This window comes from Staurois parvus, unplaced genomic scaffold (genome assembly GCF_062004578.1).
Source record: "Staurois parvus isolate SC_StPar_1 unplaced genomic scaffold, SC_StPar_1.0 ptg000610l, whole genome shotgun sequence".
Lineage (NCBI taxonomy): Eukaryota > Metazoa > Chordata > Amphibia > Anura > Ranidae > Staurois > Staurois parvus.
The window spans coordinates 1,479,199-1,551,287 of NW_028318406.1; the positions used below are offsets into that span (position 1 = coordinate 1,479,199).

At 44.0% G+C, this 72,089-nt stretch overlaps 1 protein-coding gene across 1 annotated transcript; it reads left to right on the forward strand.

The window, feature by feature from the left end:
- Window positions 1-13,383: 13,383 nt before the first annotated feature.
- Window positions 13,384-48,760, forward strand: KNSTRN (kinetochore localized astrin (SPAG5) binding protein). The gene is made up of 9 exons (XM_089693035.1): window positions 13,384-13,475; window positions 20,187-20,273; window positions 23,378-23,507; window positions 26,552-26,596; window positions 38,502-38,601; window positions 42,319-42,433; window positions 42,683-42,744; window positions 47,116-47,190; window positions 48,374-48,760. The coding sequence occupies exons 2-9, from the start codon at window positions 20,222-20,224 to the stop codon at window positions 48,503-48,505; spliced, it is 711 nt and encodes a 236-aa protein (XP_089549161.1). The 5' UTR covers window positions 13,384-13,475; window positions 20,187-20,221; the 3' UTR covers window positions 48,506-48,760.
- The last annotated feature ends 23,329 nt before the right edge of the window (window positions 48,761-72,089 follow it).

Below are 72,089 nucleotides of genomic sequence, written 5' to 3' on the forward strand. Positions count from 1 at the left end.
AGTGGAAGGAATGAGCGCCATCACTGGTGTCAGTGGAAAGAATGAGCGCCATCACTGGTGTCAGTGGAAGGAATGAGTTCCATCACTCGTGTTAGTGGAAGGAAGGAGCCCCATCACTGGTGTCAGTGGATGGAATAGTGCTCTATTATTGGTGTCAGTGGAAGGAATAGTGCTCTATTATTGGTGTCAGTGGAAGGAATAGTGCTCTATTATTGGTGTCAGTGGAAGGAATGAGTCCCATCACTGGTGTCAGTGGAAGGAATGAGTCCCATTACTGGTGTCATTGGAAGGAATGAGCGCCATCATTGGTGTCATTGGAAAATAGTGCTCTATTATTGGTGTCAGTGGAAGGAATAGTGCTCTATTATTGGTGTCAGTGGAAGGAATGGGCCCCATCACTGGTGTCAGTGGAAGGAATGAGCCCCATCACTGGTGTCAGTGGAAGGAATGAGCCCCATCACTGGTGTCAGTGGAAGGAATGAGCCGCATAACTGGTGTCAGTGGAAGGAATGAGCCCCATCACTGGTGTCAGTGGAAGGAATGAGTGCCATCATTGGTGTCAGTGGAAGGAATGAGCGCCATTATCGGTGTCAGTGGAAGGAATGAGCGCCATCACTGCTGTCATTGGAAGGAATGAGCGCCATCACTGGTGTCACTGGAAAGAATGAGCGCCATCACTGGTGTCACTGGAAGGAATGAGCGCCATCACTGGAAGGAATAAGCGCCATCACTGGTGTCAGTGGAAGGAATGAGTCCCATCACTGGTTTCAGTTGAAGGAATGAGCGCCATCACTGGTGTCAGTGGAAGGAATGAGCGCCATCACTGGTGTCAGTGGAAGGAATGAGCGCCATCACTGGTGTCAGTGGAAAGAATGAGCGCCATCACTCGTGTTAGTGGAAGGAAGGTGCCCCTTCACTGGTGTCAGTGGATGGAATAGTGCTCTATTATTGGTGTCAGTGGAAGGAATAGTGCTCTATTATTGGTTTCAGTGGAAGGAATGAGTCCCATCACTGGTGTCAGTGGAAGGAATGAGTCCCATCACTGGTGTCAGTGGAAGGAATGAGCCCCATCACTGGTGTCAGTGGAAGTAATGAGCCCCATCACTGGTGTCAGTGGAAGGAATGAGCAGCATAACTAGTGTCAGTGGAAGGAATGAGCCCCATCACTGGTGTCAGTGGAAGGAATGAGCCCCATCACTGGTGTCAGTGGAAGGAATGAGCCCCATCACTGGTGTCAGTGGAAGGAATGAGCCGCATAACTGGTGTCAGTGGAAGGAATGAGCCCCATCACTGGTGTCAGTGGAAGGAATGAGTGCCATCATTGGTGTCAGTAGAAGGAATGAGCGCCATCACTGGTGTCAGTGGAAGGAATGAGCGCCATCACTGGTGTCAGTGGAAAGAATGAGCGCCATCACTGGTGTCAGTGGAAGGAATGAGTTCCATCACTCGTGTTAGTGGAAGGAAGGAGCCCCATCACTGGTGTCAGTGGATGGAATAGTGCTCTATTATTGGTGTCAGTGGAAGGAATAGTGCTCTATTATTGGTGTCAGTGGAAGGAATAGTGCTCTATTATTGGTGTCAGTGGAAGTAATGAGTCCCATCACTGGTGTCAGTGGAAGGATTGAGTCCCATTACTGGTGTCATTGGAAGGAATGAGCGCCATCATTGGTGTCATTGGAAAATAGTGCTCTATTATTGGTGTCAGTGGAAGGAATAGTGCTCTATTATTGGTGTCAGTGGAAGGAATGGGCCCCATCACTGGTGTCAGTGGAAGGAATGAGCCCCATCACTGGTGTCAGTGGAAGGAATGAGCCCCATCACTGGTGTCAGTGGAAGGAATGAGCCGCATAACTGGTGTCAGTGGAAGGAATGAGCCCCATCACTGGTGTCAGTGGAAGGAATGAGTGCCATCATTGGTGTCAGTGGAAGGAATGAGCGCCATTATCGGTGTCAGTGGAAGGAATGAGCGCCATCACTGCTGTCATTGGAAGGAATGAGCGCCATCACTGGTGTCACTGGAAAAAATGAGCGCCATCACTGGTGTCACTGGAAGGAATGAGCGCCATCACTGGAAGGAATAAGCGCCATCACTGGTGTCAGTGGAAGGAATGAGTCCCATCACTGGTTTCAGTTGAAGGAATGAGCGCCATCACTGGTGTCAGTGGAAGGAATGAGCGCCATCACTGGTGTCAGTGGAAGGAATGAGCGCCATCACTGGTGTCAGTGGAAAGAATGAGCGCCATCACTCGTGTTAGTGGAAGGAAGGAGCCCCATCACTGGTGTCAGTGGATGGAATAGTGCTCTATTATTGGTGTCAGTGGAAGGAATAGTGCTCTATTATTGGTTTCAGTGGAAGGAATGAGCCCCATCACTGGTGTCAGTGGAAGGAATATTGCTCTATTATTGGTGTCAGTGGAAGGAATGAGTCCCATCACTGGTGTCAGTGGAAGGAATGAGTCCCATCACTGGTGTCAGTGGAAGGAATGAGCCCCATCACTGGTGTCAGTGGAAGTAATGAGCCCCATCACTGGTGTCAGTGGAAGGAATGAGCAGCATAACTAGTGTCAGTGGAAGGAATGAGCCCCATCACTGGTGTCAGTGGAAGGAATGAGCCCCATCACTGGTGTCAGTGGAAGGAATGAGCCCCATCACTGGTGTCAGTGGAAGGAATGAGCCGCATAACTGGTGTCAGTGGAAGGAATGAGCCCCATCACTGGTGTCAGTGGAAGGAATGAGTGCCATCATTGGTGTCAGTGGAAGGAATGAGCGCCATCACTGGTGTCAGTGGAAGGAATGAGTCCCATTACTCATGTCATTGGAAGGAATGAGCGCCATCATTGGTGTCAGTGGAAGGAATAGTGCTCTATTATTGGTGTCAGTGGAAGGAATAGTGCTCTATTATTGGTGTCAGTGGAAGGAATGGGCCCCATCACTGGTGTCAGTGGAAGGAATAGTGCTCTATTATTGGTGTCAGTGGAAGGAATGAGTCCCATCACTGGTGTCAGTGGAAGGAATGAGCCCTATCACTGGTGTCAGTGGAAGGAATGAGCCCCATCACTGGTGTCAGTGGAAGGAATGAGCCCCATCACTGGTGTCAGTGGAAGGAATGAGCCCCATCACTTCTGTCAGTGGAAGGAATGAGCCCCATCACTGGTGTCAGTGGAAGGAATGAGCCGCATAACTGGTGTCAGTGGAAGGAATGAGCCCCATCACTGGTGTCAGTGTAAAGGAATGAGTGCCATCATTGGTGTCAGTGTAAGGAATGAGCGCCATCACTGGTGTCAGTGGAAGGAATGAGCGCCATCACTGGTGTCACTGGAAAGAATGAGCGCCATCACTGGTGTCACTGGAAGCAATGAGCGCCATCACTGGAAGGAATAAGCGCCATCACTGGTGTCAGTGGAAGGAGTGCGTCCCATCACTGGTTTCAGTTGAAGGAATGAGCGCCATCACTGGTGTCAGTGGAAGGAATGAGCGCCATCACTGGTGTCAGTGGAAGGAATGAGCGCCATCACTGGTGTCAGTGGAAAGAATGAGCGCCATCACTGGTGTCAGTGGAAGGAATGAGTTCCATCACTCGTGTTAGTGGAAGGAAGGAGCCCCATCACTGGTGTCAGTGGATGGAATAGTGCTCTATTATTGGTGTCAGTGGAAGGAATAGTGCTCTATTATTGGTGTCAGTGGAAGGAATAGTGCTCTATTATTGGTGTCAGTGGAAGGAATGAGTCCCATCACTGGTGTCAGTGGAAGGAATGAGTCCCATTACTGGTGTCATTGGAAGGAATGAGCGCCATCATTGGTGTCATTGGAAAATAGTGCTCTATTATTGGTGTCAGTGGAAGGAATAGTGCTCTATTATTGGTGTCAGTGGAAGGAATGGGCCCCATCACTGGTGTCAGTGGAAGGAATGAGCCCCATCACTGGTGTCAGTGGAAGGAATGAGCCCCATCACTGGTGTCAGTGGAAGGAATGAGCCGCATAACTGGTGTCAGTGGAAGGAATGAGCCCCATCACTGGTGTCAGTGGAAGGAATGAGTGCCATCATTGGTGTCAGTGGAAGGAATGAGCGCCATTATCGGTGTCAGTGGAAGGAATGAGCGCCATCACTGCTGTCATTGGAAGGAATGAGCGCCATCACTGGTGTCACTGGAAAGAATGAGCGCCATCACTGGTGTCACTGGAAGGAATGAGCGCCATCACTGGAAGGAATAAGCGCCATCACTGGTGTCAGTGGAAGGAATGAGTCCCATCACTGGTTTCAGTTGAAGGAATGAGCGCCATCACTGGTGTCAGTGGAAGGAATGAGCGCCATCACTGGTGTCAGTGGAAGGAATGAGCGCCATCACTGGTGTCAGTGGAAAGAATGAGCGCCATCACTCGTGTTAGTGGAAGGAAGGTGCCCCATCACTGGTGTCAGTGGATGGAATAGTGCTCTATTATTGGTGTCAGTGGAAGGAATAGTGCTCTATTATTGGTTTCAGTGGAAGGAATGAGTCCCATCACTGGTGTCAGTGGAAGGAATGAGTCCCATCACTGGTGTCAGTGGAAGGAATGAGCCCCATCACTGGTGTCAGTGGAAGTAATGAGCCCCATCACTGGTGTCAGTGGAAGGAATGAGCAGCATAACTAGTGTCAGTGGAAGGAATGAGCCCCATCACTGGTGTCAGTGGAAGGAATGAGCCCCATCACTGGTGTCAGTGGAAGGAATGAGCCCCATCACTGGTGTCAGTGGAAGGAATGAGCCGCATAACTGGTGTCAGTGGAAGGAATGAGCCCCATCACTGGTGTCAGTGGAAGGAATGAGTGCCATCATTGGTGTCAGTGGAAGGAATGAGCGCCATCACTGGTGTCAGTGGAAGGAATGAGCGCCATCACTGGTGTCAGTGGAAAGAATGAGCGCCATCACTGGTGTCAGTGGAAGGAATGAGTTCCATCATTCGTGTTAGTGGAAGGAAGGAGCCCCATCACTGGTGTCAGTGGATGGAATAGTGCTCTATTATTGGTGTCAGTGGAAGGAATAGTGCTCTATTATTGGTGTCAGTGGAAGGAATAGTGCTCTATTATTGGTGTCAGTGGAAGGAATGAGTCCCATCACTGGTGTCAGTGGAAGGATTGAGTCCCATTACTGGTGTCATTGGAAGGAATGAGCGCCATCATTGGTGTCATTGGAAAATAGTGCTCTATTATTGGTGTCAGTGGAAGGAATAGTGCTCTATTATTGGTGTCAGTGGAAGGAATGGGCCCCATCACTGGTGTCAGTGGAAGGAATGAGCCCCATCACTGGTGTCAGTGGAAGGAATGAGCCCCATCAATGGTGTCAGTGGAAGGAATGAGCCGCATAACTGGTGTCAGTGGAAGGAATGAGCCCCATCACTGGTGTCAGTGGAAGGAATGAGTGCCATCATTGGTGTCAGTGGAAGGAATGAGCGCCATTATCGGTGTCAGTGGAAGGAATGAGCGCCATCACTGCTGTCATTGGAAGGAATGAGCGCCATCACTGGTGTCACTGGAAAGAATGAGCGCCATCACTGGTGTCACTGGAAGGAATGAGCGCCATCACTGGAAGGAATAAGCGCCATCACTGGTGTCAGTGGAAGGAATGAGTCCCATCACTGGTTTCAGTTGAAGGAATGAGCGCCATCACTGGTGTCAGTGGAAGGAATGAGCGCCATCACTGGTGTCAGTGGAAGGAATGAGCGCCATCACTGGTGTCAGTGGAAAGAATGAGCGCCATCACTCGTGTTAGTGGAAGGAAGGAGCCCCATCACTGGTGTCAGTGGAAGGAATATTGCTCTATTATTGGTGTCAGTGGAAGGAATGAGTCCCATCACTGGTGTCAGTGGAAGGAATGAGTCCCATCACTGGTGTCAGTGGAAGGAATGAGCCCCATCACTGGTGTCAGTGGAAGTAATGAGCCCCATCACTGGTGTCAGTGGAAGGAATGAGCAGCATAACTAGTGTCAGTGGAAGGAATGAGCCCCATCACTGGTGTCAGTGGAAGGAATTAGCCCCATCACTGGTGTCAGTGGAAGGAATGAGCCCCATCACTGGTGTCAGTGGAAGGAATGAGCCGCATAACTGGTGTCAGTGGAAGGAATGAGCCCCATCACTGGTGTCAGTGGAAGGAATGAGTGCCATCATTGGTGTCAGTGGAAGGAATGAGCGCCATCACTGGTGTCAGTGGAAGAAATGAGCGCCATCACTGCTGTCATTGGAAAGAATGAGCGCCATCACTGGTGTCACTGGAAAGAATGAGCGCCATCACTGGTGTCACTAGAAGGAATGAGCGCCATCACTGGAAGGAATAAGCGCCATCACTGGTGTCAGTGGAAGGAATGAGTCCCATCACTGGTTTCAGTTGAAGGAATGAGCGCCATCACTGGTGTCAGTGGAAGGAATGAGCGCCATCACTGGTGTCAGTGGAAGGAATGAGCGCCATCACTGGTGTCAGTGGAAAGAATGAGCGCCATCACTGGTGTCAGTGGAAGGAATGAGTCCCATCACTCGTGTTAGTGGAAGGAAGGAGCCCCTTCACTGGTGTCAGTGGATGGAATAGTGCTCTATTATTGGTGTCAGTGGAAGGAATAGTGCTCTATTATTGGTGTCAGTGGAAGGAATAGTGCTCTATTATTGGTGTCAGTGGAAAAAATGAGTCCCATCACTGGTGTCAGTGGAAGGAATGAGTCCCATTACTGGTGTCTTTGGAAGGAATGAGCGCCATCATTGGTGTCAGTGGAAGGAATAGTGCTCTATTATTGGTGTCAGTGGAAGGAATAGTGCTCTATTATTGGTGTCAGTGGAAGGAATGGGCCCCATCACTGGTGTCAGTGGAAGGAATAGTGCTCTATTATTGGTGTCAGTGGAAGGAATGAGTCCCATCACTGGTGTCAGTGGAAGGAACGAGCCCCATCACTGGTGTCAGTGGAAGGAATAGTGCTCTATTATTGGTGTCAGTGGAAGGAAAAGTACTCTATTATTGGTGTCAGTGGAAGGAATGAGTCCCATCACTGGTGTCAGTGGAAGGACTGAGTCCCATTACTCATGTCATTGGAAGGAATGAGCGCCATCATTGGTGTCAGTGGAAGGAATAGTGCTCTATTATTGGTGTCAGTGGAAGGAATAGTGCTCTATTATTGGTGTCAGTGGAAGTAATGGGCCCCATCACTGGTGTCAGTGGAAGGAATAGTGCTCTATTATTGGTGTCAGTGGAAGGAATGAGTCCCATCACTGGTGTCAGTGGAAGGAATGAGTCCCATCACTGGTGTCAGTGGAAGGAATGAGTCCCATCACTGGTGTCAGTGGAAGGAATGAGCGCCATCATTAGTGTCAGTGGAAGGAATAGTGCTCTATTATTGGTGTCAGTGGAAGGAAAAGTGCTCTATTATTGGTGTCAGTGGAAGGAATTAGTCCCATCACTGGTGTCAGTGGAAGGAATGAGTCCCATTACTCATGTCATTGGAAGGAATGAGCGCCATCATTGGTGTCAGTGGAAGGAATAGTGCTCTATTATTGGTGTCAGTGGAAGGAACAGTGCTCTATTATTGGTGTCAGTGGAAGGAATGGACCCATCACTGGTGTCAGTGGAAGGAATAGTGCTCTATTATTGGTGTCAGTGGAAGGAATGCGTCCCATCACTGGTGTCAGTGGAAGGAATGAGTCCCATCACTGGTGTCAGTGGAAGGAATGAGTCCCATTACTGGTGTCAGTGGAAGGAATGAGTCCCATCACTGGTGTCAGTGGAAGGAATGAGCCCCATCACTGGTGTCAGTGGAAGGAATGAGCCCCATCACTGGTGTCAGTGGAAGGAATGAGCCCCATCACTGGTGTCAGTGGAAGGAATGAGCCCCATCACTGGTGTCAGTGGAAGGAATGAGCCCCATCACTGGTGTCAGTGGAAGGAATGAACACCATCACTGGTGTCAGTGGAAGGAATGAGCCGCATAACTGGTGTCAGTGGAAGGAATGAGCCCCATCACTGGTGTCAGTGGAAGGAATGAGCGCCATCATTGGTGTCAGTGGAAGGAATGAGCGCCATCACTGGTGTCAGTGGAAGGAATGAGCGCCATCACTGGTGTCATTGGAAGGAATGAGCGCCATCACTGGTGTCACTGGAAAGAATGAGCGCCATCACTGGTGTCAGTGGAAGGAATGAGCGCCATCACTGGTGTCAGTGGAAGGAATGAGCGTCATCACTGGTGTCAGTGGAAAGAATGAGCGCCATCACTGGTGTCAGTGGAAGGAATGAGTCCCATCACTCGTGTTAGTGGAAGGAAGGAGCCCCTTCACTGGTGTCAGTGGATGGAATAGTGCTCTATTATTGGTGTCAGTGGAAGGAATAGTGCTCTATTATTGGTGTCAGTGGAAGGAATAGTGCTCTATTATTGGTGTCAGTGGAAGGAATGAGTCCCATCACTGGTGTCAGTGGAAGGAATGAATCCCATTACTGGTGTCATTGGAAGGAATGAGCGCCATCATTGGTGTCAGTGGAAGGAATAGTGCTCTATTATTGGTGTCAGTGGAAGGAATAGTGCTCTATTATTGGTGTCAGTGGAAGGAATGGGCCCCATCACTGGTGTCAGTGGAAGGAATAGTGCTCTATTATTGGTGTCAGTGGAAGGAATGAGTCCCATCACTGGTGTCAGTGGAAGGAATGAGTCCCATCACTGGTGTCAGTGGAAGGAATGAGTCCCATCACTGGTGTCAGTGGAAGGAATGAGTCCCATCACTGGTGTCAGTGGAAGGAATGAGTCCCATCACTGGTGTCAGTGGAAGGAATGAGCCCCATCACTGGTGTCAATGGAAGGAATGAGCCCCATCACTGGTATCAGTGGAAGGAATGAGCCCATCACTGGTGTCAGTGGAAGGAATGAGCCCCATCACTGGTGTCAGTGGAAGGAATGAACCCCATCACTGGTGTCAGTGGAAGGAATGAGTGCCATCATTGGTGTCAGTGGAAGGAATGAGCGCCATCACTGGTGTCAGTGGAAGGAATGAGCGCCATCACTAGTGTCATTGGAAGGAATGAGCGCCATCACTGGTGTCACTGGAAAGAATGAGCGCCATCACTGTTGTCATTGGAAGGAATGAGCGCCATCACTGGAAGGAATAAGCGCCATCACTGGTGTCAGTGGAAGGAATGAGTCCCATCACTGGTTTCAGTTGAAGGAATGAGCGCCATCACTGGTGTCAGTGGAAGGAATGAGCGCCATCACTGGTGTCAGTGGAAGGAATGAGCGCCATCACTGGTGTCAGTGGAAAGAATGAGCGCCATCACTGGTGTCAGTGGAAGGAAGGAGCCCCATCACTGGTGTCAGTGGATGGAATAGTGCTCTATTATTGGTGTCAGTGGAAGGAATAGTGCTCTATTATTGGTGTCAGTGGAAGGAATGAGTCCCATCACTGGTGTCAGTGGAAGGAATGAGCGCCATCATTGGTGTCAGTGGAAGGAATAGTGCTCTATTATTGGTGTCAGTGGAAGGAATAGTGCTCTATTATTGGTGTCAGTGGAAGGAATGGGACCCATCACTGGTGTCAGTGGAAGGAATAGTGCTCTATTATTGGTGTCAGTGGAAGGAATGAGTCCCATCACTGGTGTCAGTGGAAGGAATAAACCCCATCACTGGTGTCAGTGGAAGGAATGAGCCCCATCACTGGTGTCAGTGGAAGGAATGAGCCCCATCACTGGTGTCAGTGGAAGGAATGAGCCCCATCACTGGTGTCAGTGGAAGGAAAGAGCCCCATCACTGGTGTCAGTGGAAGGAATGAGCCCCATCACTGGTGTCAGTGGAAGGAATGAACACCATCAGTGGTGTCAGTGGAAGGAATGAGCCGCATAACTGGTGTCAGTGGAAGGAATGAGCCCCATCACCGGTGTCAGTGGAAGGAATGAGCGCCATCATTGGTTTCAGTGGAAGGAATGAGCGCCATCACTGGTGTCAGTGGAAGGAATGAGCGCCATCACTGGTGTCATTGGAAGGAATGAGCGCCATCACTGGTGTCACTGGAAAGAATGAGCGCCATCACTGGTGTCAGTGGAAGGAATGAGCGCCATCACTGGTGTCAGTGGAAGGAATGAGCGTCATCACTGGTGTCAGTGGAAAGAATGAGCGCCATCACTGGTGTCAGTGGAAGGAATGAGTCCCATCACTCGTGTTAGTGGAAGGAAGGAGCCCCTTCACTGGTGTCAGTGGATGGAATAGTGCTCTATTATTGGTGTCAGTGGAAGGAATAGTGCTCTATTATTGGTGTCAGTGGAAGGAATAGTGCTCTATTATTGGTGTCAGTGGAAGGAATGAGTCCCATCACTGGTGTCAGTGGAAGGAATGAGTCCCATTACTGGTGTCATTGGAAGGAATGACCGCCATCATTGGTGTCAGTGGAAGGAATAGTGGTCTATTATTGGTGTCAGTGGAAGGAATAGTGCTCTATTATTGGTGTCAGTGGAAGGAATGGGCCCCATCACTGGTGTCAGTGGAAGGAATAGTGCTCTATTATTGGTGTCAGTGGAAGGAATGAGTCCCATCACTGGTGTCAGTGGAAGGAATGAGTCCCATCACTGGTGTCAGTGGAAGGAATGAGTCCCATCACTGGTGTCAGTGGAAGGAATGAGTCCCATCACTGGTGTCAGTGGAAGGAATGAGCCCCATCACTGGTGTCAGTGGAAGGAATGAGCCCCATCACTGGTGTCAATGGAAGGAATGAGCCCCATCACTGGTGTCAGTGGAAGGAATGAGCCCCATCACTGGTGTCAGTGGAAGGAATGAGCCCCATCACTGGTGTCAGTGGAAGGAATGAGTGCCATCATTGGTGTCAGTGGAAGGAATGAGCGCCATCACTGGTGTCAGTGGAAGGAATGAGCGCCATCACTGGTGTCATTGGAAGGAATGAGCGCCATCACTGGTGTCACTGGAAAGAATGAGCGCCATCACTGTTGTCACTGGAAGGAATGAGCGCCATCACTGGAAGGAATAAGCGCCATCACTGGTGTCAGTGGAAGGAATGAGTCCCATCACTGGTTTCAGTTGAAGGAATGAGCGCCATCACTGGTGTCAGTGGAAGGAATGAGCGCCATCACTGGTGTCAGTGGAAGGAATGAGCGCCATCACTGGTGTCAGTGGAAAGAATGAGCGCCATCACTGGTGTCAGTGGAAGGAAGGAGCCCCATCACTGGTGTCAGTGGATGGAATAGTGCTCTATTATTGGTGTCAGTGGAAGGAATAGTGCTCTATTATTGGTGTCAGTGGAAGGAATGAGTCCCATCACTGGTGTCAGTGGAAGGAATGAGCGCCATCATTGGTGTCAGTGGAAGGAATAGTGCTCTATTATTGGTGTCAGTGGAAGGAATAGTGCTCTATTATTGGTGTCAGTGGAAGGAATGGGACCCATCACTGGTGTCAGTGGAAGGAATAGTGCTCTATTATTGGTGTCAGTGGAAGGAATGAGTCCCATCACTGGTGTCAGTGGAAGGAATAAACCCCATCTCTGGTGTCAGTGGAAGGAATAGTGCTCTATTATTGGTGACAGTGGAAGAAAAAGTGCTCTATTATTGGTGTCAGTGGAAGGAATGAGCCCCATCACTGGTGTCAGTGGAAGGAATAGTGCTCTATTATTGGTGTCAGTGGAAGGAATAGTGCTTTATTATTGGTGTCAGTGGAAGGAATGAGTCCCATCACTGGTGTCACTGGAAGGAATGAGCGCCATCACTGGTGTCAGTGGAAGGAATGAGCGCCATCACTGGTGTCAGTGGAAGGAATGAGCGTCATCACTGGTGTCAGTGGAAAGAATGAGCGCCATCACTGGTGTCAGTGGAAGGAATGAGTCCCATCACTCGTGTTAGTGGAAGGAAGGAGCCCCTTCACTGGTGTCAGTGGATGGAATAGTGCTCTATTATTGGTGTCAGTGGAAGGAATAGTGCTCTATTATTGGTGTCAGTGGAAGGAATAGTGCTCTATTATTGGTGTCAGTGGAAGGAATGAGTCCCATCACTGGTGTCAGTGGAAGGAATGAGTCCCATTACTGGTGTCATTGGAAGGAATGAGCGCCATCATTGGTGTCAGTGGAAGGAATAGTGCTCTATTATTGGTGTCAGTGGAAGGAATAGTGCTCTATTATTGGTGTCAGTGGAAGGAATGGGCCCCATCACTGGTGTCAGTAAAAGGAATAGTGCTCTATTATTGGTGTCAGTGGAAGGAATGAGTCCCATCACTGTTGTCACTGGAAGGAATGAGCGCCATCACTGGAAGGAATAAGCGCCATCACTGGTGTCAGTGGAAGGAATGAGTCCCATCACTGGTTTCAGTTGAAGGAATGAGCGCCATCACTGGTGTCAGTGGAAAAAATGAGCGCCATCACTGGTGTCAGTGAAAGGAATGAGCGCCATCACTGGTGTCAGTGGAAAGAATGAGCGCCATCACTGGTGTCAGTGGAAGGAATGAGTCCCATCACTCGTGTTTGTGGAAGGAAGGAGCCCCATCACTGGTGTCAGTGGATGGAATAGTGCTCTATTATTGGTGTCAGTGGAAGGAATAGTGCTCTATTATTGGTGTCAGTGGAAGGAATAGTGCTCTATTATTGGTGTCAGTGGAAGGAATGAGTCCCATCACTGGTGTCAGTGGAAGGAATAGTGCTCTATTATTGGTGTCAGTGGAAGGAATGAGTCCCATTACTGGTGTCATTGGAAGGAATGAGCGCCATCATTGGTGTCAGTGGAAGGAATAGTGCTCTATTATTGGTGTCAGTGGAAGGAATGAGCCCCATCACTGGTGTCAGTGGAAGGAATAGTGCTCTATTATTGGTGTCAGTGGAAGGAATGAGTCCCATCACTGGTGTCAGTGGAAGGAATGAGTCCCATCACTGGTGTCAGTGGAAGGAATGAGCACCATCACTGGTGTCAGTGGAAGGAATGAGCGCCATCATTGGTGTCAGTGGAAGGAATGAGCGCCATCACTGGTGTCAGTGGAAGGAATGAGCGCCATCACTGGTGTCAGTGGAAAGAATGAGCCCCATCACTGGTGTCAGTGGAAGGAATGAGCGCCATCACTGGTGTCGATGGGATGAACTGTTCCGTAAGGCCTGCATTCTGCCCACTGTTCACAGTTTGAAGACCACCAACCTACAGCAATAGGCTTTCCACTATTTTTCTCCTTTTATTTCTACCACTGCTCGTCTCCCCTCTGCACAGCCCTTAATTCAAACATCAATATTACATCAGACAACACACAGCTTTTCCTCTTAGCTATGGGCTTTCTCATTGCGCTCTACCCCGCCCATTCTGCTCGATCACGTGTGCGGCACCACCCCTCCCTGCTCACTCTGATAGCATCATTCAGCACATGTGTACAGCCATTGTAATGGAGTCCAAGCTACAAGAAAATGGCCGAATCTCCCCCCTGTATATAGTTGTGGCACTGGGAAGTGATGTCATACAGGTTTGAAAACAGCCGCGGAGTGAGGGAAGTTGCAGCAACTGTGGTCAGGTAATGTGTGTGATTTCTGAGTGGCATTGCAGACAGGGACGTGTCCCGGTACATGGGCGGGTGGTGGAGTTTATGGTGAAGCTGCCTGGAGGTGTCCGGCTCTCCTCACATCTCCGTGCTCAGTGTTGTGGAACAATGAAGATGGTTTTTTACCTTCATTGATATAATGCATGAAACTAAATCGTGAGACTTTACAACCACTTTACACCCCGGACCCCCTGGGTGTGACTTGGCCTGTGATTTGCAAATCGTATGGCAAGTCGCACCCTATTGTCAGCAGTTAGAGCGGTCATATCGGTGCGGGTCTGACTGGGTCGGAGCCACACTGATTTCTATAGTAGTACATGCAGTACTTTTTGTGTGATTTGCATAGATGTCTGTGCCTGATGTCTGCAAAACGCACCTGAAATTGGCATCTCACCCGACTTTGAAATCATGCGACTTTACTGTAAGTAACATGATTGCAAAGGCAGACTTGATGTGACCATAGACTGAAAGTGTTACTAAACCCCGGACCCCGCGTTGTCTGTAGCCGGGCCAATCCCGGACCCCGCGTTGTCTGTAGCCGGGCCAATCCCGGACCCCGCGTTGTCTGTAGCCGGGCCAATCCCGGACCCCGCGTTGTCTGTAGCCGGGCCAATCCCGGACCCCTCGTTGTCTGTATCTTAACCCCCCCTTTGCTGGACCATGCATTCACTGTATTGGGTGCCTCCCCCCCCCCCAGGCCCTGCATTCACTGTATTGAGTCGCACACAGAACATAGAAATGCAATTATTTTAGTAAATATAAACTGCTAAATACCTTTTTCTAATCAGCAGTTAGAGCAGTCTTGTGACTTCTATCAGTGTCCAGCAGAGCACTGGTTAAAGCTTGTAGGAGGAGTTTTCATTCTCCCCTGATTTGCATTTTGATTGTCCTATGAGGCTGCATAACCCCTGACCTCTGTCTGGACAGTGCTGATTGCCCCTGTGCTGATCTCATGCACTCCTCCCAAGAAAAAAAAACCTCTAGCAATACACACCAAACTGAGCATGTGCAGAGTGTCTCCACAAGATGCATCTTATCAGGAGATGGGGGTGGGGAGGGGGGCGCTGGAAGAAGGGGAGGATCGGAGAAGTCAGGATCAAACAGCCTTTTTTACACAATTTAGAGGTTTAACCTCTTAGGCTCCCCAGTGAGTATAACAAGCATGCTTTACTGCATATACAGACTGACTTTACTGTTGAGGGTTTAGTACAGGGGTCTGCAACCTTTAAGACATAAAGAGCCACTTGGACCCATTTCCGAGAGGGAAAAAAAGACTGGGAGCCGCAAAACCATTGCAACATTTAAAACAAATCCGACACTGCATATATTGCCAAAAACGCTCTGGTCATGAAGGGGGTTTAAGGGCCCAGTAAGCAAAGGGTTAATCAGGGCCACAGTGTATCATCACAATCATAGCCTTAGGTCAGTGGTGGGCAACCTTTTTTTTCGACTGAGCCAAATCTCGCCAAAACCACGATTGAAATTTATTTTGAGAGAAACATTTTTAAAACTGAAAATACATCCCCCATATAGTAATTCATCCCCCCTGTAGTAATTCATCCCCCCTGTAGTAATTCATCCCCCCTGTAGTAATTCATCCCCCCTGTAGTAATTCATTCCCCATATTGTGTGAATTCACTTACCTTTGCTCCGCGCGTTCCTCTCGCTGGGTTCCCGCGCCGTTCTGGTCTTCAGGGCGGACTGTGAGAGGAGAGGAGTTCGTCACGCTGCCCCGCCTACATCCGGGCTGCCCCGCCTACATCCTGACAGCCAATGTTTGCCAGCGGGCGCCCGGCACACAGAAGATCTACATTAAAAGAGCCGCGGCTTGCCGACCCTATTGCCTGTCACCTGGTGGGCAGTGTGCTCCGGAGCCGCAGGAAAGGTGAAAAAGAGCCGCATGCGGCTCCGGAGCCGCGGGTTGCCGACACCCGGTTTAGTAACACTTTAATGTGTAACTGAAGGCAAAGCGCTTTTTTTTTTTTTTTTTTTTTTTTTTTCCCCCCCATCTTGGATGGAGTAAAGCTGAGTACACACTATAAGAAAATCAGAAAAAAAGTTCTGTATGAGGAACGATCGGTTGATTTTCTGTTTATCGTTTTTTTCAGCAGCCGATTCTGACAAGAGGAAAAAAAGGAAGGTGCAGGCTAGAAAATGTTTATTGTATGTGAACACAAAGTTCAATTTTGTTTTTTTTTTTTTGTTTTGTTTTTTTTTTGCTCATTGTGTACAGTAATTGTACTGAAAAGTTTGTATAGAAGAAAACAGGCATGATCAGAAGCCAAGAACAACCTAGAAGAGGGTGGCAATGAATGTATAAAGCCTACACAAGGAAGAACATTGGCCTTTTCCCAGAATTTGCATGCAGTTTAATAGCGTTCTCGGCTTCATCATGATACTCCCCTTTATGGAAAATCGGGCGGTCGTTCATCCAATTTTTCTCAGTGTGTACCCCACTTAAGGGTGGGCTATAACCCTGTCATTTTTTTGCAGTCTGTCATTGGGTTGATTTCCCCTTCACTTCTGCCCCTTAGTCAAAACAGGAGGGAACTAGTGTCCCCCATTGAAAGATTTCCCCCTCTTAGTGTCCTGGTGACAACACAAACGTTGGGACAAACGGTGTGAATCTCCTTAATGGGGACACAGACAGCAATAAAAACTGACAGATGTTCCAATCCCTCTGCACTCTTATCCAAAACTAAAAAAAACACAAACTTTTGCCTATAGCTATATTCTTATAAAGGCTATGTTCACCTTCAGGAACATGTAACATGTTCCCACTCCTGCAGCTCCCCCATCCCTGTGACAGCAGATTGGGAATCTTCTCTCTCTGTCATTTGATAACGGGTGGCTGTGCACGGCTCCGCCCACTTGTCCACGTAATTCGTTTTGTAAATGAACAAACTGCAACTACCTCACTAGTTCTGGCCCTTTAAGGGAACAAACTCCTGGATATCCGGTGGGATTAAGTTGTATACGATCAAAGATAACAGGAATAGATCATAGTGCAACCCTATAAAATATGTACACTTTATTCAAGTACAAATATGCACTCACGTAATGAATCAGAAGTATATCATAGCCATCAATCAAAATGGTTCCTCGCATCACTTGTGCTGGTTTGCACATGACCAGAAGTGACATCAATAGGCTCCGCCCGATGCGTTGCGTCACAGGTACATGTACATACCCGCAAATTAAACCTGAGTGTGCACTTTCAACACATCCATTATATAACTATAGGTTGAATTATGTTTTGGTAAATACCTGAAAACTAAAATTGTTCCTGTGTCCAAGTATATGTGTGTGTGTGTGTATATATATATATATATATATATATATATATATATATATATATATATATATATAATTTCTCTGTACATTGCTTAAAAAGAAAAAATAAAGTCCCATAGGAATCTATATTGGTCAATAAAGATCACTATAGCATGGCTGTGGCTCCCTCCATTGAGGATTGGATTTCACTCTGGGGCCTGTAATAGAAGGGAAAAAAACACAAGTATCATCTTGGTTGCCAATGACATTGTGGAGGGGGAGTGCTGGGCTAGACTGCAGGCGGGAATGACTTGCCTTTTGTGAGCTCCCCCTGGTCATTATACCATTGTACTGAAGAGGCTACATCCGTGTCCTTAAAGTGGACCTCCAGTTTGAATATCCATCCAGATGATTTTCATCCATCCCTGGCTGATTCTATTTTCATCCTGAAAGGGACCCGCTGGCAGACCTCCATTTATTGACATTGCGCGTCAGGTGAGTGCGTATTTTATACATATCCTGCCTCTCACCGATGCTAAGAAAGTGACAATTTTGGGAATATTAAATATCTGAGCTATTTTTTTATTTATTGTGGACTGTCATCTTTTGCATAAGCTATTTGTTGTACATTTTTACCGGGACTACATTTTAAGCACTGTACCTATTTTCTTATGTCATTTGAAAGGTTTATGGTTTCCTTTACTGTGCACAGCTGCTTTTTTTTATATATTTTTATATTTTAGCGCTTGCTGAGTTCTTATCTTTTTAGATTATTAGATAAATAAAAAATGCACTCCCATTTCAAATATATAAAACCAGATGGTTTAATAAAGAGTTGGCCCGAAACGCGTAACCATGCCCTCCGCGTCATCCCTTTGGATGTCTTACACCTCTGCCTTGGCTTTGGCTTGCTACAGACGGTGTGGTCTACATTGCTTCTGGAAAGTGCTGCATTTTTCGGTTGTGTCCGGACTGACTTGCCGACACCAGCTGCTCTTCTACCGTGCAATCTGCAAATCTTTTCCAGATGTCGCTAGGCTCTGCCAACCCAGCCGTAACCCTGCTGAGCTCTGCAGTTCTCCATGTGGATTTTGTATGCTTCTATCTTGATCTATAAATGTGAGTGCATTTTTTTTTTTTTTTCTGCCCTTTTTATCTAATCCTTACATGGAGGCGCTTGCTGGGGTGTGTTTGGTTTTTTTTTTTTTTCTATTGGCAACAATGTTTAGGTAGGTGGTACATGTCAAGTAACACCCACATAAATAGCAGGATCCAAAGTTTCCCAGCAGAACATTGCCCAAAGCGTCACACTTCCTCCACCAGCTTGCTTTCTTCCCATCCGGGAGCCATCTCTACTCCAGGTAAGACACACAAGATATAAGAGAACATGATTCATCAGACAAGGCCACCTTCTTTCATTGCTCTGTTGTCCAGTTCTTGTGCTCACTTGCCCATTGTAAGGGCTTTTGGCTGTGGACACAGGTAAATACGGGGACCCTGACTGGTTTGCAGCTACACCGCTCCATGCACAGCCTCTCTAATAATTGGACATTTGCTTATCCCGGCCTTCAGTTTTTACACTTAAAACCCTTCCAGGTAAGTCAGGTGCCTGCTTTAACTGTTGTGGGTTACGGGTCCATGTGCTGGCCTCGGTGCCACTATAGGACACAGAAATGCTGCTGCTGTCTCCTAATGCCTCAGGTGGTTTGAGGCGTCAAATATGCTTCAGTGTAAAATTTTTTTTTTTTTCAAATAGATGTTTTCCCACTTTGGTTACAAAAGTGGAATTACACTTTAAGACCTAGATTACACTAGTTGAAAGGTGGTAAAACCAAACAGGTGAGATTAATTTTTACTGCTACCCCTTAAGCTGCAAAGGCAGCGGAGGGTGTATATATACTGTGTGTGCGCGATGCTTTGTATAATGGCATGGCAAACATTATCCCCACTGTCGTGTTTGGACAGTACTGCCCGCTGGATGCAACCCATTTAATTGCAGCGAGCTGCTGCATGACTTGGCCATGGTTCACACATAAGTGGTTTTGGATGTATTTTGAACAGCAGGATTCACATGATCTGAAAAATAAAATGTGTTCCTGTGGGATCAAAATGTTTTGAGAATAGTTTTGTAACACACAAGGCCTGCACGCACGGTTACAGGGAGCACCAACCTTCACAAGTCAGTGTGCCAAAAGCCATAGTCCTGTGTACAATGGGAGCTGTGCAACTGGTGCTATTTTGCCCATGTGCATTACCACGTCTGTTTCATCATGGACAGCAAGTTAGAACAGAGAGCAAATGTGAAACTGGGCAAATTGGTGGATCTCTGCATTGTTGTGAAAATGGTGACCTTTGAGCTAGATCTTCCTCTTTGGGAAGAGGGAATTTTCGGGGGTTAAGCTTGTTGAATGACTTCCTGATCTCTCATTTTCCACTGATGTTCTTCTGCTTTTGAAGCATGCACGCCACTCAAAACTCCTTGTACTACTCATTTGACAAGTTTTTGCCGATACTCCAATGTCGTCCCTGGCAGACTTGCCCAGTTTCACGTGGAATTTCATATTTGCTCTTTGTTCTAACTTGCTGTCCATGATGAAATGGCACATGGTCAGAAAAGCACCAGTTGCACAGCTCCTGATTGTACACAAGACAATGTCTTTTGGCACACTGACTCATGAAAGGCGGTGCTCCCTGTTACTGTGTGTGCAGCCTTGTGCTGCCATCTGTTGGAGTGTCACAAAACTAGTCCCAAAACATTTTGATACCAGCTCGTATATGCAGTCCAGCTGCAATGTGGGTACGTTTGAGTTTGGAGGTGTGCAATTCTATTTTGCAATCTATAGAGTTCAAATGGAACCACACAGAGAGAGACTCCACTCTATGAAAACCGTATGCGACAATACATTGGCATTTGTACTGAATTGCAGTTAATCGGATCGCAGCTGCTGATTTGAATCTCGCTGCAAAAACTGATCAGATTTGTACCACTTGTGTGTGAACCTAACCTTAGGGGTAAAACAGGTTGTGAGGCATTCTAGCCCTTCTCCACTCTATTGAAATTGTCTGTCTGTGTCCCCATTGGCAGATTTTTTTACTCAACTTCCTGTGACAGTTTCAGATGTCTTCCAGATTCCATCCTTTGAGACAATGGTCCTCAAAACAGGAGAGTACATTTTATTCTATTGCCCACTCTACCCAAAACTGTTATGAATGTTGTGCCTGGTTTTCTGATTTTAAAACTTTCCCTGACATCTGGGACTGTTGATGAATGTGTATGTTGGGACAGTACCTTTATATGCTAAAGCTTTAAATGATCCTCTTTGGCTCAGAATATTTTTTGCAAAATGGTGTACTTATAGAGCTATAGAATTGTGCTGTAAAGTTTAGTAAATTGTATTTTTATTATCACAGGCAGTTCTTGGGATTTTCTAAAGATCCAACATTCAATGATGGAGAGGTCCAAGCTACCTGTTAGACCTCGGACACTGAAGTCATCAGGTAAATTTTGGCTTGTTGGTGTTTTTCTTTCCCTGGTGCATAGCCATCCACTTGTACAATATTGCTGCAGTGAATACTATATAAATGCGTCACATAATTTTTCAGGGTGCTTGGCTATTGATAGTGGCCTCTTCTATAGCCTGCCCTTCCCACTTCATTCTCCCCAAAGCATCCTTGCTGATGGTACAACAATGTCTACATAAGTATTGGTGAAAATACTGCTAAGTCAGAAATGTTACTGAATCTGTTTTTGCCAACATCTCAAACTCAGATGTTCCACATTATGACTAGATAGACAGAAACATCAGGTAAGATAGCTTGGTTGGAAGTCTTTTGAATGCATACTTATAAAAATGATGATATTTCAGTCCCTTGAGATGTTTGAAATAGCCTGTAATTACACATAAAGGTAGGGAACAGAATGGAAATATATTGGTAAGTACATTGAGGATAGAATTGTTCACTTTAATTTATCTTGTATGAAGCAAAATTTTGCTTATCATGCTGAGATACAGAATGCAGCAATTTTGCTCTCGTGTATCTGAGTACGTCACCTTTATGGAAGTGAAGCATGCATTTCAAGTAGAAATCCTATTCACTACAATGTGACTAATTTACGTAAATGCGTTTTTTAGCTTATTGAGGTGGGTTGTTTGGTGTGTGGGTTTTTTTTTTTTCTCCCCCCCCCCCCCCCCTCTCTCCCTTAACCTTGCCTACCCATGCTCACTCACCAGTACCGACATCTTCTCTCACTTTGCTGGATCTTCAGCCATCTTGATTAGGCAGGCTGGAATGCAGTAACTCCTACACATGCACATAAGGGTTTCATATATTCTGGCACTGAGGTATACTGAGACTATACACTTAAAGTAGTAGTAAACCTTATAAGTTAAAAAAATAAACGTTTCCCCTGCAAGGCAATGTCCTAATACATTGTATACAGTGGGGCAAAAAAGTATTTAGTCAGCCACCAATTGTGCAAGTTCTCCCACTTAAAAAGGTGAGGTCTGTAATTGGCATCATAGGTAGACCTCAACTAGGAGAGACAAAATGAGAAAAAAAATCCAGACAATCACATTTGCTGATTTGGATAGAATTTATTTGCAAATTATGGTGGAAAATAAGTATTTGGTCACCTACAAACAAGCAAGATTTCTGGCTCTCACAGACCTGTACCTTCTTCAAGAGGCTCCTCTGTCCTGCACTCATTACCTGTATCAATGGCACCTGTTTGAGGTTGTGGACAGGTGTCTTTTATACTGATAACAAGTTCAAACAGTCACACTCTAAACTCCACTATGGTGAAGACCAAAGAGCTGTCTTAGGACACCAGAAACAAAATTGTAGACCTGCACCAGGCTGGGAAGACTGCATCTGCAATAGGCAAGCAGCTTGGTGTGATCAAATCAACTGTGGGAGCAATTAGAAAATGGAAGACATACAAGACCACTGATAATCTCCCTCGATATGGGGCTCCACGCAAGATCTCACCCCATGGGGTCAAAATGATCACAAGAACAGTGAGCAAAAATCCCAGGACCACACGGGGGGACCTAGTGAATGACCTGCAGAGAGCTGGGACCAACGTAACAAAGACTACCATCAGTAACACACTACGCCGCCAAGGACTCAGATCCTGCAGTGCCAGACGTGTCCCCCTGCTTAAGCTAGTACATGTCCGGGCCCGTCTGAAGTTTGCTAGAGAGCATTTGGTTGATCCAGAAGAGGATTAAGAGAATGTCATATGGTCAGATGAAACCAAAATAGAACTGTTTGGTAGAAACACAACTTGTTGTGTTTGGAGGAGAGAGAATGCTGAGTTGCATCCAAAGAACACCATACCTGCTGTGAAGCATGGGGGTGGCAACATCATGCTTTGGGGCTGTTTCTCCGCAAAGGGACCAGGACGACTGATCCATGTACAGGACAGAATGAATGGGGCCATGTATTGTGAGATTTTGAGTGCAAACCTCCTTCCATCAGCAAGGGCATTGAAGATGAAACGTGGCTGGGTCTTCCAACATGACAATGATCCCAAACATACCGCCCGAGCAACGAAGGAGTGGCTTCGTAAGAAGCATTTCAAGGCCCTGGAGTGGCCTAGCCAGTCTCCAGATCTCAACCCCATAGAAAACCTTTGGAGGGAGTTGAAAGTCTGTGTTGCCCAGCGACAGCCCCAAAACATCACTGCTCTAGAGGACATCTGCATGGAGGAATGGGCCAACATACTAGCAACAGTGTGTGCCAACCTTGTTCAGACTTACAGGAAAAGTTTGACCTCTGTCATTGCCAACAAAGGACATATAACAAAGTATTGAGATGAACTTTTCATATTGACCAAATACTTATTTTCCACCATAATTTGCAAATACATTTTCCAAATCAGCCAATGTGATTGTCTAGATTTTTTTTTTCTCATTTTGTCTCTCATAGTTGAGGTCTACCTATGATGCCAATTACAGGCCTCACATCTTTTTAAGTGGGAGAACTTGCACAATTGGTGGCTGACTAAATACTTTTTTGCCCCACTGTACTAGCACGTTATGTGAAACTTACTGTAAAACGAAGCCCTCCGGTGGCACACTGACAGGGCTTCCATCTTCACCCGGTCCTTTTTCCAGGTTTGCGGGCTCCAGCGGCTAGAATGGCCAAGCCACAATGCATGAGCATGTACACAGGAGTCCTTTTACAGAACCCAGCTCTAAAGGAACAGCACGAGCATGTCGTTCCTTCAGAGCACGCGCTGGTGCTGCTTTACGAGTATCTTATTTTTACAGTACCAACAGGGATGCTTACTGGTAGGTACAGGTAAAAAAAACAGGCTTTACTATCACTTTAACTATGCATGCACAGCTCAGTGTCTATTCTAAAGAAGACCGGGAACAGGCATGTAAGTTTGTTGTATTGCAAAAGTGACAGTGCATCTCTTCAATAAAGTCCAACTCCTATATTTTCCTTTTTATTTAACTTAATTTACCCCCTTGGCTATGTATTGCTTATATTTTTATTTTGAATTGTTATAGGTTACTAATGTTTCTATAAGACAATGAAAATATATATAAATTTTTTTTTTTTTTCCCCCCCCTCTTTCCTTTTTCCTTTAGACCTTTGTTTACCTAGTGCCAAGAAACCCTGTCCTCAGAAACCAGTTCTTCCACTTTACAGCAAGGACCCTAATATTGCTTTTTCATCTACGGTTCCTGTTTTTACCATGAACAAAGGTAGCAGCAATGGGTAAGCGTTTAAAATTACTACTATTCTATACTGTATTGGTATTTTTTGATTTACAGTTAGAGGAATACAATTGTAAACCAGGGTGGATTTGATTTAAATCCTAGTTTTCTACATAAAGACTAATTCTTGCTGGTATAACTTTAATATGCAAGTAGAGGAAGATTTTTAGAATAACAACTTTTCATATTAGTTTTTTTTTTTATCCCCAGTTTAATAGGTTAATCATTCATATTTGGACAACTTTTCTGTTGTACTTAAAAAGGAGAAAAATAATCATTACCTTAATAACAATTTAAATAGATTTATTCAACTGAAACAATAACATTCCAGCATATGTTATTTGCTTAAACAAACATCCATGTTTGTTAACTAATTTGGCTAAACAAAAATATATATTTTAAGAAACTTAGACTGTCAGCCCCTTCCTCCTCACACTTAGTTTCACTTTCTTCTTGTGCAGATCTATTCCACTCCAAACAATCAGAAAAATATTGTTTCGATTCTATTCACTGAACTTCTTGAAACTTGGCACTGAAGGGGTTGATTCTGTATTCATAGGTTTGTAGAAGTTAGGATTAAGGTCTTTCTTAACTCTGTTCATGTTATAACATTTTTGCTGTGAAGAAGAGGCATGTGATCTCCGCTGAGTCAAATTCAGTTTTGAGAACTGCAAAAGTAAACCGAGCATCTGTGATAATATCTTGTAGGCAGAGAAACTGCCCAATAATCTTACACAAACCTCTGGAAGAGCATGACATTGTGAATGGATTCATGGAATTTATTTACCAAAAAAATTAAACATATACAGCCTTATTCTACATAATTAAAAAACTAATCTTTATTTCATGATGGAATAACCTTTGGATGGTAATATATTTTCCTCCAAAAAGCATTTTATTTAAAAAAAAAAATCTGTTTTTGTTGTGTTTTTTTTTAAAAAAAAAAAAAAAAAAAAAAAACTGATTTTTATCCACCCTGTTTAGATTTCTTTTTTTTTCTAAATTATTTTGTTAACATATTTTTAGAATGTCTGTCTTGTTTCAGATTATATCACAAGGTTTCAGGGCTGACATAGTAAGCCTAAAGTACAAAATGTTCTGTTGACTAGTTTCTATGTTTGTTAAATACCAGGCTAACAATGCTGTTGCTAGTTGACAGTGGCTTAGTGCTGTCAGCCTGTTAGAGGAAGTCAAAAATATAAACCTGCTGTGCTTAAATGGGGACAATTAGCCAAAACGAATAGCTGCTATCACTTAACCTGATTCCAAAAGGTGCAATAAATTATAAAAAAAAAATAGTGAAGCGCTAACCATACAGTACAAAACAGAAATGTAAAATAAGCATACACATGACAAATTGACAAATTGCTGATGGTGAACAGGTACAATCTGTACACTACCAAGTGAACCCTTTCCCAATAGGGGAAAAAAAATCAAACCAGCCACCCCTGGTCCACTAGGGGACTGATAAATAAATGAAAAAATAGTAGTCCCTCCTATAGAAATTAATCATGAGTGAAAGTCCAAAAGAAACTGTATAAAATCCACACTAGTGCTGGAAAACAGCATGGATATCCAACATGCAAAGTAACTTGTTGGTCAACAGCTGTGTGCTCGTGATAGGTGATCTTCAAACACGGTGCGGATGAATCCTAAATGACAGAAATGGCCCCTCGCCTCAAAGTGGTGACCACAAGGGCCAACTCGCCTTATGAATACCAAGGCACCGTTTAGGCCAGGAGGTAGTATGGAATCCACTGCTGCTAGCAATCTCGGGTCACACTCCCCACATCGTCAAAGATATAAAAACAGGACATCTACATAGTGTAAAACCTTTTATTACCATCAATAAGCAAATAAAAATGCCCACTCACATGTAAGAAATGATAAAAAAAACACGTTACCACCACTTAGTATGGGTGTACTGCATGGATCAGAGAATGGAGCCTAGACATGCGTCCGACCGGAAGTGGGTCACCGGAAATGACGTACCGACGCGTTGCGTCACGCCCTCGTGACTTCCTCATACCCTGAAGACAGCTAGCAGGAAGGTAAGGGCATTTTATTGCAGAAAGGATATTGCATGTCTCTTCAATAAAAACCTTCCTGCTTGCTGTTTGTTTCAGCAGAACTTAAGTTCTGCTTTAATCTCTCAGTAAATGCAACTCGTCCTCGACACTGAGGCAGCAAAGCAATCTCCTAGTGTACGTGCTCCTCTATGCTTCACATTTGTAGTTAGGTTTGGTTACTATGCAGTGTTGTATTTCTCCAAACCAAATGAGTGAATAAATAAAATATCTGAGATAAGTGATCTCTTAAATGGTGCCATTGCCTATAGCAACCAATTAGCTTCTTCCATTGTTGGGTTTTTTTTTCCCTACACAGCCTAGAAAATGTAAATTTAGTAGCTGATTAGCTGCACTGTAGTTGGCTGAAGGAAAAAACTCTGGCTCTCATGAGGAGGTTTCTGCATTAATGATGCAACATTAGCACAGCAATCTTCCTGCTAAGCTATTGTGTGCTGACAGTGGGACGCCACCCCCCCCCCCCCCCCCCCCCACCAGAACACACTGGTCAACTCTCGCAGCATTGGCTGAGAGTACTGATTGGCTGCCAATCAGCTGCTGGATTTCCAGCAAGCTCGTTTGACAAGAGCCGACTATGGGATCCGCTTCTGTCAAACAAGGCCCTGTACACATGGGCCGAATGTCAGCCGGTATCTACCACATGATTTCCGGTCTGTGTACGGTGCTTGAGACTCACTGAAATGCTATAGCATTTAATGGGCTAACTATGCTTCCCTTTATCTTTCCAGCTTGAATGCTGATGTGCAGTGGATTACAGGAAGTTAGTACAAAGACAGAATGGTTCATATTTAAAAATACAATTAAGTATTTTTTTGAAAGAACAAGTATCTGGACTAACTGAAGGACTTTCATTATTCTACACTGTAAACTAACATGTTCTGAGAGCATTTTGAAGGCTTCCATTACAGAAGTGATTTCCCCTTTTTTTTTTTTTTTTTTTTTTTTTTTTTTTTTCCAGGAAAAAAAACGTTCCTCCTAAGAAAATGGTCCCACTTGCACATGGGTGAGTATTAATTATACTTTTCTCATAAGTAAATTTATCAGGCTGACTTTGTAGACAACATGAACATAACCAATCTGCTTTTGACCCAAATTCATATATCTTCTTTAGGTGAAATTTATATTATATTTTTAACTTTTCTTTTATTCAGCTCAGTGGTAGAAGTGTTTGTAGTGAGTCCTCACCAGTCCAAACTGGTTTTAGAGCACTGTTGCTTATGCTGGCTATAGACTGCTCGAAAACTGAGCGTTTTTTTCAAACGAAAAATCGGTCGTTTGTTAAACCGACGTTACAAAAATCGGCTGACCAAGTCATAAATTCACCCCATATAACAGCCAAAACTTCTGTTCCTTCAAGGTCATGGCTCATGCGCATTTTTTTTTTTTTTTTTTTCTGTTAAAACGATCGTACGATTTGGCCATCATTGCCGCGAAAATCGGTCATTTTCCAACATGACCGATAATCCAAAAGTGCAAAAAAAGGCCGACCAATTAACCCACTAACTGTGCGAAAATCGGCCGATTTTTAATCTTTGACGAAAAATCGGCCGATATTTGAACAGATTATGGCTGGCATTAGGCCTTAACATTGGTTACTTGTTGGTGCCTCAGATCTCACCCAGCTCTCCTGGCTCACTCAGCCTGTAGTTACAGCACCCTGCTGCCTGTACCCACTTCTGGCCTCTCAGTAGGGGATCTACTGGCAGTCTAGGCTATCACTCCTCCCAGACCTCCAGATTTCCTCATTCCCTTGGACTGCTGGTTGTCCCAGCTTTCCCAATCTCCTGAACTCTTTGCTGTCTCGACCTTCTCAGTCCTGTGGATAAGGAATCTGTCCTTCAGCATAGTGTGCTGTCTCTTGAGCAGTGCACACCTGTCTCCTAATGGGAGCCCAGAGCTATGTCAAAGTCCATCATTATATGGGCTGGGTGTGCATGCAGCCTGCCAGACTTGGACACTAGGTTAAAGAGGTCTTCCGTCCAAAAGCACTTTGAAATCTTCAATCTCCAAAGCCCAATTCAGGAACAGTTTTCCCAAATGGTCTTCCAGAATGGCTATATGAGAGATTCTGGCTCTGCCCTCTACAGGAAACACAATACTGACACAAGTTAAAAAGCCCCTCCCTTTCCCCTCGTCCTCAGTAATTGTGTTTCTGACCCTCCAGGTGAACACATCACTAGCTCGTGTGTTTTTTTTTTTTGTTTTTTTTTCCCCCTGTGCAGGTAAATGTGGTTACTCACTAGGGCTTTCTTTAAAAAAAACCTGACACAACCTACTTGTGGGCAGGGCTTCAGGGAGTGTTTGAGCACGGAGAAGGTTTAAGCTTCATACCTGGATCTCGCTCTTCTGTGGCTATGGACCGACTCCAGAAGTTTTTCAAGGTGGCACAAGTTGTTTGTTTCCCGGTGGTCCGGATGATAGTCAGTGGGGGAGGATAATTCTGCTGCAGTAGGGCTGAAGTCCTATTCACCTTCTATCTCCGTGGTGGTTGTTTCCCCTGCTGGCTGTCTTTCCTGGATTTTTTTCAAGGCCGTGGTGCATCGCTTCTGGTGGTGGTGAGGCGGCTGGAAGAGTGTACCGTTACTTCTGGCCCAACGCGATGACGCAGCACTTCCGGCCGATGGAGATATGCTGAGGAGATGCTGCTTCTAGAGTACCAGTTGTTCATGCAGGAGAGGCTTTAAGATGCTGAAAACACAGTAACAGCCTTTATAGAGGCGCAAGTGGCCTGGAACACCCGAGCATCCAGGAGGGAGACATTGTGGAGCCAAGACCAGAAACTCCTAAAGCTAAGCTGGCTAGCCAGCCAACTCCACTCAAGGGTCCAAGCCCCCAACAACTGATGTAAGGGATAACTGGACCTGGACTAGGAGATGGGGATCAGATAAAGGGTGGGGTGTTTTGTTTTTTTTTTTTTTTGTTTTTTTTTTCAGGAAGCTTGCAGATCCAGGAGATGTGGGAGCTGTGAGTCTAAGCTCTGATTCTTGCACACAAGATTTGTGAGAAATGTATTATCTGTTGTGGGTTCTGATTCTGTCTCTTAAAAATTACATGCACTGTATGCAGGAGGAAATGATTTCCGCTTTGCGTTCACTCAGGTGTACAGTATCTGAGGAACCTTCCACTTCTCAGGCTGCTTCCCTTCCTAGTGAACATACTATGGTTAATTGTCCTTCTGTAGATGCAAATGTGTCTCATGCAGCCTATGATTCAGAGGAGGAAGAAGGGTTCCCCCCCCCCCCCCGTTCTTCAGGGGATGTGAGTTTGGAGGAGGGAGGAGCTTTTTCTGGCAGATTTCTTTCTGGTGGAGGAGACTGACCAGTTATTAAAAGCTATTTACACATCAGAACAGATTGCGGAGGATTTGCCTCCCCAATCCGTACAGGATGTGATGTACAGGGGTTTACAGGAAAGGAAGGGCAGAACGTTTCCCGTCCATAAATCCTTTAGGGACATGATTCCTAAGTAATGGAAAGATCTGGAGAAGAACATTTTTCTTTCTAGAGCGCACAAGCGGAGGTTTCCATTTTGGTTCTTAAGAAGAGACCTTTAAATGCCCTTCTTTCTCAGGTCTCTAGAGATGCAGATTTGTCTTTTGAGGACACTGGAGTCATTAAAGATCAAATGGATAGAAAGGCAGAGTCCTTGTTGAAGAGAGCCTGGGAGGCTTTGGCTTCTTCTCTTGGACCAGCCTTAGCTTCCACTTGTCTAGCCATAAGCTTGGATCTTTGGGTTGACAAATTTAGTGAGCTCTTCTCTGCAGGCACCCCTATTACTCAGGTTAAGGAAGCTCTGCTGCCTATTTTCAAGTTTGTAGCCTATCTAGCAGATGCAGCAGCTGAAAGCATTAGAGCAACTGGCAGGGCTACCACACTTCTGAACTCTGCCCGTAGGGCCATTTGGCTTAAGGCTTGGAAGGTGGACTTGTTCTATAAATCTAAGCTTTGTGGTTTACCAGTTTAGGTAATTTGTTGTTTTTTGGCTTCAAACTATTCTTTCTTCCTGTTCTTGTGGTAAATTTCCGGTGAAGAGGATTTTTGGGGTAAGCAGGCGAAAGGTAGGTTTGACTCCAAAAAGCTTCAGTCTGAAAGAAGTGTTGGCCTTTTGATAAGACCAAGGGAAAAAGGGGTATTGTTTGCCTCAAGAGGCCCCGCTCCCAAAAATAAGTAACGGCAGGCCCAGGGTGGGAGGCAGGTTTTTTTTTTTTTTTCCCCCCCCCCCAACATTTGGAAACAGAAGGGAGCCCCTATCCCTTTGCTCTTTAAATAGTGAGGGAAGGGTAAAGACTGGAATTTTGCTTCTCCTCCCCCAATTTTTTTTTTTTTTGCCAACAAGACTGCCGAAGGGCAGAAAGAGGTCACAAGCTTTTGGAGAGGTGCTGGTCCACCTAGCTTCTTAGGGGGTGATTGTTCCAATGGAACATCACTTCCAGGGATTCTAATCTCATCTCTAGATTGGTGGAGAGACCAAATCTGACAAAGGGGCAGCCCTGGACGTAAAAGAGCCAGATTTAAAGATTACTATGGATGCAAACTCCTGGGGCTGTGGGTGGGGGGGGGGGGGGTAATTTGGGTCTTTGCCATGCTCAGGGAAATTGGGGGTCGAACATGGAAAATTCTCTCCAATTTCAGGGAGTTGGCAGTGGGGTTGTTTTTAAGGTCCTTCTCAGACACTGTTCGCAGCCAGGACTTGTTAACCTTTTCAGACAATGCCACCACAGTGGCTTATTTGAACAGACAAGGAGGCATAAGGTCTTTCCTTGGCCCTGGAAGTTCTGCTGTGGGCAGAGGATTGTCTGAATTCTGAGAGCGGTCCATCTCAAGGGGTCGGACAATGGCCTAGCCTGTTATCTCAGCCTGAATCTAATACGGCAAGGGGAATGGGAGTTGAATGCAGAAATCTTTGCACAGATCGGTGGGGTCTTTCAGAGGTGGATCTGTTCGCCTCAGGAAGGAACAGGAAGGTTCGGTACTTTTTTGCTCTGGAGAAGGAGTCTCTGGCTCTGGGGCTAAATGCTTTAACTCAAGTTCGGGACTTCGGTCTGGCTTGCGTCTTTTCACCTGTCAATCCTTCAAGTTGTTGGAAAGATTGTATTGGAGGACTGCTAAGTAATCCTAGCTCTGTATTGGTCGAAAAGGAGTTGGTTTTCGATCCTCTTATCTCTGTCAGTGTCTCCTCTCTGGATACTCCCAAATCGCCTAGATCTGCTTTTCCAGAGGCCGGTTCTCCACCCCAACCGCATCTCTTCCACGTGACTGCTTAGAGGCTGAAAGGAGCATCTTCAAATCCAGAGGTTGCTCAGAGAAGGTAATTTAGACTCTGCTATTCAGTAGGAAGCTTTGCACTAGGAAAATTTATTCAAAAGTTTGGAGGCCTTTTCATACTTGGAGAAACAGATCTGGAAGATTAGTTATCCTTTCCCATGGTGCTAGATTTCTTGCAGGCCAGGGTGGATAGAGGTTTGGCAGTCAGCACTTTAAAAGTACAGGTGGCAACCCTATCTGTTTTTTGATCGGAGACTAGCAGAAGGTTCCCTTGTGAAACGGTTCTTGCTGGCTAGAGAGAGACTGACCCCTTAGGTACTTAACAATCCCCACAGAGGAACGGTTTTATTAGTTTTAGATGCCCTCAGGAAGGCCCCATTTGGAACCATTGTCAGACTGTATAAAAATTTCTAACCTGTAAAGTGGCCTTTTTGCTGGCCATCATTTCCATTTTTTCCATTTTTTTTTTTTTTTTTTTTTTTTTTTTTTCTAAGCTGTTAGATGTTTGTTAGAATATTTGAGGGTAACCAGAGATTTCAGAAGATCTAGTCCTCTTCTGGTTCTTTTCAGTTGACCCAGGAAGGGTCTTTGTGCTTCAAATAGTTCTATTGCCAGGTGGATTCGTGAAAGTATTGTGTGTGCTTACAAGAGCTTGGGCCACCAGGCACCTTCTAGGGTACGTGCACATTCCACTAGAGCCTTGGCAGCCTATTGGGCGGAGAGGGCAGGTGCTTCATGGGAAGATATCTTCAGAGCAGAAGATTGGTCAAATAACCATGCCTTTGTTAAACACTACCGTGTGGAGCTTTTTCTAGCCAGGACTTGGCGTTTGGAAGGGAAGTTGTACAGGTAATGGTCCCTCCCTAAGGTAGGATTATTTGTTTATCGTCTCATGTAGCCATCCTGGAAGAAGCTTTGGGAAAACCATGGTTACTTACCGGTAACGGTCTTTCCGGGAGTCTTCCAGGACGTTGTGTTTTTTTTTTTTTTTTTTTTTTTCTGTTTTGTTTACCCCTCCCCCCCCACCCAATGTGTTTCCTCACGGTGTGATGGTGGCGGATTGGTGTTGGGTTCTCCCCTCGTGCACTGATTTACTTTTTCCTAGTTACTGAGTATGAGGGGGAGGGGCTGACTTAACTTTTTTGTTAGTATTTTGTTTCTTGTAGACGGCTGAGCCGGTATCTCTCCATGTAGCTGTTCTGGAAGACTCCAGGAAAGACTGTTACTGGCAAGTAACTGAGTTTTCTCTGCTCAAAACTAATAATCCCAAGTCCTGCACTTGGCATACGAGCAAACCCTGCATCCTTTCTACATCCATTTTCACAGTGGCTTGGCCTCGCACTATGGCAAACATATAAAAAATTAGCCTTTCTTCTCCAGCCTAAGATACGTAGTAACTGTCCTGAACTGTTTCCATTTTTCCTTCACTGAGCTGCTCCTCTTTCCCATAAACATCCGCTCCTGGTATTTTTGACCCTGTATTTGTAATAAGGGCTGAAGTAAGTTATACAGTTCTTTTTTGTACATAACATTTACTATTAAACAATTTCTTTATATTTTCTGTAGCAATCGGTGATAAACTTGTCCTACCTATTGATGCAGTGATGAGGAACCCCAAACTTATGGGATTTCAGTAACATTTTGACCTGTCAACTCTACTGAAAACCGTGCCTTTTTTTTTTTTTTTTTTTTTTTGTTTTAGCATGCATTGATTACCTTTCTGCCCAGTGTCCATATAGTACGCATAATGTGGAGAGCTTATTTCCACCATACATATACTATGTGCAGCCTATCTAATAAATTGTTTGGGTACCTCCTCAATGCTGGGCAGACTATCCACACAATCCCTCTACTTCAGCTTCAATTGTAAGCTCCACCCTCCCCCTTAGCCATCCCACAATATTAAAGGCTGGTTGTTGTTGGTCTCTTTTGGCATTGTTATCGAACTGTGCAATGGTTATTGTAGCAAAACGGGACTAAAGATGAGGCATATGGGAAAGCGTCAAACGGAAATCTTTCAATTCAGCTGGTTTGTATCCTTTGTCCATTATGAGTTTTTCTCCCTACGTCTTCTAGGACAGCCACCTGAGACCTAGGGCTCCTCCCTCCGGATCAGGAAACGCACCATCCCCCATGCCTTTAAAAGGCGGGCTTCCGGCCCTCACATCCAGTTTTTTGTGTTTCCTGAGCCGGAAGGATGCACACCGTAGGAGCCAGGGTGATCCTCGCACCCTCAGGAAGGCTGGTCTGGAAGGGTGTTGTGCGGTCTGTACCTCCGTCCCCGGTGCCTTCCACGTGGTGGGGCTGGCATCTGGTGTTGTCCTTCAGGCCCAGGTGGGTAACCGGCGCTGCCGCATGTCACTGGGGCTTTCCCCGATCGTTGCCTCTCCTCTGACCTGGCATTCAGTTGAATGTGCAGGGGAGAGGCGGGACTTCCGGTTGGGCGCGGCCTTGCGTTCCAGGAACCGGAAGTAGTAGGGCGGATGCGCTCCACAGGCCGGAAGTCCGCCAGTGACGTCGGCGCCGGAGACGCGGCTCCCGTCTCCAGAGGCGCAGGCACCACCAGGGGAATTAAAAGCCGGTGGGTGTGCGGAGCGGCGGCGCTGTCTCCACGCCAGGGGGACAATGGAAGCGGGTCCTTCGCAGGCTGACCCCGGTACCGGCTCCTCCCAGGTAAGCTTGGGGAGGCTCCCCTTTATGCTATATCCCTGGGGGGGGGGGTTTAGGAGGTCCCTTAAGTCCCCAAGGTTGTGGGTGTTAAGGCACGCTGCAGTTTTTTCCCCATCACTGGGTGCAGTGGGGGTCCTGGGATATTGTTCCTCTCAGGTGCCTAGTTTTGTTTGTCATTTTTTTTTTTTTCTTTAGACTAAAACACAGGACAGGACCCCAGTACAGGCCCCAAAGAGGAGATGTGCAGTGTGTGCGGCCAAGTTAGGCGCAGGATATGAGAAGCCTTTATGCCGCAACTGCATTGATAGTCTTGTTCGAGACAAATCTCTTACAACATGCCATAAAGTTTTGTCCTCTATTAAGGAGGATATGTCAGCAACTTTTCAGGCGTTTCGGTCCCTTCTTGATAGGGTTCAGTCTCCTTTGGAGATTGGTTTGCAGTCTGCATTGGGGATAGTACCTTCCCGGCAGGTAGTTCCAGAAGAGGAGACAGAGGAAGATGTTCCTAGATCTCGGGCGTCCTCCCAGTTAGGTTCAGGGTCCGAGGATGAGGAAGCCCCCACCTCTTCAGGCTCTAAGTATAGATTGGCCCTAGAGGAGGTGGATGAGCTTTTGAAAGCAACTTATGAGACTCTGGAGATAGAGGAAGAAGTGACCTTGTCGAAGCATGATGTCATGTATCAGGGGCTTCATGCAAAAAAAGCCAGAGTTTTTCCGGTCCATAGTTCCTTGGTTGAGACTATCAGACAGGAGTGAGAGAGCCCGGAGAGGAGGCCCTTCTTTTCCGGTGCCCTAAAGAGGAGATTCCCCTTTGAGGATCCCTCGCAACCCTGGAGTAAGGTTCCAAAGTTGGACGCCCCTTTGTCCAGGATTTCAAAAAGGACGGATCTAGCCTTTGAGGACATGGGGGGGCCTTAAAAGACCCTATGGACAAGAGGGGGGAAGTTTTGTTGCGAAGAGCCTGGGAATCCTCTTCAGTCAGTTTTAAGCCAGCTCTGTCGGCGACTTGGGCTAACCAGCACTCCAAATTTCTGGCTACGCAACTACAAAATCACCTATCGGCAGGAACCTTGAGGCAGCAGATCCTAAAGTCGCTACCGTTGCTTCTGAAAGCAGCAGGGTTTTTGGTGGACGCCTCGGCAGAATCAGTCAAGCTTGCGGCCAAGTCCTCAGCCCTGGTTAACTCCGCTAGGCGAGCGTTGTGGTTAAAGACCTGGGCAGGGGATTCAGCGTCCAAGTTGCGTTTATGCGCATTGCCATTTTTGGGGGATAACCTTTTTGGCCTGGAGGAGGCTCTTGAGCGTATGGCAGATAGGAAAAAGGCCTTCCCAGAGAGTAGAAAAAAGGTCTTTCCTAGGAAAAACTTTCGGCCTAGAACCCAAGTGCTTCCGAATAGAGAGGTTTAGCCAAAAAAGCATTGGGCAGGGCATAAAAACAGAGGCCGGGGAGGGATATTCAATCCTCCTCAGGGACACTACAAGCCCCAATGACTTGGATGGCCCGGTAGGGGGAAGGTTGGGGTCCTTCCTCCCTCAGTGGGCTTCTATATCCCTGAGCCCCTTCATTTGGAGCCTGATTCAGGGAGGCTACAGGATAGAGTTCGAGGACTACCCTCCAAGCAGGTTCTTGGTTACCGATCTTCCCAGGGACCGCAGGAAGTCTCAGGTGTTATGCGGTCTTATAGGGGAATTGGTGGACCAGAGTTCTGGTTCAGGTGCCTCAGAACGAGCGGGGTTCAGGGTGTTACTCACACGTCTTTGTGGTGGGAAAGCCTTCAGGAAAATTCAGGTTAATCCTGAATCTACGCTCCCTAAATCAGGCCCTAAATTACAAACGCTTCAGAATGGAATCAATTCAGTAAAGAATATCCTGTTCCGGGGGGTGCTTCATGGCCACAGTGGACTTGAGAGATGCTTACTTTCACATTCCCATCCATCAGACAAGTCAGAAGTTCCTGAGGTTGGTCATAAGGATAGGGTCGCAGACTTTCCATTGGCAGTTTTGGGCCTTGCCCTTCGGTCTAGCATCGGCCCCCAGGATCTTTACAAAGGTTTTAGCAGAAGCTCTGGTTCCCCTGAGGCCAAGATCAATCTTGGTGGTTCCTTACCTGGACGACTTGCTTTTGGTGGCCGGATCTCGGCAACAGCTGCTTGAGCACCTGGGAGTAGCCCAGAATCTCCTGCAGGGTCTGGGCTGGCTCATCCAGAGGGAAAAGTCGTCTCTTGTACCTGCACAGAGGGTGGTTTACCTAGGGTACAAGATCTCTTCTGTAGAGGAGAAAATTTTTCTTCCACGAGAAAAGATCGAGAAGATGAATCGGGTGTTAGGGTTGCAGTGCAACCTGCCTGTTTCGGTGAGGGAAGTCGCAGGGGCAGTGGGTCTTATGACATCCTGCTTTCCAGCGGTTCCATGGGTGAGATTTCACCAAAGACCGCCCCAGGCCTTCTTGTTAAAGGAATGGGACGGAAATGTCTCAGAGCTGGAGCGGCTGGTCTGGCTTCCGTCCAGAGTCAAGAGATCTCTGTGGTGGTGGTGCGAAAGGAGAGAAACTTGACCAGGGGTCTGGATTGGCGGCCATTGGATCCACTCATTGTAACCACAGACGCCAGCAGTTTTGGTTGGGGAGCTCATCTGCAAGGGAGAACGGCCCAGGGGAGGTGGTCCAGGGAGGACTCCTTAAAGCCCTCAAATCAACGGGAGCTGTTGGAGGTTTTTCAGGCAGGCTTGAAAGGCCTTCATGTGCAGGTTCGTTCAGACAACATGGCAACAGTAGCTTATGTGAACAAATGGGGGACAAGGAGTCCTTTGCTGCAGAGGATCGCAGGCGATATTCTGACCTGGGCAGAACAGAATCTGCGATCAATTTCAGCGGTACACTTGAAGGGTTCTCAGAATTTGCTTGCGGATTTCCTGAGCCGACGGCCACTCTCCCATGACGATTGGTCACTCAACCAAGAGGTATTTCAGGAGTTGGTGTCCAGGTGGGGGAAACCGGAGGTGGATCTTTTTGCGTCACGGGAGAACAGGAGGGTCGACCAGTTCTTTTCCCTAAACTCGCGTGAGCAGAGCTTGGGGATAGACGCTCTGTCGACCACTTGGGATTTCAAGCGGGCCTATGCGTTCCCTCCAATCAGGCTGATTCCGGCGGTCCTGCAAAAATATTTGGGGGGAAAGGTCGGATCTACTCTTGATCGTGCCTTTTTGGCCGAGAAGGCCATGGTTTTCCCTACTGAACAGGCTGGCTTCAGCTTGCCCGTATCCCTTGCCGGAAAGGGCAGATCTGATTGCGCAGGGTCCGCTTTTACATCCGCGAGTCAAGACATTACGGTTGACGGCCTGGTTCTTAAACAGATCCTCAGAGCCAGGGGGTTCTCTGATCAGGTAGTAAAGACTTTGGTGAGCTGTCGCAAGCCGGTAACCAGAGCCATTTATTCTAAGGTCTGGAAAAGATTTACCTCGTGGTGTTCGGACCGACCAGGGCTCCTGGACATTCCGATGGTTTTGGATTTTTTTTCAGGAGAGGGCAGATAGGGGACTCTCGATCAGCACCTTGAAAGTACAGGCTTCTGCTTTGAGTATTTTTTTGCAGTGCTCTTTGCAACAAAATCCCTTCGTAGTTTGATTTTTTTCAGATCTCTCTCCAGGGCTAGGCCTGCTAAGGTGGGAGGTTGTCCGAGTTGGGATCTGTCTCTGGTCCTAAGGGCTTTGGTCCAAGAACCTTTTGAGCCTTTAGAGGAGTCCGCTTTCAAGTTTTTAACCTTAAAAATAGGTTTTTTTTGGTAGCAATCACATCGGCCTGTAGGGTGAGTGAGCTACAAGCGCTCTCTATTAGGGAGCCTTACTTGATCATTCTTAAGGACAGGGTTGTGCTTAGGACTGATCCGGGATTCCTTCCTAAAGTATCCTCCTCTTTTCACAGGTCGCAGGATATTGTTCTGCCGACCTTTTGTTCTTCCTCTGAAGGTAAAGGGGAAGAAAGGCTAGGTTTGCTGGATGTAAAGAGGAGTCTTATAATTTATTTAGACAGGTCCAGGGAATTTAGGAAGTTGGATACCCTTTTTGTTTTGTTTTCAGGACAGAGAAGGGGGTTGGCAGCATCTAAAGCCACGATAGGCAGGTGGATTAGGCTGGCAATTGGGGAATCTTACAAGGTCTTGGGGATTCCACCTCCTTTTGTTAAGGCCCACTCAACTAGATCCTTGGCAGCGTCCAGGGCGGAGAGAGCCGGGGCTTCGCCGGAGGAAATCTGTAAGGCAGCCACTTGGTCGAGGTTTTCTACCTTCGTGAAGCATTATCGATTGGATATCCTGTCAGATAAGGAACAGGCGTTCGGACGCAAGGTCCTCCAGGCGGTGGACTCACCCTAAGGGGGTAAGTTCTCGTTTATCGTCTCAGATGGCTGTCCTGGAAGACGTAGGGAGAAAACCAGAGTTAGACTTACCGGTAACTCCTTTTCTACGAGTCTTCCAGGACAGCCGGTAATTCCCACCCTTCTAATGTACAACCGAGAGAGTTAAGGTTGACTGCATGAAAATGTATTTACCTATATTTGTGTCTTTCAGTGGCTTCCGCTAGTTCTCTTTTAATAACTGGATGTGAGGGCTGGAGGCCCGCCTTTTAAAGGCATGGGGGATGGTGTGTTTCCTGATCCGGAGGGAGGAGCCCTAGGTCTCAGATGGCTGTCCTGGAAGACTCCTAGAAAAGGAGTTACCGGTAAGTCTAACTCTGGTTTGTTTTTTTTTTTTGATTTTATTGCTAAAATTCTTCTTTCTCCTCTAGTTCCCAGCACAGTATATGCATGTGCGCTGAAACTTGAAATTGAATTTAATTTTATGGCACTGTTCTCATCGCTGTATTAATAATTATGCAACTGGGTCATAATAATCATTGATGGTTTATATAATAAAATTAAATATTAGTTATCGCGTTAACCGCTGTGCTTATCACTAAAAAATGTGTATCTGTTTTATACAGGCCAGTAACCCGGTATAAAATGGAATATGAGCTACGAGATCATAATCAGTTATTGGAGGCAGCAAATAGCACTTTACACAGCAAGTTGCTCAGTTCTCAGGTTTGTATAAATATCTCTATATGAGAGGATTGGTAACATTAATGCATAATAAAAGTTTAGAATTTTGTCATATCCCCCAGGGGACCCAATGCACATAGCACTTTTACCCACTGGACTCTGTCCAGTGGCTGTGGAGCAGTGTGGTCTGACAGCTTACCTCACCGCTATCTGACCATGTTGAACATAAGAGACAGATCTGTCATTTCCTCTGACAGTGCACAGAGAAGAGGGGAGTTCAAAACTGTGCACACAGAGCCAGCACATCCTCTACCTTTTCCAGTACTACCAGGATGAACTTCTACAGCCCTCAGTCTCCTGTGAAGCCCTGTGTCTTCTCTGCTGACTTTGTTCTACTGAAAGGGAAAAGCTAATGATCCCACACCTGAGCCTGATCCCCCGACCTGAGCCAGCCCATGTTGCCACCTGACTTTTAGAGGGCAGTACACTTGTAACTACCAGCTTGTGTTGTGAATGACTGGTCTCTAATGTAGTAGACGACTGTTTGTTGTTGTGGGTTTGTGTTTTTGTGAATGATCATCACTGTTCTCCAGAGTGGTCATTCACCACAACATAAAATGACAGGTTCTTCTGCATTGTCCTGTGAGATAGTCAGGTGTGGGATCAATAAATATCTCACATTTCTTCTTGAGAATGTTCCCTCTTAAGTATTCTGTTGACAAGTGTTTTGAAGCCCTCTTTAAAGGCCTTATCCTTATAGGTTCTTCCCTGCAGCCAGCAATTGCTTGCATGTCTATTTGTCAGAATATTACTAACTGTTTTAGGAGACATTCTCCTGATGTCTTTTCATGCCTCTTCACCAATTAGCTGTTGCCTTCATTCCTCTTATTTTGTCTTTTAATGATTTTGAGAATTTTCATTTCACACGTTTCTAGTATCCCTCTAATCTCTTTGCAAATGCACAGGATTTTGTAACTAAATGTTTGGTTTGCTGAACATGCTTGTAAGAAACGTCTTCATTGCATGCTTTTTGATCGTGAATGCCAGATGTTTCTATCCCGCTTATGGTTATTCTACAAACCCAGGACATTCGTTTCACGAGTTACTTAACCTCCTACTGTGACTTCCCAGCCAATACCTTCTCTGCCAATGTCCAAAGGACAAATCAGGTTTGAAGGAACAGAATAATCAACTTTTCCAAAGTCCGCCCTCCTGCTCTCAGTCTGGAGTGCCTTGGGCTAATATTTGATATCCTAAGCCAGAATCTTCCTCCCTCAGATCTTAACGTCCAACTCCCAGACCCTCAGGTCACAACAAAGCCTCTCAATTTGCTTCAGCATGAAGGTTCTGGACCTCATGGTGGACCTCTTTCAAGCCAGTTCTCCATTGCTGAGGTTCACTTCAGACCTCTCCAGTCCAACATCCTCAAGACAAAGAACAAGCAGACCCAATCTCTGTATCACCCAATGATTCTGTCAAGTCAAGCAAAGATCTCATTGACCTGGTAGATCTCTAATACTGCCTTTTGGAGTTGTGGAAGTCATTCCTTCATGGGACTTGGACTGTGGTAACGACAGATGTGAGTCTTCCAGGCTGTGGCAAGGTTTACAATTTCCTACCTGTTCAGGGGAAATGGTCCCCACAGGAGTCAAAACTACCCATCAACATTTTGAAATGAGAGCAATCGGACTCTGACTGGGTGACCTTGTAAGAGGTCCAATATTGTAGAGTACAATTGCGCAATTTTAAAGCAGTAGCATATATAAATCAAGGGAGCACCGAACTCTTATCAGCCCTGAAAGAAACTGGGTCTAAAACTCCCATGGGGAGAAACTTTCTTGGCCATCCGGATTCTAGGAGTGAATAACTGGCTGATTTGAATTTCAGTCTGGCCTTGACTAGTATCTAGCCCTGAGTACCCTCCAGGGACAGATTTCTTCCTTTTATCCATACTTTTCTTTTAGAAACCTCTTGTCTTGGAATCCCGTATCGGGACATTTGTACTGGGAATTGCTGATATATTTCCCCCATCTTGATCTTCTGTTGTATCTTGGGATTTCAACCTGGTGCTCTCTGCTTTTCAGAGACCCCCACCCCCCTCCCTGAACTGATTTTAGAGACCATTCCTTTTGGATGACCTCACCTTTAAAGTAGTTTTGCTTGATTTCCAACACTTCTATTAGGCATGTTTCTGAGTTAGCATCTCTTGTAAAAAGCCTTTTCTTGTTTAACACAGAGACCGGGCACTTTGGAGACCAAAACCTTCCTTTTTTTACCAAAAGGTGGTCTTCTCTTTCCACCTCAATGAAGTCTTCTCTCTGTCCTGCCACAAAACATAACAAAATTACCCTATATTGCCTGGATGTGGTCAGGGTCTACTTCACTGCTACAGTTTCTATTCACAAAATGAGTTCCCCTCTTTGTACTGCCCATGGGCCTTTGTAAAGGACACCCTGCTTCCCACCCCACCATTGCCAGGTGGATCAGACCGCTAATTTCCAGGGCCTTTGAGTTCAAGGTAAAGGACAGGGTTATATGAGTATACTCTAGGGGCAGCTATAGCAAAAGTTGTTGTGTGTGGTGTTTGGTTTTTTTTTTTTTTTGTTTTGTTTTTTTTCAGTGTACTGACGTTAGTTTTTTGAGGTTACAAGACCCCACTGTAATGAGCGAATTGGTAAATTGCAACAGCTGGTCGTGTGGGTTTTTTTTTTTATTTTTTTGAATGTTAAGTCACACGTCTATTTATTTATGCTTTTTTAGTAAAGTGGAATTCCAGCCTAATTCTGACTATGCTTGAAAATGTTCCCTCCCACTCCTGCCTAATCTGTATAACAAAAGTGGATATTTACCTATTTTAGTCTACTCCAGTCATGTGATCCTGCTGTGCCATTTTTCCAGTATTGGTGAGAGGCGGCTGCATGGGAGGGAAGGGAACACCAACAATCGCTGGTCTATGGGAGCCTATGATTAATGTTGCGGCTCCCGGAATTGTCAGCCATTGTCAAGCTCTTCCATGCAGCTGCTGCTCACGGACACAGGCGATCGTTTTGACTGGACCAAAGTAGACTTAAAAAAAAGTAGGTATACACTTTGTACGTTTTTTTAAATTAAAAAAAAAATACATAGATGAGATCAATATTATACAGGAAATATTTACAATACACCCAGCAGCCAAAAAGCATTAGTGACCAATCATAATAAAAGCAGTGCTATTAAAGATGTTAAAATGATGTATACTAGTGCATGTTTTGGGCAATAAAGCACATCCATTTTTTTTTTTTTTTTTCTCTAAACAGATGACTCTCAGACTATAGACGATATGCCAAGGGATCAATATCTTTATTGTAGAGGGAAGAGGAGGGAAAAGGGGAAAAGGGTGGGGTATAAGAACTGTCAGGCCAGAGGTCTGAAAGAAGAATCTCTAAAGATCTAGGGATATGAACCATTCTCACTAGAGTCCTGCCATGGAATAGATATTAGTCTGGTCTGTATCTTGGTACCATCTTCCATATGGTGGATCTAGTTTATTCCACACATCTGTACCACAGTGGAGAATTTCTTTTCTCCCTTCCCCAGTGTGTGTGGCAAGAATTGTATGAGTTGCTGTAAGGAAATGTTGAAATTGATTCCTTTTTGATTGATAAAAAAAAAATAGCTAGTGAGATGGAAACAGTTTAGTTTTTTGTGTGGTGGTTTTTTTTTTTTTTTTCTTTTTTCAAATCTGATTTCTTACTAATTTTGTTGTACTCTTTTGGACAGCGTACAATTCAAGAGATGTCGGAAAAACAGGAGACCATGCAAGAAGAGTTGAAGGATTTAAAACGGCATTTGGAGAAAACTCAAATTATTTTAGAAGGTCGAAACATTGACCCAGGTAATATATAGGTAGAAGATAGTGTATTAATGTGTGAGTGAAGTGTAGAAATCTAAGCGGAGTGTGCTTGTAATCTGTACACCGGTATTGTGATTTTATTTAATTTTTTTTATAGCAGCATACAATACAGCTGGCACTTTATGCTAAAATATTAACGTTTAATGCATGACTCGGGCTGTTCCATGTGCCATTGTTTATGCCGCTGAAAATGTCAGTAATTAGATATAAGGAATTTTTCTTTCCCTTTAGTTTCAGGTGAACAAATCTTAGCTGATGCAGAAGAAACACAAAAGATCAGAAAAGAGACCAAAGTAAGATCTTGAGATCTAAAAAACAAACAATTTGCATTTTTTTCAGTGAAACCATAAAAATGGCATTTGCATAGATTTTGTCATTTATGCAAAATTTTATAAAATTATGACCCCAGAACTCTTGCCATAATGTACATGTATGGCAGATGTGCCTGACGCAGTGGCTTCATCCAGTAATGCAGCATCTGTGTTTTCCCTCATTGCTTTGTCTCTGGATTCTTATTTGTCTTTCCACATCTGGATTCTTCGCAATCTTGATTGGCTAATCAGGCATGGTGTAACTCAGGTGTTATGGCAGAAGAGGCATAGAATTTTTTTACCATAACACCGAGCTATTTTTATATTTTTTTAAGCTATGTAAGTTCCACTAGAAGTGCATTTGAATGTTGCTTAGGTTTTGTTAGAGGTGGTTACCACATTAGTTTATACTTTTTAAAAATCATGACATCATAATATTTTAAACAGGATGTTTAATTGAGCCAAGAACCATTCAGTTTTCCCTTTTTTACTTGCTTTAGTACAATCTAGAAACTTGTTTAATAAATAGCAGATAAGACGGGGTGTTTTTTGTCATTTTTTTAGTTTTTAGAGAATAGCTTTTTTAAGTACACTATATTGCCAAACGTATTGGGACGCCTGCCTTTACATGCGCATGAAATTTAATGGCATCCCAGTCTTAGTCTTTAGGGTTCAATATTGAATTGACCCCACCCTTTGCAGCTATAACAGCTTCAACTCTTCTGGGAAGGCCGTCCACAAGGTTTAGGAGTGTGTCTATGGGAAGGTTTAACCATTCTTCCAGAAGCATGTTTGTGAGGTCAGGCACTGATGTTGGACGAGAAGGCCTGGCTCACAGTCTCCACTCTAATTCATCCCAAAGGTGTTCTATTGAGTTGAGGTCAGGACTCAACAGTCAAGTTCCTTCTTCCCAAACTCGCTCATCCGTGTCTCTAGGGACCTTGCTTTGTGCACTGGTGCGCAGTCATGTTGGAACAGGAAGGAGCCATCCCCAAACTGTTCCCACAAATATGGGAGCATGAAGTTGTCCAAAATGTCTTGGTATGCTGACGCCTTAAGAGTTCCCTTCACTGGAACTAGGGGGCCAAGCCCAACCGCATACCATAATCTCCTCTCCACCAAACTTTACACTTGGTACAATGCAGTCAGGCAAGTACTGCTCTCCTGGCAACTGCCAAACACATCCATCTGATTGTCAGAAAAGTGTGATTCGTCACTCCAGAGAACATGTCTCCACTGCTCTAGGGCCCAGTGGTGGCGTGCTTTACACCACTGCATCCGACGCTTTGCATTGCACTTGGTGATGTAAGGCTTGGATGCAACTGCTCGGCCATGGAAACACATTCCATGAAGCTCTCTAAGCACGGTTTTTGTGCTAATCTGAAGGCCACAGGAAGTGTGGAGGTCTTTAACTATTGACTCTGCAGACAGTTGGCGACTTATTGTGCATGCTGTTATTCCCAGTTGCTTCCACTTTGTTATAATACCACTAACAGTTGACTGGAATATTTAGTAGCAAGGAAATGTCACGGATGGACTTATTGCACAGGTGGCAACCTATCACGGTACCACACTTAAGGTCACGGAGCTGCTGAGAGTGATTCATTCTTTCACAAATGTTTATAGAAGCAGTCTGCATCCCTAGGTGCTTGAATTTGTAAACCTGTGGCCATGGAGGTGATGGGACGCACCTCCACATCACTGGAATCAGGTGTTCCAAATACTTTTGGCAATATAGTGTATGTAGTTCTATCCCTGTAGGGGCAGATGGAAATAACCTGGTTCTTCCAAAAAAGTACCGAGGCTGCCCCACCTCCAAAACACCAGGCCATTCATACCAGATCAAATAACATTAGAGCAGGTCTCCAAACTTTCTTAGCAAAGAGCCAGATTACTGCCCTTTGGCGAGGGGGGGGGGGGGGGGGGGTCAGCAGTAATTGAATATCCTGGTTTCATTGGGATCAAACAATTGGGGGTCAGAGAGTAAGCACGTCACATAGCATCAGTGGGAGAAGGAATAGTGCCCCATCCTTGGTGTCAGTGGGAGGAATATTGCGCCATCCTTGGTGGAGGAATAGTGCTCCAATCTTGGTTTCATTGGGAGGAATAGTGCTCCAGCCTTGGTGTCAGTGAGTAATAGAACCCCATCATTAGTAGTAACAGGAGGTATAGTGCCTCATCATTGGTATCAATGGAGAGAATGGTAGCTTGATTCAGTAGAAGAAATAGTGCTCTTAGGGCCACAGGTTGGAGACCACTGTCCTTCCTTTTTTTTTTTTTATTTGCTTGAAGACTCTAACAGTAGAGGGGTTTAGGTCACGGGATACTCCAAAACAATATGTAACAGTAATGGTGGACAAATTTCTCTCTAATCTTCCAACAACTTTCTTGAGGTAACAGGGAATAGCCAGTATATTAAGGTCCTTAATACAGCAATCCATACAGCAACCTGTGGCACTTCGTTCCTTTACAACACCGTCACAGCACACATCCACAGAAAGGTCTATACTCACAATGTCCCAGAAGCCTAGGGGCAGCAGCAACCCCCTAGAGGCTTGGAACCCTCCTGAGGAAAAAACACTAACCCAGAGCTTCCCAAACATCTCCTCCCCAGCCACCTTCTGGATGTCTACTTCCAGGGATTGGCTGGGACACAAATATTCATACTGGTGTACCACTACCCCTCACAGGGGCTGCTTGCTAATGCTTGCCCCCCAGTGGTTGTCCTGACCTTGAAAGCCTTCTGCCACAGTGTTCAGACCTATTTCAACAGTATGAAAAAATAATGCAGGGGACTTTAACGCCTCTATATTGGGTTTGGTCAAAAGAGTAGACCACAGAATGAAGGTACATTGCCAGTTAATGCATAGAAGAAAAATACTGTTAAAATGGAAATGACCAAATGGCAATGGTTAACAGATTATATGGTCACAAATGGTACATGTAACTGCAACAGCAGCATCAGGAGGGGGGATAAAAGGCTTGACTTGTCTGCTTTCTCTGGGTTGCTGGTGTCTCAATAGGGAATGCAAAGAATGGTTTTTGAAGAAAAAAAATATACACACACCGGCATAAATTTGTATCGATATATAGAAGTAATAGTAACGCTGGTGTCTTCTGCTAGCAGTGGTGGGGCCCATATACAGTAGTAATGGTAATTCAATGACAATAACAGGCTGTGGTAAATCCTCAAAGCAAAGATTTCTTGGTCCTGAGGTGTAAAGGTGTGTGAATGTAGTGTCTCTAGAATGTTGCCCGAAAGCAGCTGGGCATCCACCTGCTCACCAATCCCATGGATAGCACAGGCTCTTGGCTGTTAGCAGAGCAGATCCAAGCTGGAAGGCTGTCAGGCAGTAACTCTGCACTTCTCTGCAAACAGGAAGTGATGTAGCAGTCCTATACTGTACTAGGGGGGGAAAAGATTAACTGTAGTCTCATCTGGGGGCAGCAAAGTGACTAAATGGTTAGCACTTCTGCCTGGTAGTACCAGGGTCATTGGTTCAAATCCCAACCATGGCACCACCTGCCTGGAGTTTGCACATTCTCCCTGTGCCTGCGTGGGTGTCCTCCAGGTACTCTGGTTTCCACCCACACTCCAAAGACATGCTGGTAGGTTAATTGGATCCTGTCTAAATTATCCCTAGTATGTGTATGCATGAATGTAAGTTAGGGACCTTAGATTGTACACCCCTTGAGGGTTAGGGACTGATGTAAATATAGCGCTGTCATTTTTTGCAATGATATAAAAGTACCTGTAATCTGTAAATGTCTCTGTAGGGCATAATGATATAGCCAGCACCTGATTACACTGGTCATCTGCATCTATCTCCCTGCCCTATATGCTGGTGGGAGAAATCAAACACCCAGCTTGGGAAACCCTGAACAAAAACGTCAATCGCTATTTTGTTATATAGTTTAGATAACGGCCTTATACAAAATACACTTTTTTATATTTTGTCTTAAACATTCATGACAGTGGGGCTGATTTAAAGCGGTAGACCCTCTTAATTGAACAAAGTGGAAAAATTACTGTACAAAAGAGGCTGTGAATAGCCAATGATGGGGAAAGTAGAAAACTCTTGCATGTTTTAAATTGGACACAACTTTGTTCACCTAAAATGAATACTCACTGGCAGTCTCTATTTCTCCAGAAAAGCAACGTGTGTGTGTGTGTGTGTGTGTGTGTGTGTGTGTGTGTGTGTGTGTGTGTTCTTGGTGCTCTTAATTGAGGCAAGTATACACTATAAAGGTGTATGCTTTGTTCATATTTCATGACTGAGGTTTACAACCACGTTAAGTGTGTGTACACATTCATAGTAACTTTTTTTTTTTTTTTTTTTTTTTCTTTTTCAGACTGCCACAGAGAATCTTGTAAAAGAACTTAAGCTTTTTACCTTGATGACCAAAGAACAGAAAAAGCTTGTCCAGGTGTGTTTTTTCGCAAGTAGATATGAACGCTCATCAAAATTCCATCTATAACTAGCTTGTTACAATGTCTCCTATAAATTAGTCGATGCAGCAATAAAATCATGTAGAAAATCTGTGTCACATGCTCAAATAGTAGAGATCCTTTCATGTTGCAGCTGGATGCAGCACAAATGAAAGCATGGAAAAGATTTCTCCCCGATATGAAGATAAGGGTTTGGTAGGATTGAGTTGATCAAAGATTCAAGAATCTAGATATATTTTTTTTTTATTATATTGGCAAATACACTTGTGATATTTTGAAGGAAGGGGTGCCAGCTTCATTTAAAGGTTATGTTCACCATTATGAAAAATAAATGCACATTTTTAAATATTTTTGCAAGGAAAATGTGCAGGGTTTTTTTTTTCCTTCCCCCTCAGCCTGCAAAGCATTGCACTTGTAATCTCTGTATTGCAGTGCCAGGCCCTTCAAACTCTTCTCCAGCGCTGTACAGGTTTTTAGGTTTGAGAGCTGGAGGAAGTGTGAATGAACTACAAGTGTGGTGGTCACCAAACTTGTATTCTATTGAACTAAAAGTTTGTCTGCCAAGGTGGTAGGTTGGACTTGTAGTTCGTTCACAGATCTCTGTAACTAAATGATGCGGCTGTGCAGGCAGAACCCTACACGGCCACGCTGATTTCATATTTGACAACTGCTGTTGGGGAGATGTCACTGGGTGGAGACCACTTTGGAGGTGGGAGGGTTGCTTGGCAGCATGTTAAATGTTACACCCTAAATGCAGGGGTAGCATGTGACCTGTAGTTTAAAGTTGGAGTTGGCCTTTAAAAGCTACTTAAACGGTAGCATAAACAGTGAAGATTAGTGGGGCAGGGTGGTGAATTTTCTACATCCCTTCCACTTCTAATTGAAAGCAAGTCTGTTTTACAACAAACCTGAAGTGTTGACTATTTGCTTTATAAGAAACTGTACCTCCCTTTTTGGCTGAGCGTCAGGGACTGGTCTTTTGCTCAGAGGAGTGTCAGAATAGGTAAGTATATCTATGCTTTCTGAACCCCTGGGCAAAAATGAGCATTTAACCCACGCAATGCAGGCACAGCTGCACTGCATGGGAATATAACATTTTGCCTGGATTTCCTCTTTAAATACTTACTGCTGCCTTACTCTTCAAATTATATCTTTTGGCAGACTGTCAATGCAAAGTGGAAGGAGGCTGAAGAGGGAAGGAATCGGTTTCTAGAGGAGCAGAAAGCTTTCCAGAGTGACATGGAAAATTTCAGATCAAACCTTGAGGAGATGGAGAGGTATCTTGACTTGTGAAAGGACATGTCCTTGAAAACAAAAAGGTGGAAAGAATATACAGGAAATCAGTACAGCATTGCATTTGCAATGGAATGAGGGTGCAAGTCCCCAGGGCATGCACCTTTTTTATAATAATTTGAAAAGGAAACCTGAATTAAACCTTTAAAGGTTATGAAAGCTTCAGTATTTATTTCAAAATATATTTGCTGTCACACTTTTTTTTTTTTAGGTTTGTTTACTAATTTTGATTTAATAAAGTAATAATAAATTGGATAATAGTGGGTTTTGGCTTTTTATTGTCTGCTTGTTACAACCTGCACATTTGGTGTTGGATTTTCCTCTCATTCTTAGTGTAGTTGTCCGCGCTTTTTTTTTTTTTTTTAAGTGGTTTTAAACCTCTGAAATAAAGCATATCCCTCTACAGTGTGTATTAGCCTCAATCCAAAGCACTGTGTGAATTTGCCTTAATGTTCTCTCCCCTCTGCCAACTGTACTAGTCATTTCTGACAGGTTATCTTGACACCAGAGTGCCAGAAGATGGCCCTAACCCCCCCATATGCACACAGAAGGTGGTTGACAGCCCCAACTGTACATGTTTTCCTGTGAGGGTGTGTCCTTTTTTCATCACTCAGGTCTTAGATTACACTTTGGTCTCCTATGCTATGCAGTTTGTGGTCAGATCCCTGCCCCCTACCTGCTGAAGCTGGGACATGGTGTTTGAGCTGTGTGTTTTTAGAAGGCTCTAGAGGAGAGAGCTGCAGATAAACACCTACAACTTATGTGGGAGGATTCATTTCAGTGTCTCACCTGAGGCTAGTCACTTCAGTAGATATATGTAAGGGTTTACAACCACTTTAAAATCCTCCTGAATGTAGCATATATGCATAGCTGGTATACTTGCCTTCATCCCTGCTCCCAAGTGGTCTTGCATGCCACTGCAGTCTTTGCAAGAAGAACATTCCAGCCACATGCTGTCCCAGTGCACTTGCATGTAGTGGCCCCATTCATTCCTTTGGATGGTATGTACTCATGGTGATCCCCCCCCCAACTATCTATAGGAGTACAGGCCATTAAAAAAAAGATGGAGGCCACAGTGTGTAGTAGGCACAGCAGCTGGCTGGGATGTTTTTCTTCAAATGCACCAGGATTTCCATATTTCCTTCTGAATTTGCCTCTAAACACACACTCTGGCCAAATACTGTGTGAAGTCAACCAGCAAACTTTTCCACGTCAGTGTCTCAGAATTGTTCAAACCATGGAAGGTCTGAAAAAGCAGTCTGCATATTTTCTCATTACAGACCTCCTTTTTTAAAACTCCAACCATGTTTGTTCATGATACAATGGGGAATGATTGGCAACCTACAGTATGTCAGATCTTAAATGTTCAATAAAAGTATACCAGCAAGGTGTATCCACAGGCCCTTCCTTTGTAGAGTGACAACGCTTAGGTGTTCATCTCAGGTGCAGTATTGTCACATCTTTCTGCATGCCTCTGAGTTGTACCACAAGTAGTGTGCTGGCATGTTCTTCCATAGTCACCACAGTAAAGTGGCATTCCGCGTCTGCCCATTATTGCTTTGCCTTTGTGCCGGGATGAATAAACTCCTGTAAATATTTGTGGATGTTTGCCAACTTTAACATGCTGAACCCTGAAAGACGGCCAGGCAAAGACGCTGGCAAGGTAGCTGCATTGCATCTCTGGAGGATAAGTGAGTATAGTGGACTTTAGTTGTAAAGTGAACTTGTGCTTTGCCCATGCAGCAAATGTAGAGAACCTCAGATGTGGCCCTTTACATGGCTGGAGGTCTCTAGCAAATTTACAAAAACAAAATGTATTGCAGTGTTAGGATGGCATTAATAATCAATTGCCAATACCCACTTTGAAGTGTGTCAAAAACGGAAGAAAAAGCAAAAAAAACCCAGACTTGTGCTTAACCCCCTTCATGATGAGTGTACATATATGTGGTCTTATGGAAGTGAGTCTTAGTTAAACATATTTGCTAACCCCACAATATAGTTTGTGCCAGGAGCGTGCTCCCACCACAGAGACCACATTCTCGCCAAAAGCCTTGGGTCTCGTACTGAAGATCAGGGACCAGGAGGCCTGGTTCCCAACCATCTGACTGCTGTGATATCCTCACACTGGTTATCACAGTGATCAGTCACTCCACAGCCTGCCCCCATGTTTTATCTGCTTGAATGGAGAAAAAGATGCATTGTATCTGTTTCCTACTGCTAGAGGAGAAAAGTTGTATACAAAAATGTGTAAAAAGGAAGGGAGTTAAAAAAAAATCTATTCACAAATTAAAAAATAGTTCGGGGTTTGGTCTAGGTCAGAGTTGGGGGTCAAAGGGCAGGGTCAGTGTATTTTAGATAGGATTCTTTAATTTTAGTGTCAGGCTACAGGTACAAGCAACCTACACATTTTGCTATCTGTGAATCAGTAGAATTTTTATTTTGGGTTGTTCCTTGGTAGGTTATAACAATATACAGCTAATTTTTATATAAATTGCTCTTTATAAGTATTTTACAGTTATCCTTTTCATATATAAAAAAACCAGGAGATATTCATTACTATTTACCACCAAATGAAAGCCCAGTTTGCCCTGGGGGAAAAAACGGTATATTCCACCTGGATCCACTACAGACATTTGTGATGGGTACAGTTTTTGAAACATGTCAAAGTTGCAAAACTGCATTCAGGCGTTAGGAATCGTTTTACATTCTGTCATGAAGGCGTTAAATAAGGTGAGTATTGTAGTATACAAGACACCATATTTATGTCATTTCTGCTGCTGGAATGACAGCGGTCACTGTCCCCTGTCCCGTTCCAACACTTTTTTTTTTTTTTCCCTTCCCCCCCCCCCTTTCAAATATACGAGTGGACACTATCTCAAGACTGTACCAGAAAGGCAGCAAACCCTAAGTGGGTTTGCTGCCAATATCTACCATCAGGTACAACTGATTGGAGGGACTTCTCCCTACCCACCTACAGCCAGTGACTGATCCAGTCAGTTTAGTCTTTAGCACAAACAATATTTCAGATAAATACACTTTAGCTGTGTAGCCTTATATCATTGTAGGATTTTTTTTTTTCTTATCAAACAGAGCTAATATATTAGGGAAAAATAGGTGCTAAAACAAAGTTTTAGCACTGATGCATGATTGTGTTTGAGGTTTTCTATACATTTGTAAATTTAGTTACACTGTGTTCCTATTTTGTAAAATATTTCAAATACCAAAAAAGCAAAAATTAGAGTGGCCATAATTTCTGTGTGGGTTTTTTTACATTTTATGAATGAATTTGTGTTGGTAAAAAAATACATTTATAGTTCTGATGTGTATCTCTGAAGTGAAAACTGTTGAGTCACTATTGTTCTACTTCAGCTTCTCAGATTTTCACATTCATAATAAAGGCTTTGTCCACCTTCAAACCCTTTTCATACATTTTGAATGGGTCTGATGATAAAGCCACTCATACCAACCATCCTCAGACTGCTGCTGTGTGAGTTGGAGAGACCTTATGTGTGAAGATGGCTGGAACTAAAGCATTGTGACAGGGAAGCTAGCCATGGTCTGACTGGGGGAGAAGATAGGACAGGAGCAGTTTAACTGGAGGAGAGAGGGCTATTATAGCTGTAAATTCAGTTGCCCCGTGAAATTTGGCATACGCAGGCTTCATGTCATCCTCTCCATCTGTGCCAGCCTACACTCTCTAGTGTGTTGTGTTTTTTGTAATATATTTACAATGTGTGTATATTTGTTTAAAGGAGAAGTAGAGCCACTGCTATTTTTGCATGTGGATCACAGGAGAGAACTTACAGTTGTGGTCAAAAGTTTGTATACCCTAATATAATTTGTAAAATTTTGGCATTATTTGAAAACTTATGACTGATCATGCCAAAAAACTTTTATTTAAGGAATAGTGGTCATATGAAGCCATCACATAGTATTTTGGCTCCTTTTTTTAAGTCCTAACAAATCACCAATATGGCCCTGATCAAAAGTTTACATATTCTGAAATGTTTGGCTTTGGTGTAGATACAAGTTAAAATGACAAAGGTTAATTTCCCCACATCTGTAACTTTTTAAATTGCAATTAGTGTCTGTGTATAAATAGTCAATGAGTTTGTGAACTCTTATGTGGATAAACTAAGCAGGCTAGATACTGAGAGATGGGGATCAGAACTGTCAAAAGACCTGTGTAAAAAGGCGCTGGAACATTTTAAACATGGAAAAGGATATAAAAAAAGATTCAAAGCCTTGTATATACCAGTCAGTACTGTTCAATCACTTACTAAGAAGTGGAAAATATGTGGATCTCTTGATATCAAGCCAAGTACAGCAAGAAAGATTGCAGCTACAACTTCAAGAAGAATTGTTAAGGATACAAAAAAGCCCTCAGACAACCTCAGGAGAAATACAAGCTGCCCTGGAAAAAGATGTGTGGCTGAGTTGCAAGAACATAGCCTTCACTGTACCAGTGGTGCCTCTGTTATTCTGGGTCACAATCCTGCACAATGTCTTTTTGTATGTATGGATCAGCAGCCCACTACCACCCTGCAGCCTGCCATTGTGTCAGTATGGGTGGGCTTGCATCACAGGCTGCTAAAGACAATCTTCACTGTATGCTGCTAGTGTTTGGGTAACCACTTGGAGGACATCAACCCGGATGGCTGGGTCCCATCATATCAATTGCCCAGGGCCGATGTCCCACCTGCCAAAGTTCCAATCCTGCCAATTTGCAGTAGTTTTCTTATTCCAAATGACAATCCTGCACAATGTCCTTTTTTGGCTCTCAGTCAGCTGACCATGTCGACCGCACTTATGCTTATCAGACTCTTCCTGGAAACTGTATGTGCCACCATAACCTTTGATGCTGTACCTCGTGACATGGCAAATACATTGGCAACTTCAGTCACAGAGGCACCAGCTAAGTGGCACCAACAATTTGCCCTCTTTGAAGCTCAGTAAGCTCTGTCATGACTCTATCACTAGCCGTGCACGCAGTGAATGGCGAAAGTGAGGCTTCCCACTGGGTAGCTAGGTGTCTCACACAGTGCAAGCAAAAGCGTGTTAAATCACTTCCACTTTCAACAAGAAATGTGTCGTCACTTTCAAGCCTGCAAATCCTATAGTGTTTCTATTTTTTTTTTTTGTCTAACCCCTGTTAGCATGGATTCATGAAAGACAGAAGTTGTCAAAAAAATCTGATTTCTTTTTATGAGGAGGTGAGCAAAACCTTGGACAGAGGAGTGGCGGTGAACGTTGTATACTTTGCTTTTGCAAAAGCATTTGACACAGTTCCCCACACACGGCTAATGTGTAAGGTAAAGTCTACAGGTTTGGAAAAATCCATATGTAGATGGATAGAAAACTGGCTAAAAGATGGTATTCAGAGAGTAGTGATTAATGATTCATACTCTGAATGGTCTAGGGTTGTCAGTGGTGTACCCCAAGGTTCAGTGTTGGGACCCTTACTTTTGAATATGTTTATAAACGATATAGGGCCTGGGATTATAAATCCCATTTCAGTCTTTGCAGATGACACCAAGCTGTGCAGTGGAATAACGTCCTTACAGAATGTCTCCAATTTACAAGCCGACCTCAATGCTGTGTTTAATTGGGCAACTATGTGGCAAATGAGGTTTAATGTTGATAAATGTAAGGTTCTGCACTTGGGGGCTAAGAATATGCATGCATCATACATACGGGGGGGGGGGGGTACAACTGGGGGAATCAATGGTGGAGAAGGATCTGGGAGTTCTGGTAGATCACAAGCTTAATAATGGCATGCAATGCCAAGCTAAAGCAAAATCCTCTCTTGTATTAAAAGGTATAGACTCCAGAGAGAGAGAGATCATATTACCCCGGTACAAATCATTAGTAACACCTCATCTGGAATATGCAGTTCAGTTTTGGGCACCAATTCACAAAAAGAACATTGGGGAACTGGAGAAAGTACAGAGAAGGGCAACTAAACTGATAAGAGGCATGGAGGAGCTCAGCTATGAGGAAATTAGAGGAACTGAATTTTTTTCTGTCTTGAGAAAAGGAGATTAAGGGGGAATATGATCAACATGTATAAATACATCAGTGCTTCATATAGTGAACTCGGTGTAGAGCTATTCACCCTGAGGTCATCACAGAGGACAAGGGGGCACTCTTTATGTCTGGAGGAAAAGAAATTTCATCTCCAAATACCGAAAGGTTTCTTCATAGTAAGAGCTGTGAAAATGTGGAATAGACTCCCTCAAGAGTTGGTTCTGGCCAGCTCAGTGGATTGCTTTAAAAAAGGCCTGGATTCTTTCTTGGATACACAGAATATAACTGGATGCTAACATTTATAGGTAAAGTTGATCCAGGGAATATCAGATTGCCTCTCGGGGGATCAGGAAGGAATTTTTTCCTCCTGCAGGAGCAAATTGGATCATGCTTTGCTGGGTTTTTTTCTTTCCTCTGGATCAACTGTGGGTATAGGATTATAACTTTTTTTTATGGTTAAACTGGATGGACTTTTGTCTTTTTTTTTTTCTTTTTCAGCCATATTAACTATATAACTGTATGTTGTAATAAAGCGTATTGACGTGTTCTTTTTTTCCTAGTAATCAATGAATAATTCTTAGTCAATTTCTTGACACCGGTGGTACACAAATATACAGCTACTCGGTGGCTGGGCCTTGATGCCAAGAGGCCGCATATTTGCGTACCCAAAGTAAACATACATGTGCTGAGAGTGTGCGCACTGCATACTATTCGCAATCCAGAGCTTTCCGATCATGTGACCTCTGTGGCAGCAAATCACAGCGGTCACATGACCCTGAACCCTGCCCCCGCCTCCCAGCCTCGGAGACCCTTTAAAGGGCCAGGAGGCACCAGTGCCAAGGGGTTAAGCATAATGTAAAAAAAACCTGATTTGATATTAATGTGAAATACCAGATCAATATATAATTAGTGCCTAGAATGACATAATAGATTATCACACTTTCTCTTCCTATAACATTTCTATCCAATAGTGTATTCATTCCAGATTATGTTGGATGGCTATGAAGTCTTCTTTACTTTGTGGTCAAATTCCAGTATCTGGACCATCAGTGCCAGCTACAGCCTGAGTTTAGGAATGACACCTTTATTCCCTCTGGTACCACTGATTGTTGTTATACTCTGAGATTTTGTCTCAAGCTAACAAAGTAAAACAAATGATATGTTGACTTCTCCAGAGCCATACTACTTTCATGAAGCCTGGACCAACAGTGGATATAAAAAGTCTACACCCCCCCCCCCCTGTTAAAATATCAGGTTCCTGTGATGTAAAAAATGAGACAAAGATGAATCGTTTCAGAACATTTTCCACCTTTTAATGTGACCTATAAACTGTACAACTCAATTGAAAAACAAACTGAAATAATTTTTTTTTTTTGGGTGGGGGGAGTAATCATAAAAAACTAAAATAATGTGGTTGCTTAAGTGTGCGCACCCTTTTATAACTGGGGATATAGCCGTGTTCAGAATTAAGCAATCACATTCAATATCATGTTAAATAGGAGTCAGTACACACCTGCCATCATTTAAAGTGCCTCTGATTACCCCAAATAAAGTTCAGCTGTTCTAGTAGGTCTTTCTTGACATTTTTTAGTTGCATCCTACAGCAAAAGCCATGCTCCGCAGAGAGCTTCCAAAGTATCAGAGGGATATCATTGTTAAAAGATATCAGTCAGAAGAAGGGTACAAAAGAATTTCCAAGGCATTAGATATACCATGAAACACAGTGAAGACAGTCATCATCAATTGGAGAAAATATGGCGCAACAGTGACATTACCTAGAACTGGACGTTCCTCCAAAATTGATGAAAAGATGAGAAAAAAACTGGTCTGGGAGGCTGCCAAGAGGAACATTAAAGGAGCTGCAGGTATATCTGGCAAGTACTGGCTGTGTGGTATGTGACAACAATCTGTATTCTTCATATGTCTGGTCTATGGGGTAGAGTGGGAAGATGGAAACCTTTACTTACGAAGAAAAACATCAAAGTCCAGCTAAATTTTGCAAAAACACATCTGAAATCTCCCAAAAGCATGTGGGAAAATGTGTTATGGTCTGGTGAAACCAAGGTTGAACTTTTTGGCCATAATTCCAAAAGATATGTTTGGCGCAAAAACACCACTGCACATCACCAAAAGAACACCATACCCACAGTGATGCATGGTGGTGGCGGCATCATGCTTTGGGGCTGTTTTTGTTTAGCTGGAACTGGGGCCTTAGCCAAGGTAGAGGGAATTATGAACAGATCCAAATACCAGTCAATATTGGCACAAAACCTTCAGGCTTCTGCTAGAAAGCTCAACATAAGGATTTGGATGAAAGCATGCAAAAATATGCAAGTATTTTTTTCCCAAAAAATTGCTAGTTTATCTAAGTCATACAGTCTAAATATCAGTCAGTTTAGCCAACTTACAGACTGCTCTCCTGATCCCATCAGTGCAAGATGTGAGTTTTAGAATGGAGCCTTAGGGTCCACTTTACTCTAAACCCAACTGAAACTTACATAGAACGTTTGGGGATGGGGACTGAAAAAGAAGGGAAGACAAGACTAATAAGAGCATACACTTTATTATGCAAGCAACCAACATCCAGTGAGTCCTTTACGGTGCAGCAATAAATTCAGTGACCCATGAAATATGGCATTCCCTGGTTGGCCCGTGCATGCACAAATACATACATCATGAACCATCAAGTCATTGTGATGCAGCCCAGTGGGGCCAAGTGACATGCACAGGGAACTTAATCTGCGCCCATCTTGCACCATTTTTTTTAATTTGTAACATTTTTAGGCCAGAAAAAACCACTTACAATAGGGAATGTGATATAGGGAATATGCAGCAGTATATACAGAATGAGAAGTTGCAGAATAGGGAATGTAAAGCATTATATATGGAATTATTAAGGTGTGGAATAGGAATTGTACAACTAGTATATGAAATATGGCATTTTGCAAAACAGAAGAAATAGTGAGACGGTGGAGAGTCATTACAAAGGTCCTGTAACTCCAAGGATGAGATGAGAGGAGAGAAGTGTCAAGTGGATCTCCTGTTCTGCTAGTCACATTGAGCTGCTAGACCTGGACCCTATTCAGACCTTCAACAGTGTGGAACCTGCACAGAATTTACCAGCTCAGCCAATCATTGTTCCTGCTTATGTGTCTACATGTGACAATGATGTTGGGTGAGCTGTTAAATGCTATGCTGATGAAGGTCTGGATAGGGTCTGGAGGCAAGCAGCACCCTCCCCCAAAGAACACTGCATCTGGGCATCTGCCCCTCCTGCCCTCTACGTGTCCCAGTCCTGATTATAACACCTCTTCAGCTTCATTGGTGACTGTGTTAACAATTATACTCTCCCAGAATCAGTGAAGATATGCACTGGGCTGCGCTCACCCACTCGCTCACACAACACCTGTCAGGCCTCTTACTATTCAAAGAGTAGTTAGAGGCAACTGAACTGGGGTACTCCACAAAGTCCATACCAGACCCTCAACCAAGCATGGAATCTGGCTGGCCAGGAAATGGGGGAGCATGTAGCCCACCTTCTGAACCATATTAGGCACATACCCTCAACATTAGGAGGGTGCCTTCCCAGGGGAGCCCCCTTGCAAAGCACTTTGTCCCCATGCTGATGAGGACAAGGGACTCATCCCCAAAATTTTGGCCCAGTGGTTGTGGGGGTCTATGGGCAAGGGGCTTATTGGAATATGGAAGCCCCCTTTGAAATCAGGAGGTCACCAGATTTCCACCCCTTACAGCACTGGGTAAAGGGGACATAGTACTCCTGGTTATTCTGGTTACTATTTCACAAAAACAATCTAGAATGTAAATAAACACAGCCATAGAGAACTTCCTCTCAAAATTAGGCTCGTTCACATTACTTCAACCTTGAAAGTCGTGCGAATTATGGTGCAACTTTGCCAGATAATTTGTTGGTGACTTGGTGTGACCTGAGTATGACTTTGATATGACTTGATGCATGACTTTAATGCCATGCAACTTTGCCTGGGCAATTTTCCTGTATTGTTTGATCCAAATCAAGTATCTGACTTGGAGGCAACTTCCATTAACGTCTATGGTCACATGTCAGATAGAAGTCACCTTGAAGTATACACAAACCTTTTCTAAAGTCAGAGTGACTTAAGTAGTGCTAATTAGGACCGCCTTCATTGACTAACCTGGAATTTCACGTCATGCGACTTGGGGTCTTACAAGTCACATACTGTAGCAAGTCAGATCACATTCTAGACCGAGTACTGACAAATGGGGATTGACTGCCTAATGTTGAGGTGGGAGAAAAATAGGGTTCTAGTGTTCACCAATGTCTTTGGTTTGATATTAAAATAAAAACTGAAAAATCATATACAAAAATTTTAGATTTCAAAAAGAAGAATTTGCTGAAATGGGTGAATTTTGAAAAAGTGAGTTGAAAGGTTGCAGTTATACAACAGGAGTAAGTAATCAGTGGGCACTGTTAAAGTCTACCATCTCGGAGGCAACTAGAATATATGTCAGGCAAGTTAGTAAGCATAAACGGGAGGAAAATCCAATATCAATTAAATAAACTTGCACTCTTCTATAGATACAGTAACTACACATCTAATAAATCACCCCAGTGGTAAATAAATACATAATATAACCAAAATGTATTAGTTTTTTCAAAATAAGTAGCCACTAATACACCCAAACCTTATCTCTTTTCAGGAATAAATGCAGTGATAAGTGCTGCGCTACAATACAATAAATTACATAGTTGTAAATCACAAAAATACAAGTGTGTGAATAAATTCATTTATCTTCATCAAAGTGCTTCCATCTTTCTTTCTTATGTAAACACTAAGTGCTCCAAATCATAAATGTGCAAATACTCCGCCACCAGATGTCTGGGGGTGCAGCGGTATGCTGGCAGCTATGGGTTATTCATCCAGCTCCATCCATCCATCAGGGTGGGTGCCCAAATGGTCCTGGGGAGGAATTAGCTCAGCCACAGCAGCCAGAAAGGTGCTTAATAGTGTAGTACACTGTCACAGGGGTGGATGACCTTTCATGAGTTCATGCACTACTGTTCGTGGTTATATTTATCTTGTGTATTACCATTTTAGTAGTCTATATAATTTGACCAGCGCTCGCTTTATCATTTTTAAACAATGTAACTATTCTACATTGTATCTCAAACTGTGTCTCCCACAGTGGTTTAGTGGTTAGAGCTCAGAACGTACAGCACTTGGGTCATGGGTTCTAATCCCAGTCATGGCTACATCCCAGTTTGCATGTTTTCTCTGTATGGATGTGTTTCTGCCAACACTTAAAAGACATGCTGTTAGGTTCATTGGACCTAGTTACATGGCTGAGTTTCTGCCCTTAGCTTATAAGCTCCTTGACATTTATGAACGTTAAAAAAATGGAGATCAATTTTCTGGATTGTGTCAGTGCCAGGAATATTGATCAATCAATTATGATTTTGCCTAATGACTAGAAAGTGGATGAATGTTACCTGCGTCCTGTTCTTCTGCCAATTAGGAAATGTGCAAGTTTCATGCTGTGTATATTTCATTGTAACTTTTTTCTCTTCTTTTAAATCTGTCTCCTTATACAACTTGACCCCCTCCCCCACCCCATCATCACCTGTCCCATATGCAAATCTAAGGATCACCGCCCCACTCTTTTTAACTATTTACTGATCAAGTGAATGTGTCTCATTTTCTATCAGCTACAGCTCAGATCTCACATTATTATACGATTGCTGATTGTATATCACCACTAGTCTGATTGAATTCACAATTCCTGGTCAGTCCCGTTCCCTTACCTCTAATAACTGTTAGGGCCAGTTCACACTACATGTGTTTCAGTTGCTTTTTCGGCATCACAAACGTACAGAAAGAAGGTTATATGGTTGTCAATGTCATAGTTCACATCAGCGCTTGCATTTTCAGTGCATTGCAGGTGCTGTAAACAAAGATGACCACGCTGCATTGTTTCTGCACAGAACTGTACTGGAACACATTGAAACGTCCTTGAATGTACTAAAACGCACATGTCCCTAATTAAATTGAATAAAAAGAAAGTAGAAAAAACTAACTGGAAGGGATACAAAAATGCAATGCAACGTGTCCAAAAACGCATCCAAAATGTACTGGAACACACTAAAACATGCATGCCAAAAGGGCATGCAAAAACGGATCAGGAACACATTTAGACTGTTTCTATAGTGTGAACTGGCCCTTAGGACTTGTTCACACCATTGGTGGTGCAGTAACGCATGCAAGAACACACATTTTCCAGCACAGCAAAGAAATGCAATACCCTTTGCAGATGTGCACAGTTAGGTGCAACACACTTTTAAAATAATATGCCTGCATTATTTTTGCATGTTTCCACACATTAGGCAGGCCATTGAAATTAACAAGCTGAGGAAAAAAAAAAAAAGTAAAAAAAAAGTAAAAAATGCCCCATTCACACAGCTTTATTTATGAACTCAGTACAGTTTTATCATTTAGATTTCACAGGAATATGTTTGGGATTATGTCCATTAATAATGTTTTTAGTGTATTTTTACCATAAATATAATTTGGATATTTTCTCTGGTGGTGGGGGGCTGTCAGGTATGCTGTACGGGGCCCCATGATATCTAACAGTGGCCCTGGGTGTATGCTTGTGTCTGTGCCACCTGTATAGTTAGGAAGAACCTTGAACCTCTGCTATGTACCTCAATGGATCTAGGAATTGGACATGTTTTCAACGGAAAATACAATTATTAGTAATGTTTCCCCAGCAAATGAGGATCAGCTCCTCGGTGGAGAACAGCGATCTCGCCATGTCTAGATGTGGTCTGGAATTCCACAAAAGAACAATTCACAAAACTAAAAAAATAGACTTGCAAATTACCACTAAACTCTCCTAACTACACTCCCATCCACTCACACTTCCGGGTGTGTGCAAACTTCCTTCCGCAAACGTCATGACGTATTTCCAGTATAACAGCTGCTCTAGCGCCTCCTTCAACAGCCGTCTTGGCGTTTATTTGTGCACCATAGCAATTTTACATGCGGCTCCATTGTGTATATGACATTCGCAAATATACGTTTGCAGTTCTATTGTAGATTTGGCATTGGTGAATGTATGCTTGCAGCTATACTGTGTGTATATGACATTGGCAAATATATATTTGCCAGTAAAGGCCCAAAGTCAACATAAATTGAGGGCCAATTTATTACTGTTAAGAGGATTGTAGAAAAAGAATAGCTAGCTGCACATTGAACATGACCTATTCATTGGTACATAACATGGTCTTGTGGTGAAATAGGGGGCTTTTGGTTTGTTATTTTGGACATACTTGCACATGTGCGCTCGAACAAGGAAGATTTGGGCATATTATATAGGTAGCAAAAATAAGTGTTAGGGCTGCTAGTACATTTCAGATACTTATATAGCGCTGTTAATTTACTCAGCGCTTTACATATAGATGTGGTAAATTCACATCAGTCCCTAACCCTCAAGGGGCGTACTAAGAGCCCTAACTTACGTTCATACATATATTAGGGCCAATTTTGACAGGATCCAATTAACCTACCAGCATGTCTTTAGAGTGTGGGAGAAAACCGGAGTACCCAGAGGAAACAGGCACAGGGAGAACATGCAATCTCCAGGCAGGAGGTGCCATGGCTGGGATTTGAACCAACGACCCGAGTACTGCCAGGTGGAAGTGATAACCATTTAGCCACTGTGCAACATACAATTAGAACATGAAATAATCCCCCCAAAAAATACATACTACAAATGTTTATTGATCAAATACACATTCCACATTTATTTGGACAGCAACAAAAAGCTACATTCAATATCTTGGTGTGAAAAAAAAAAAAGCAGGATTGATGTTGCTAAAATAGAACGGCCCTGCTCATAAGAGCTTACAATCTAAAAGATTATACTTATAAGGAACTGTGCTTTCACAGGTTACAGCAGGAAACCAACGGTTAATATCACTTGGGCTTATTCACAGAAGCTGCAGATCGAAATATCAATATAAAAATACATACATGCCAAAATATAAACACTTCCCCCTCCCCAAATCCCCCACACATACATTTCTCACCATGTTTGTCTGAAAACTGCATTTCATTCTAAATAAAGCAAACTCAGAAGAGCAGAACAATTGACGTGTTAGGATTACAATGCAAAGATAATAAACACAATCATTGTACAATAACACACAAACACCTTAGAAGGAAGAACATGCAAAACATTTACAGCCCACATCAAAACACAGCGTGAGTGTGGCCTGGGGGCAATTCACTACAATATCTCTTCCTCCCCCAAACCACCACAGACAAGGACATGCAGAAATAATGTGCTTATACAATCCCCTCATGTTTTGCATTGTATTGGTATTGTTCTGTCACATGTTCTGTCCCCCTTTGTAATGTACAGCGCTGAGTGAACTATTGGCGCTTTATAAATACTGTATAATAATAATATGCAAGGCAAAAATCAGCCCCAACTGCATCTAATTATATAAGGTAGGCCACACCCACCACTGTCACTCATTTGGTCAGAGAAAGTGTTTGCACCTGATAAATTATCTTCCCACCTGTGTTAACCCTTGGTATACAGGCCCCACAAATCAGAGTCAGAAAGAAAGCCACAGTGAAGTGTACCTGTACAGCATACAACAGAACATTGAACAGGGATGTGAAAGGGAACCCTATTGGCAATATTGCTTGGCCCTATGGGCACAATTCACTCCAGATTATCGCATGAGTTAAGGCAGTCACATGACCACATCTCGCATGCAATACTGAAAATGTCAATTCACTTTTGCTAGTATGCGGCATTTCCCATAAATCGGAAAAACACTCAGGAAATCAAACATAAAAAGGCCTTACACCGCGGTCACATCAAAGCCGATTTAGAAATTCTGCGACGTACAGTTGCGATTTGCAAGACATCTGACACAGATATCTATGCAAATCGGCACAAAAGTAGTACATGTACTACTTTAGAAATCGGTGTCGGAAACGCACCCATGTGACTGCTCTAATAGCAGACAATAGGGTGCAACTTGGCATACAATTTGCAAGTCGCATGCCATGCAAATCGCATGCCAAGTCGCATCCAGGGTGCACGATTTCAGGTGCGATTTGGGAATTGAAATTGTACCTGATATCTGATCTAATGAATGTGGATGTGAGTGTCTTAACGTAAGCGACTTGCTGCAGCACAATTTCAAAAGTAGTTCTCGTCTAACTTTTTCAGCAGTTTGTAGCGATTTCACATATAGACTACAATAGAAATCGCAATGCAAAAACACAATTGAAAACGCAATAGCTCATTGGTAAATCTACAGAAAACATGGTGAAATTGCCAACAAAAAGCACAATTTTAAATCACATCTAGTGTGAACCAAGCAGGCAATTCAACAAAGGAAATAAATCCAAGAAGGCATGCGGTATCTGCATGCTCAGATAAGGGTCTTATCATGGATTTGGGGGGGACTCCATGCCATTATTTTTTTTTTTTTTTAATCCATCTCTTTCGCTCACTCTTCTCATGGTTTAACAAACTTTCCCAAAGGATGTGGAGTGCAAACCAGCATTATCCAATCAATCATTAGTCCAGACCTTTATCTAATCCCCTGGTTTGACATTCACATAAGGTGCTACTTTAAAGGTGTTTGAACAGACAAGGCCTCATTCTAATTCACATTCTAGGGATCATTTAAACAGAAAGCAAAGATGCTGCCACCAGCACATGTATGTTAGGGTAGTCAAACAGAGATCATGCAAATTCATTGCTGTGGTTGGAATGCAAACCAACAACCCTAGCATTGTGAGACAGCAGTGCTAACCACTAATCCACGGAGCTGTTGAACACTAAACCTGCCTGTATTTCTGTGGTGTGAATCAATCCTAGGTCCCTGGGCAAGGTCAGTGTAACTAGCCAGATATCTCAAATGCGACACAAATGTTGTGCTATGTTGCCAATTCAGATGTATGTTGGTTCTATGTATCCCAATACAAAGGATTGCAATACTAATACAGGCGTACCTCGGTTAACGTAATTTTTGGTTTACGAATGAAAATCCATTGAAAATAATGCCTCGGTTTACACAATTGTTAATAATTTTTTTCGCAATACAAAGTGTATGTCGGCGCTGATTTTCAAATGCAAATGCCAGCCTTTTTTTTTCTTCACTATATTTCACAAGCTTAGAAGTCACTTTCCCCGAAGTTACAGAAAACTTTGTATCTTTAACCACTTGCCTACCAGGCACTTATACCCCCTTATTTACCAGGCCAATTTTCAGCTTTCAGTGCTGCCGCACTTTGATTGACAATTGCACGGTCATGCAACATTGTACCCATATGAAATTTTGATCATTTTTTTCTCAGAAATAGAGCTTTCTTTTGGTGGTATTTAATCGCCACTGGGCGCTTTACTTTTTCAGCTATAAATAAAAAAGTTGCAAAAAATTTGAAAAAAAAAAGTTTCTTTGTTTCTATTATAAAATTTTTCAAACAGGTAATTTTTCTCCTTCACTGATGTGCGTTGATGAGGCAGCACTGATGGGCACTGATAGGTGGCACTGATGGGCACTGATAGGCAGCACTAAAGGGCACTGATAGGCAGTACTAATGAGGTGGCACGGATAGGCGGCACTGATAGACAGCACTAATGAGGTGTCACGGATAGGCGGCACTAATATGCAGCACTGATAGGCGGCACTGATAGGTGACACTGATGATGGGTACTGATAGACGGCACTGACTGGCATCACTGCTGGGCACTGACTGGCACAACCGCTGGGCACTGACTGGTGGCACTGACTGGCAGCACTGCTAGGCTGCACTGGTGGGTGGCACTGGTGGGCAGCACTGGTGGGTGGGCACAGGTGGGTGGCACTGGTGGGCACAGGTGAGTGGCACTGGTGGGCACAGGTGGGTGGGCACAGGTGGGTGGCACTGCTGGGCACAGGTAGGTGGCACTTCTGGGCACAGGTGTGTGACACTGCAGAGTGGCACAGGTGGATGCACTGCTGGGCACAGGTGGATGCACTGCTGGGCACAGGTGGGTGATCTGCTGGGCACAGGTGGGCGGAGTTAGTGGGCGCACTGCTGGGCACAGGTGGGCGGAACTTGCGGGTGTCACTGCTGGGCACCGATTAGAGATGAGCGAATCGAACCAGGCGAACCGGAATTCGATACGAATTTCAGGAAAAATCCGAAATTTTGCCTACTTCGGGTGCGCGAATCGAAATTTTCCCGATCAGCCGGCAAAAGTGTCCCTGCAGAGAGCTCCGCTATTTCTGACATTTCTCTGACAGTTCCTTCACATGTACAGCGGTTGAAACATTGTATCTATTAGTTTCCATTTAGGATACAGATGTTTCAACCGCTGTACATGTGAAGGAGCTGTCAGAGAACTGTCAGAAATAGAGGAACTCTGCACATACATTTTTTGCCGGTTTGGAATTCTTATTTTCATCCTACTTCTTCTTCTTCTTCATCCTCATCCTCATCCTCAGAAGAAGAAGAGGATGAGGATGAGGATGAAGAAGAAGAAGAAGAAGAAGTAGGATGAAAATAAGATTAATTCCAAGCCGGCAAAAAGTGTATCTGCAGAGCTCCTCTATTCTGCAGATACACTTAGAGGAGCTCTGCAGATACACTTTTTGCCGGCTTGGAATTATTCTTATTTTCATCCTACTTCTTCTTCTTCTTCTTCTTCATCCTCATCCTCAGAAGAAGAAGAGGATGAGGATGAAGAAGAAGAAGAAGTAGGATGAAAATAAGAATAATTCCAAGCCGGCAAAAAGTGTATGTGCAGAGTTCCTCTATTTCTGACAGTTCTCTGACAGCTTCTTCACATGTACAGCGGTTGAAACATCTGTATCCTAAATGGAAACTAATAGATACAAATTGTATCTATTAGTGTATCTGCAGAGCTCCTCTAAGTGTATCTGCAGAATAGAGGAGCTCTGCAGATACACTTTTTGCCGGCTTGGAATTAATCTTATTTTCATCCTACTTCTTCTTCTTCTTCTTCTTCCTCTTCATCCTCATCCTCATCCTCTTCTTCTTCTTCTGAGGATGAGGATGAAGAAGAAGAAGAAGTAGGATGAAAATAAGAATAATTCCAAGCCGGCAAAAAGTGTATCTGCAGAGCTCCTCTATTCTGCAGATACACTTAGAGGAGCTCTGCAGATACACTTTTTGCCGGCTTGGAATTAATCTTATTTTCATCCTACTTCTTCTTCTTCTTCTTCTTCTTCATCCTCATCCTCATCCTCAGAAGAAGAAGAAGAGGGTGAGGATGAGGATGAAGAGGAAGAAGAAGAAGAAGAAGAAGTAGGATGAAAATAAGAAGAATTCCAAGCCGGCAAAAAGTGTATCTGCAGAGCTCCTCTATTCTGCAGATACACTTAGAGGAGCTCTGCAGATACACTTTTTGCCGGCTTGGAATTCTTCTTATTTTCATCCTACTTCTTCTTCTTCTTCTTCTTCTTCATCCTCATCAGAAGAAGCAGAAGAGGATGAGGATGAAGAAGAAGAAGAAGAAGTAGGATGAAAATAAGAAGAATTCCAAGCCGGCAAAAAGTGTATCTGCAGAGCTCCTCTATTTCTGACAGTTCTATGTCAGAGAACTGTCAGAAATAGAGGAGCTCTGCAGATACACTTTTTGCCGGCTTGGAATTCTTCTTATTTTCATCCTACTTCTTCTTCTTCTTCTTCATCCTCATCCTCTTCTTCTGAGGATGAGGATGAGGATGAAGAAGAAGAAGAAGAAGAAGTAGGATGAAAATAAGAAGAATTCCAAACCGGCAAAAAGTGTATCTGCAGAGCTCCGCTAAGTGTATCTGCAGAGCTCCTCTATTTCTGACAGTTCTCTGACATTCACATTTACAGCGGTTGAAACATTGTATCTGTTTCCGAATAAAAACATCTGTATCCTAAATGGAAACAAATAGATACAATGTTTCAACCGCTGTACATGTGAAGGAACTGTCAGAGAACTGTCAGAAATAGCGGAGCTCTCTGCAGGGACACTTTTGCCGGCTGATCGGGAAAAATCCGATTCGCGCACCCGAAGTATGCTAATATTCGGATTCGACGCGAATCGAATTTTTCCTGAAATTCGAAACGAATTCCACTTCGCCTGGTTCGATTCGCTCATCTCTAGTTACCACCAATGGTAAAAAAAAAATTGTCCGATTTTCGCCCCGTCTATGGCCGGCAAATATAATAGCAAGCAATTACTTCTGTCCCTGCAGAGAGCTGTGCTATTATATTTGACATTAAAAAGTATAAAGGTTGCAACATTGTATCTATATGTATCCAAATAAAACCATCTATATCCGAAATGGATACAAATAGATACAATGTTGCAGTCTCTATACTTTTTAATGTCAAATATAATAGCGGAGCTCTCTGCAGGGACAGAAGGAATGTTTCAGCTGTCATCGGGGATTCCCACTGACAGCTGAATTTTAAATTATTTCTGTGAATTAAATAAATAATTAAAAAAACAGCGTGGGGGGTGCTTTGGGGCAGGGGGTGCTCCCCCCCCAAAGCACCTTGTCCCTATGGACAAGGGCCTCTTCCCCACAACCCTGGCTGGCGGTTGTGGGGGTCTGCGGGTGGGGGGGCTTATCAGAATCTGGAAGCCCCCTTTAACAAGGGGGCCCCCAGATCTCGGCCCCCCAGATCTCGGCCCCCCCCCCACGTGAATGAGTCTGCGGTACATGGTCCCATGACTCATTCACAAAAAAACAAAATGTGGTGTAAAAAAAACACAGTACAAGGTCTTTGACAAGTCCTTTATTAAAACAATGTCCCCCCAAAGTATATCCAATGTCAATCACGGCGGCCGCGGCGGCGACCCGAAAAAAAAGGAGAAAAAAAAGAGTTCCATTCCCGTCGGAGGCTTTCAGCCGTCTGAAAAAAGGCTAGCTGACAGTTCTTAAATAGGTTAGGGGCGGGGCCAGCCGGGGACATCATCCCCGCCCCTTACCTATTTGAGAAATGTCACCCTGTCTCTCCACTGAGGCTAACTAACTGAATGCAGGAGACAGTCTGACAGTTCTTATATAGGTATGGGGTGGGGCCAGCCGGGAACAGCAAACGTGCATGGGGCGGGATCACTCGGATGATGTCCCCGGCTGGCCCCGCCTCTTAGCAAGTCTGCTTTGTGAGTCTGCCTCTTAGCAAGTCTGCTTTGTGAGTCTGAATCCGGGCGTGTGTCTCGTTAGTAAATTTGACTGGGCGTCTACTTATGGACGCTGCTCAATAGTAAATCTCGTTGCGGGGTAAAAGTAGACGGTCGCTCATAAAAAGTAGACGTTCGCCCACGGAAATGCGCCCAGGCACAATAGTAAATCAGGGCCAAAATGTTTGGGAAACCCCTTACTGATATTATAAACATGTTCCTTCATCCTTTTTGTCCGTCCTACATACTGTTACCCACACGGATAGGACAGGGCATAAACCACCCCCTCAGTATCACAAGAAATAAAATCATTAATACTATATTTCTTACATGTAACATGACCAATAAATTCATATCTTCTGCTATTATTTTCTACCCTAATGCAGATATAAAAGCGCCCACATGCAAAAAACCTTTTCCTTTTAATTAAAAAATTAAAAACCTTTTTTACAAGGTGGATTGACCACTTTATCTACCAATTTATCCCTTAATGTAGGGGCTTTTTTATATACAAATCTAGGGACATTATAAAGAATTTACTTTAAATGTCAATCTTGTTTAAGAATGGGCCAGTAATTCCTGCTAATACACTCCACTTGTTTGAATTGAACACTGTAGTCTTAAATAACTGATCCCCCTGTTCCGTCCTATCCACTTGCTTAACCCTATCCTTCAACAATACATCTCTATCAAGACCCCTAACTTTCTCCCTTTCTGTCTCTACAAACTCTTCTTTATATCCCTTCTCCTTAAATCTCTGGCTTAACATTTTGGATTCTTGTACATAATCCTCCTTGTTGTTACAATTCCTTTTAATCCTCATAAATTGGCCCCTTGGGACATTAACAAGTCAAGGCTTATAATGACAACTATTAGATAGAATATACAGTGGGGATCGAAAGTTTGGGCACCCCAGCTAAAAAGTTGTATTAATATTCATAAAGAAGCCAAGGAAAGATGGAAACATCTCCAAAAGGCATCAATTACAGATTAGACATTCTTATAATATGTCAACAAAAGTTAGATTTTATTTCCATCATTTACACTTTCAAAATAACAGAAAACAAAAAAATGGCGTCTGCAAACGTTTGGGCACCCTGCAGAATTTATAGCATGCACTGTCCCCTTTGCAAAGCTGAGACCTGCCAGTGCCATGGATTGTTCTCAATCATCATCTGGGAAGACCAGGTGATGTCAAGCTCAAAGGTTTTAAATGCCCAGACTCATCTGACCTTGCCCCAACAATCAGCACCATGGGTTCTTCTAAGCAGTTGTCTAGAAAACTGAAACTGAAAATAGTTGACGCTCACAAAGCAGGAGAAGGCTATAAGAAGATAGGAAAGCGTTTTCAGATGTCAGTATCCTCTGTTCGGAATGTAATTAAGAAATGGCAGTCATCAGGAACAGTGGAAGTTAAAGCAAGATCTGGAAGACCAAGAAAAATATCAGACAGAACAGCTAGCAGGATTGTGAGAAAAACAATTCAAAACCCACGTTTGACTGCACGATCCCTCCAGAAAGGTCTGGCAGACACTGGAGTTGTGGTACACTATTCCACTATAAAGAGATCCTTGTACAAATATGGTCTTCATGGAAGAGTCATCAGAAGAAAACCTCTTCTACGTCCTCACCACAAAAATCATCGTTTGAACTTTGCAAATGAACATATAGACAAGCCTGATGCATTTTGGAAACAAGTTCGGTCCGATGAGGTTAAAATTGAACTTTTTGGCCGGAATGAGCAAAGGTACACTTGGAGAAGAAGGGGCACAGAATTTAATGAAAAGAACCTCTGTCCAACTGTTAAGCATGGGGTTGTATCAATCATGCTTTGGGGTTGTGTTGCAGCCAGTGGCACAGGGAACATCTCACGAGTAGAAGGAAAAATGGATTCAATAAAGTTTCAGCAAATTTTGGATGGTAACTTGATGCCATCTGTGAAAAAGCTGAAGTTAAAGAGAGCATGGCTTCTACAAATGGATAATGATCCTAAACACACCTCGAAATCCACGGGGGATTACATCAAGAGGCGTAAACTGAAGGTTTTGCCATCGCCTTCACAATCTCCTGACCTCAACATAATTGAAAATCTATGGATAGACCTTAAAAGAGCAATGCGTGACAGACAGCCCAGAAATCTCAAAGAACTGGAAGACTTTTGTAAGGAAGAATGGGCAAAGATACCTCAAACAAGAATTGAAAGACTCTTGGCTGGCTACAAAAAGTGTTTACAAGCTGTGATACTTGCCAAAGGGGGCAGTACAAGATATTAACTCTGCAGGGTGCCCAAACTTTTGCAGACGCCATTTTTTTGTTTTCGGTTATTTTGAAAGTGTAAATGATGGAAATAAAATCTAACTTTTGTTGACATATTATAGGAATGTCTAATCTGTAATTTGATGCCTTTTGGAGATTTTTCCATCTTTCCTTGGCTTCTTTATGCACATTAATACAAATTTTTAGCTGGGGTGCCCAAACTTTCGATCCCCACTGTAGGAAATAAATTCCTATCTGTATTTTTAAAAACTTAGTTCTCAAACCTCCCTCATCTTTAATAAGCTCAAGATCTAAAGAATGTATCTGACTTTTGCTATACTCCCATGTTAATTTTATGTTTCTATTATTATCATTCATTTTAGCTAAAAATTCCTCCAAATATTGCGAGCTCCCGTCCCAGAGGATAAACAAGTCATCAATTAACCTATGATATCATTTTAACTGTGGAACGTTCCCTCCTCTTCCCACTAAATAATAACCATTTTGATACCAGAAATAATTATGTTGCAAGCAAAAGTCAAGACACTTAAGGAGAAACTTTTTATGTTTATTGGACAGAGTATTTCTTATATTTAGGGCCCAATTAGCTGCTCTCATTGACCCCTCATGGTTAATATTAGTATAGAGCGATGACACATCAGCCGTTACTACTATAGTCTCAACCATTCCTCTGGATTAACTGTGGGTATAGGATTATAACTTTTTTTTTTTTAATGGTTGAACTGGATGGAATTTTGTCTTTTTTCAGCCAGACTAACTATGTTAAACTGAACCTCTCCAAAACCGAGTTTCTTGTCTTCCCCCCAGCCCGGACACCACCCCCCATTGACTTCTCCATCACATCCAACAACGCCACCATCAAACCCGCCCCACAGGCCAGAGTACTTGGTGTCATTCTGGACTCCAACCTATCCTTCCAGCCCCAAGCCCAATCTTTAACTAACTCGTGCAGACTCCACCTCCGCAACATCGCCAAAATACGCACGTTCCTAACCCCAGAAACCACTAAACAGCTCATCCACTCCCTCATCATATCACGACTCGACTACTGCAACTCCCTCCTCACTGGCCTGCCTCGCCGCTG

Excerpts from the sequence above, each read along its gene's own strand:
- KNSTRN (XM_089693035.1), top strand. The coding sequence starts at position 20,222 with ATGATGGAGAGGTCCAAGCTACCTGTTAGACCTCGGACACTGAAGTCA. Across the intron at positions 42,434-42,682 it reads AGGTCGAAACATTGACCCAG|TTTCAGGTGAACAAATCTTA; the intron begins GTAATATATAGG and ends CTTTCCCTTTAG. Across the intron at positions 47,191-48,373 it reads AACAGAAAAAGCTTGTCCAG|ACTGTCAATGCAAAGTGGAA; the intron begins GTGTGTTTTTTC and ends ATCTTTTGGCAG.